This window comes from Typopeltis vanoorti, chromosome 3, assembly GCF_054136105.1.
Source record: "Typopeltis vanoorti isolate ZY-2024b chromosome 3, IOZ_Tvanoo_1.0, whole genome shotgun sequence".
NCBI lineage: Eukaryota > Metazoa > Arthropoda > Arachnida > Uropygi > Thelyphonidae > Typopeltis > Typopeltis vanoorti.
In genome coordinates, this window is record NC_143551.1 from 27,491,701 (window position 1) to 27,563,789 (window position 72,089).

Here is a 72,089-nt window from a genome sequence, read left to right on the forward strand (position 1 = left end):
GACAAGGGTGGCCCTGCTGGCAGCTATACTACAGCCATAAAATCTCTCAACATCACTGAAGCACGCAAGCCACACCGACACAAGGCCGTGTTTCTTGCAGGGTTATATTATTAATAATAGTATTTTTTTTATTGATCTCTCAAATATTTACATATATACAATGATCATATTGAGTAACATTCAGTATATTATTTTACAAGGTTCAGTACTAAGTGTGCTACATATAATGAGATGTCAATAATAATGATGATAACATAGTTTCTTTTTTTGCTATTTTTTAAAATAATAATCACAGTAATAATTTACAGTTACATAGTTAAGAGATACACAAGTTATATAATATTACATGTTGTAGATTACTATTTTTTTTTCAAACTTAGAAAGTGTGATTATACAATAGTATTTACATATAAGCAATTAAAATATTATATTTCCTAATTCTCACAAATATATAATGTCAACTCATTACATACATAATTTTTTAATAATAAGAATAATATATTACATTATTTTTTCATGTTACATAGTAATATTATATTAATGATATTATCAGATAATAATCAGTATCTTCTTTATTATTATATATCGTACTGACTGTTTTGATACATAATCTGCATTCCTTGATTATAACGATTACGTGTAGATGAGTGAGGTATTTTAATCCCAAATACTTCGAATCTTGGATTAGCTTTTATGAAGAGAGTGAGATTAGCCTTCACTATTTATGTTGTTTTACTGTTTATGCATGGGATGTAAGCATTGGATGCTGGTGATTTGTGATGTGTATATTAGTGTTAATGGTTTCCTAACTTTGTTGGTTTATTTTCCATAGTTCTTGTTTTAATGTTCTGTAGTTGTCTACGTGTTTTAACTTTCTTGGTAGGTTGTTGAGTTGCGTGGATATCGGATGTGATCTCACAAAAGAACCGTATGAGTTGTTGAAGGGCGTGGAGATGTAGAGAGTTGTTGTAGGTCGTGTTATACGATATGTGTCTCTATTGTTTCAACAGATGATGTTGAAGTAATTCCTTGCTAATGTCATGTAGTGTTTCAGGTTTTTAATGCTCAGAATTCTGTGTATTGCCATGCGCTTTTCGGATATTGGTTCAGATCACTGTTGACACGATTTTCCTGTGTAGTGTTTCTAATTTTGTTAGGTGGCTGTTTGATGTGTTTGCATAGATTGTTATACCGTATCTGAGTAGGGATTCCAGATACCGTGAGATAGGAGTTTTTTTTATGTTGGATGGAATAATGTCTTTTACTTGGAAGAATTTTGCTGCGATGATCCGAAGTTTAGTATGTAGGTATTCTATATATGTTTTGTCCATTTAAGGTGGCAATCTATATAGAGACCAAGGTATTTTGCATGTTACAGGTTTGATTTCGGGACATTGTCAGGTATTTTTGTTGTTGATGCAGCGGTATGTGTGAGAGTGTATCGATAGGGTGCGGGGCGCATGATGATTGGATTGTGTATTATCGACATCTGTGTTTTGGTGCCGTTGATTAGAATTGCGTTTTGGTAGAAGTATGTTCTGATTTCCTTTAGGTTTTGTTGTGCTTTGGAGAGTGCTGTGTTGATGTCTGGGTATATTGCTAGTAGTGCGGTGTCATCTGCGTACTGAAATATATGACTTCTTATGGCCCTGTTGTGAACATCGTTAATGTATATATTGAATAGAGTGGTGATAATATGGCGCCTTGAGGGACACTGTGTTTTATTGTATTCCCCGGCTGTGACATGTACAGTACCTATTTTTGTTCTTGTGTTCTGTTTGAGAGAATAATAATAATAATAATAATAATAATAATAATAATAATAATAATAATAATAATAATAATAATGTTGAGGGTTCCTTTTTCACTTTGTTAGACTATAATAATTTATTTTAATCCTTTATCCAAGTCTAAGCAAACAAATTTTGCGTCTGAAAGAAATTTCAGGACTCCGCTAAGCTGGTGCAACACCAAGGCAACTCATGGCAAAGGTTGAGAAAGCTATCATCACTCATCTCAGTATCTCTCATAATGCAAAGCATATCTCCTTGAGGATATGTATAAGGCTATGCATTAAGGGAAGGGCCACTACCCATACCGTTTTCGATCTTTATTGAGGTCTCGTCTGTGGGAGCTAGGCCCAGTAGTGGAGACACCAAGGCAGAAGCAATGTAGGTCATCCCCACCAATAGGAGTTGCCAAAAGGTGTACCACCTTATTATGTTACTCCGGATTCAGAGAAAGATGCTGAGAGTTTATTTTTCACTTGGTTAGACTATAATATGTTTAGTTTAATCCTTTATCCAAGTGTGAGAAAACAAAGTTTTCGCCTGAAAGTATCATCATGACTGAGCTAAGGCGTTGCAACACCAAGGCTACTCGTGACAAAGGTGGAGAAAGATATCATCGCTCCTATCTCAGTATCTCCCATTAACGGAAGGGCCACTACCCTTCTGGGTAGTGGCCTTCCCTTAATGCATAGTATTACACATATCCGCATGGAGATGTGCTTTGCATTATGGGAGATAATGAGATAGGAGTGATGATAGCTTTCTCCACCTTTGCCATAAGTTGTCTCTGTCCTGAAGATACTTTCAGGCACAAACTTTGTTTGCTCACACTTGGATAAAGGATTAAACCAAATTTATAATAATAATAATATTATTATTATTATTATATTCAATTCACTGAGTTCACAATGAAAGAGGAACTAAAAACTTGAGATGGAATGATGAAATCTTTAAATGGCAAATAAGTCCAGTTCGAGCCTTATCCAAACCAGTTTCGGAACAAACACTACGGAGAGAACTGCATGGGTCAGTCATTTTCAGTAGTGTTTCCCAGATACGTTCTAAGTTAACAACTGTCCAGAAGAAAAATAGCGTTGTTTGGGCAAAATATCATCTTCACTGAACCATTGACCAGTGAGACGAATAATATGAACCAACGAATGCATACTCTGCTTGTATTTCAACGATAGCCATTCCAGCGTCATGCCGAAAGCTGTAGCAGCATTTAACACTGAATGTGTCCAAAGAGCTATGCAAAAAGGTTACAGTGTCATGTTTTGGGGCTGTATTTAGAGCCCCAAAACATGACAGTTGGGGTGCAGTTGGCCCATTCGTTGAGGTGTATAAAGGCATGAACAACCCATCCATTCTTTTCTAATATATATTCGTTTCCAAACTTCAGGTGTTAAAATAAAGGAAGAGATAGCCTTGGTTTCATAATCCTCTAAGTAAATATTTGGGAGTAGAGCGGATAAAGAATTACCCATAGCCAGTCCATGACAAGGATTTTGGCTGCTTATTAAGAAACGGATCTTTGGAAGTGGAGTGAACAAGGTTCTGATATTGTATTTTCTTAGAACTTTTGCTAATTTATGCGAAACAGTACTTATATAAGGAATAGATATATTGCCTTTGAATCTATTTGTTTCTTTTGAGTGATGTCTAGGAGGATTAAGAAGGAATTTTTCAATGATTCTCTTGGAATATCCATTAACTTCGAAAGAAGTTTTCAGATGGTTTATTTCTGTAAGAAGTTAATTGCGTCATCCAGAAGAGAACGGGCTCTATGTCCCAAGTGAAAATTATTCCAAGCATATGAGAAGGGAAGTAATGGGACTCATTATGCAGATATCTGTTGGTATGTGTAGGCTTTCTATATATAGATATTTTGATTTTACCAGAAGAGAGAGTCAGTTTGACATGAAAAAAAGGCGGAGAGTTATTCGTTTCAAGCTCGGCAGTAAACTTAATACTTTGATGTCGGCTATTGAGATGTTCGAGGAATACCACAAGGGATTCATGTCCATGGCTCTAAACAATGAAGACATCATCCCCATAGCGTTTCCAAACTTCAGGTGTTAAAATAAAGGAAGAGATAGCCTTGGTTTCATAATCCTCTAAGTAAATATTTGGGAGTAGAGCGGATAAAGAATTACCCATAGCCAGTCCATGAATTTGTTTGTACATATTATCTTGAAATTTGAAGTAACCGGACCTGATGCAATGTGTCAGCAAGACTTATTTTTTTTTGGATAATTTGTCCTTGAGTAATGTTAGGACTTTATCTGTTGGGACGTTAGTCAACAAAGAAGTTATGTCCAAGCTAGCCATGATGTCATCATCATTAACTGTAATATACTTGATGTATGTAACAAGTTCTATAGTGTTCTTGATAAAGGATGGTGACTTGCCTGAAAAACCTTTTAGGTATTTGGCAAGATATTTTGAAAGATTTTACGTAGGAGAATTGATATCTTCTACAATTGGGCTTAATGGGGTGTTCTCTTTATGGATTTTAGGAACACCATATATGCGAAGAATTAACGGATGGTGAGAGCGTAGAGATAAGCAAACGTTTCAGGATAATTCAGTTGTTGTTTTTAATAAGTTGTTTGTACGATTTTGAAGTTCACGAGTTGGATCTCTCTCGAGTATTCAGTAGGTATCATTATGTAGTAATTCAAGCATTTTATTCTGGTAACCTACATATATTAAATTTTTGTATATTTTATATTAAATACCTTTTTACTTAAATCTCGGTTCTAGTCATTCAATTCTTCATAAAAATATGTATGTTAACCGAGTTAATGATCGTTCTTTTGTCCATACACACACACACACACACACACACACACACACACACACACACACACACACACACACACACACACACACACACACACACACACACACACACACACACACACACACACACATACACACACACACACACACACACACACAAACACACACACACACAATTGCTACTATTATTATTGTTACCACTTTACCAAACTTATAAAGTTATCTTCTCTTTTTTCCTTTTACGCAATAATTATAATGCATTCCTTATTTTATTTCGTATATATTTACTGTTCTCTTTTCTTTCTGCTCTTTCTTCCATATTATTCTATGCCACGTTATTAATAACAACATGATAATTATACGTTTATAACATTTATCATATCAATTATGTAACAGAAATATACTGTTATTATGAATTAAATACAGCAATCATACAAAATTGTAAAAAATGGAGAATTATTGATGGAATTATAAAGATTATGAGTGTAATTTACTGCAGAGAAACTCGTACAAAAAAAAAAAACAGTTGTTGATAATATAACCGTTGCTAAAAATCTTTTCTGTCACTATGAAAATGTATGCATTCCGCAGGGCATATGTTCTTGAATGCACAAAATGCATGTATGTAACAGTTTGTAAACGGCATGATTAAATACTAAGCTAATAATAAAATATTTGCAAACAATAGTTGTTTTTTTTCTTTTTTGATATATAAACTTTTTTTTTTTATTTTACAACAATTACGTTATTGTGTAGCTTTCCTGCTTACATTTTGTGTATTCCTCACTGTTATTTTCCAGTTCCAGCGGCAACCCAAATATTTACATATATCATAAAGTCATGGTGTTATTATACTATCGATGCAATATACAGCATCATAAGAATACAATTACACTCTTACTTGCTATTTGTAAATTCTCCAGATTATATTAAATATATTCGGGTAAATAATCATCACCATTATCATCACATTCCGAATATGTAACTTCTAATGGTGAAGGATACTATTACAATATTTCATAAGTTTGCATTACTAATAACTCCCTATCGACAATTTTGCTCTAAATTAGCCTGCTATATATCAGTGTTCCATATATGTATACGACAATGTTTATCACAGAAGTTTAGCATTCTGGGTTCAACTGATGTTTTCTGTTGGTTACTCATTTCAGTTAAGGAATACCTGCTGACTTTTACTTGTAACAAGATTGACATGATTCCAAATAGTTCATATGTCATCAGCACATATTATCATCACCTGTACATTAAAAATATTAGTAATATATAAGTTGTTATATTGAGCCTTATTTTATACCTGAATTTACATCACATCATCTTCCTGTGCTTCTTTGATAACTGGTGAAGTGCCACATAAATAAAAATAATATATATGTCCATCTTTAGCAGACAGTTTCAGTAAACATGCTAAAATACAATTATATTATCAATAAAATGTTATTTCTAATTATTATCCTCTGTTAATGAATTGTGAACTCATTAACAGAGGATTATTGTGAAATCCTTCACCTCATTGTGCATTTTAAGCACTCTACGTTATCAATAAATATTAAAGTTATTATTATCATCGCATCATTTTTTATTATTCATTGTCTTCCTAAGATCTACGTCTTCTCTGAGCATTTCTTAGTTCAACACAAAACCAGTCATATTTTGATTCACCTTGTTGTAATTATCACGCAGAACATTTCTCTCGTTTAACATTCTCAATAATCAGTAATGGTTTCTTACTTCCTTACTCACACACACACACACACACACACACACACACACACACACACACACACACACACACACACACACACACACACACACACACACACACACACACACACACACACACACACACACACACACAAAGACAATATATAGCAAAACCTGACGTAGTATTCATCTCACTCGATTTGCAAGGTGCTTTCGATTTTGCATGGTAGACAGCAATAATTAACTCAATTAAGAGATTTCAAATATCAAACAATCCTTCTCTACATTAGAAAAAATTATTTCTCAGACAGAGGTGCAACCATGCCTTTGAAAACCACAAATGTAACGAAAGAAGTCAATCGAGGATGCCCTCAATGGTCTTGATGTGGACCATGTTTCTGGAACATCCATTACGACTCATGATTAAGACTTTCTTTGACTAATGAAACAAACCCTATAGCTTTCGCCGATGATAATGAATAGGAAATGCGATTGCTCACATTTAGAAATAACGGCCAGCGAAGAACGTTTTAAAATGGCGTAGTGGGCAAATGAGAAGAAAGTTACTTTCAGTAGCACCAAATCTAAAGTGTTCCACACGATAACGTGAATATTGGAAACATCCTGTAACGGTCTTCATAAACGTGGATGTTTTAAAGGTAGCCAGTGAATTAAAATACCTTGGAGTAACAACAAAGAACAAATTTAACTTCAAGAAGCATGTCATATGCCAGAGATATACTACCGCAATATCGTACGCTACACCCGCTTGGTTAAAATGCACTAAGATGTAAGAAAATTCAACATTAGTTAAACAAATTTCGGCGCCTTATAGCCATACAAATAATTAAAGAATACACAATAGTATATTTTGAGGCAGCTTGCGTTGTTGCTTGCCTAACACCGGTCTGCCTGAAGATTCAATTATTTTGTTTTATGAATGAAACCACTTCCAGAATATAGAACGAAAAAATTTAGCTTTCACTCCATCCTTTACTGCATTCGTTTTCAACTTCCAAGAATGCCCACTCATTCTTTCCACACCCTCCTTAAAAACAAAAATTTCCATTTCTTTTTATCGTGTATAACCGTTTCCGAAGTTTGTAAGTCTGAATAACCTGCTTTATTAGAGTCTGCAGTCTACAAATTTTCAATTGGTCATTATAATCAGTATTCCACAATCATTATATCATTTTAATATTATTTTTAAGCTCCCTCCGTTCTGTCATAATTAGGAAGGAAACAAAGAGACAAGACCTGACGACAACAGTCCAAGAGAGGGCTTATCAAGGCTTTGCAAAGGAGCAAAATGATTCCTTATCTTTTCATGTCAATTCGTTTCAGCACTGAAATTATTCTCTGCATTGTATTTGCAACATTTGATATAACATCATTGAATCTGTCTTCGATAATATAATATGACATTGGCTATCTAAGAAGACTGAAGTCCATGACTTTACATTACTAATATTGAGGTCATAGAGAATTTCCGTATACACAATTCCAGCCTATTCAAATCATTCAGCAGATTCTGCATTTCAGCGGCATTCTTGATCACCCTGCCTATTCTTGCATCATCATCAAATAGCTTTATCTCTCCTGACAAAACCTTTCCAATATATTTTGTTATTCCATCACTACATTAATGGTGTTAGTAGTTAAGTATCTCTCTATACCAATGTCTTAATGGGGGGATTTAATTTCCTCCTTATGAAAAAGTAATTAAATTCATCCCCCTTTGACATTTTCCACGGCCCTGAATTGTCTCGTTTCTCGGTTACCTGTAGTTGACGTCACTATTATGGAGGTCACATGATAGTTCACATCATGACTTCCTCTCTAAGGTAATTTTAATCGAAGGTTTTAATATATGCTTATCAAAAAGGTATTAAATTCATTCTCTTGACTGGTCGGACCTGCCTGACTGGTTTTATTTCGAAGTTCAGTTACAGGTGACGTCATGAATTCGTGATAGTAAACATCTTCATTTCATTTCAAGTGTGCTTCTGATGAGGGAGTGGCAATATTCCCCTTATCAAAAATTACTTTCTAAGGAAGTTTTGATTAGGGAATCTGTGGTGTGGTATTAAATGAACGTCTCTAGGTTACGGTTTTTGTGGGCAAGACACTTGTTAATGAGAGGTCGTGTCACTGTCTCGCTTTAAATTGAAGGTTTTAATTACCCCTTATCAAAAAGTAACTAAATTCATCCCTCATCGAAATAAGAAAGCTCTCTATTCTTCGTGATGTTTGGTTAGCTGTGTATTATGTCACAGTGTCGAGGAGATGTATCTAGATTGTCTTTTACGTCACGGTGTCGTGGAGGTGTTTCGAGGTTGTGTATTATATCAGAATGACGGTTGGTTCACCAATGGAGAGAAAGTCTCTTGACAGTGTGTGTGTGTGTGTGTGTGTGTGTGTGTGTTTCATAAAATCGCTGTGTGACCCTTAGTATGAAAACACTCGTATGTTAATTTTTCTGGAATTTAGTTAACGTTTCGAAATTTGGATGGTAATCCATTTGGCTAAAGTTTCGAAGTCTGGATCACTTAACTCATACTGTGAAATTAAGTACCCGTGACGCTTACAATAATGTGTTCGAAACTGGTTTTTATTTACTTATTCATTTATTGGGAAAACTGTCGAACTTTTGCAGAAATCTAAATGATTCACCTCATAAAAATTGTTATGATGTAATTCTTCACAAAAATCTAACCGATTTCTGAACAGTGATCATCAATTAAAAACATGCGATGCATTGCTTGCTTAATATATAATCTAAAAGGATGCTCTACAGTGGAATCATGTTAAGGTTTTTCATTACTCTTTCACCAACATTTAGAAGATTAACTGAGTAAGAATTTCATTGGTTAATTAAGAAATAACTGGAACTAGGTGTAGGAGAGTATTGGCCTGGTCACAGGATCAGAAGAGCTACCCATAACAAAGGTGAAAACATTGTCTAAAATTGGTGAACGATAACATGCGGTCTTGACTTGGGAGATTATAAAACATGAGGAGTATTCTATCAAGAAAGGGGATTTGTGAACTACAAGATAGATAATTATGACATGCTTAGAAAAAAGCTACAATCTGTAAAATGACATAAAACACTGCCGGGTGAGGAAATTAGTGGTGAATGAATATATTTAAGGATCATCTTTATTTATTTGTAAGGCTCTTCACAAGCTTCATATTATAGTAATAAATGTTGAGCAATCATATGTGTAAGCTAAAAGCAAAAGCTTCTCCAGGTTACGATATGTATAAAGTTACAGAAATTTATGTAATGCATTATCATTAAATACACATATATACATTCATATAATATACATATTGTATATTACTATAATATAATAAAATCGCAGGAAATATGCTAATATATACAGAGGAAGCTGCATAACATTAATTAGGAACAAAAAAAAGTTGTTAAATAGCATTTCATTTTTTTTTTTTTAGATTTTACACCTGCAACAGGATCTTTTTAATACTAATATGCAAAAACCAATTATTTATGTTATTATTCTGAACAGAGCTTCCGCATTTCTGCGTGAAAATAAATATTATTTTATTGTAGTATTTATGTTTGGGTTAGTTTTATTTCTTATTGTTAAAGGTAGTGTGTTGAATATTTTTGGCGCTAAATAAGTACAACATAATGTTTGTGTATTTCTTCTTTATTTGCTTTTGGCCGTTATATTTTATATTTTAGGCCCTTATGTCTACTAAGGAAAGCATCCGGTTTGATATTTACGTATTCGTTGTCGGTTTTTTTTTATGAATAATAGTACCCTATAGGCGTGTAAGTATCTAAGGGATAGTGTTATGTATGTCGTAGTAGGTAATGCTTACTTAATATGGCTTAATTCCTTTACTCAGCTATCTCTTGAATGATTTGTCCTATCTCAGCAGCGCCTATAATGTGTCTGTGTTTGTCTTACTATTATATAATTCAGCCCCTTAGATTATCACATGCGCGAGTCTGATCTACAAAGGGATTGACTCAAGGTTAAGCCAATCCCTTCGTTACAAAGCTTCTGAAGTTAACTTCTCCTAAGGTTCTGGGAAAATTAATTTGTTCTGCTGCTCCACCCAGAACCCTTAGATTGGAAAAACTTCTCAGTCAAAAAGTGCACCTTCAGATATGCACGTGGTTAATCTAATCTATATCTATACTAAGTTATCAATTATCAGTACCTTCTATAATCAACAATGTTTGCAGTGTAGTGGTCTTAATTAACAATTATTTCCCACTTAGATCCGAATAATTTATGAGTGCATCGGATTCTTAGACACAGCAAACCAAATTAATAAGAGCAAAAGGCTTATTTAACATAATGATCATCATACAGAATAAAGAACTTTCAATTATCACTGTACTACTAGAGTACAAAGTAAAATTAATTAATATACATCACACAGTAATTAATACTACAAGAACTTTAAGTTCAAAGATTCAAAGCTCGTATTCTTAGATTATAAAACCAATAATGACCTTTAGGTATTAATCAAGCTGTCTGGATTAGACATCTCTACATCTCTTAAACATAGCTAGCAATCGACACAAGTACAATTATAATACATAGCACATATTGCTCATCGACTATGAATAAAATATCACAGTCCTGTCTTAATTTTAGATAAGAATCTCAAAACTTTATGAAGGTCTATGATCCTTAAGTTACAATTACCTTCCTCTCACACATTACTTGATTAACGGTTTACTATACCGAACTCGAGGATTCCTCATGCTGGTCCTTTCGATTCTTGGATTCCTTTCCTTCCAAACATTTTCTTCCCTCTATGTTAAGGCTAAAATTCCTGACAGCTTAGGTTGGTCCTCATGGAGTCTGCATACCGCTCATCTGTGCCCCTAGAATATTTATTTATTTATCCTATGGCTCACACATGAAAAGTTACATTACATTAATCCTTAATATATGTGCCTAGAATATTCTTAGCGCGAGGCGATTCTGCATCCATAAGGCACGCTACCTGGCAGTATCTTTTCCGGGAGTTGCCCGTTGCTTCGAAAATCCTCATTCGTTCATTGTAGGGCTTGGAATCCGCGATCCCTCTAATCACGACCCGACACCTCCAACTTGCCACCGAAATAGAACAGAGACCCCAGACAAAAAAAAGCTTAGTGGGGAGGGGGGGTTTCCAGCCTTTTTATATCAACCCCTACCAGGACTCCTTGTAACCCTAATTTTTACCTGACACGTTATTCCTTTGTACTCGTGGGTCTTGTCTTTTCGTAGCATCTTCCGCCAAAAACTTAGGTCGCCACGTGCCATATGCGCGCGTGACCGCTTGAGGCAACTTTCTAATCCAGTGTCTTGCCCTTATACTTTGATCTTATAATCTCAGTTGGTTATATGCAATTTACACAGTAATTCTTTTATATCAATTCTAACAGAAAATATGTATATATAGCAAATTCATTGTCTAACATACAATTTAGCAGGTATTTTACACTGGAATATTCACAAGTTTTACACTAATTACGCTATCCAATATTTGTCAGGCTATATACAACTTATACTAAAATACAAGCATATCAATTTCAAAGGTTTTAACTTGGCAAATTATGAATGAAACATCCCTTAGTGAATTATATAAATTTGATATAATTGATATAAATATAAATATAATTTACAATTGCATTCATTCACAATTTAAGAATAGTATGTTTAGTATGGTGTATTTATTACACATTGCAATATCCTTATATTTGTTTCTAGTTAAGATTTTAATTACTTTATGCTGAGTCGAGACTAAAGGTTTCAGCGTAGTGCGATAGAATCCTCTCCAACTTAATATACCATATTGTAGTGTGCTTTGAATTCAGGCAGAATATAATATTTTAGCATATTTAAATTTAAGAATCTGTTGAGGTAGTACAGTCTGTTTAACATAATCCTTACTTTATTTAAGATATCGGTAATATGCGGTTTCAAGCTTAATTTACATATCCATGTTTAATCCAAAATAAATTCTTACACTGACATTTTCTATATCCTCGCAGTTGCAGTTTGAAATTGTCCTGCAATTCCAATCAAGCAATATTAATTGAGCAGTGAGGGTCATTTTGCCTGTTGTATGTTGCAAGTTAAATTTCGTATTTAGTTTTTGAGACATTCAGACTGGGTTTGTTTGATCGGAACCAATTTGTTACTTTGAAAAGATCAGCATTCACCATGGTTTGCATTTGTTCGACTGTGTTTATAGAGAAAATTACTACTGTATCATCTGCAGAAGTATTTATTTACTGTTTAGTTTAAGATTGCAGAATCGTTAATATAAATATTAAATAAAATTGGTCTAAGACAGATCTTTGTGGTACTGTTTAGGAACTGCTATAGCTGTTGTTTATTTTTACAATTAAATGTGATCTGCCATTTAAGTAATTTTTGAACTAGTTTAGGGAAGTACCTCCTATTCCTATCATTTCTAATTTTTTATTAAAATTTCATGTGATACAGAGTCAAAAGCTTTGTGTATATCTGGAAATACTGCTAATGTTAGTTTCTGTTCGTCAAGGGAATTATAAATTGTGTTTGTGAAGTTCACTAAAGCATGTTCTGTGCTAAACCTTTGCCAGAACCCAAATTGATTCTTTGAAAAGAAGTTGTTTTTGTCCAAAAATTTCACGAGTCAATTTATTACTAATTTCTCTAATATTTTCGAAAAGACCGGTAGAAGGGAAATCGGTCTGTAATTTTTCAAGTTATTTTTGTTTTCCATTTTGTAAATAGGTACAACTACGGCTTTCTTAAAATCTGATGGAAACGTGCCTGTCATCAGTGATAAGTTAAAAATGTACATTAAGGGTTCTATAATGTACATTTGGAATTCTTTCACAAAGGTTGTGTTAATACCATCATATCATAAAGTTTTGGTTGGTTTTAGGTTAGCTATAACACTTTCGTAATTTCGTTTTCACAAGTGGGGAAATGATACATGGAGTTTTATTTAATTAAGTGAATAAATAGGGGATAAATGGTGAAGGATAAGGGGATATATGAAGTTATAAATTCTCTTGGGAGTGCAATTCTGGTGGTAGTTTTAGCATTTTTCAGAATGCTTTCACTGACCGTCGCAAAGTGATTATTGAATTCTTCAGCTAGTCCTCCCTCTCCATTTTCTCTATTCCTATCGATATCTTTAAGTAAGGGGAGAGTTTGTTTGTGTATATCTTTGCCGATTAATTTATTCACCAGCTTTCATTGTTTTCTGGGGTTTCCTTCGCATTTTAGGAATAATTTCTGTAGCAGTCATTTTTACTTTCTTTTAGTTTGTGATGTATGAGATTTCTATAGCACTTGAAACTGTGTTCATAATATTAATTGCTGGTATTGTTTAAACTTTGTATAAACTTTATCTCTAATTTTTATGTAGTGTCTGATTTCCTGTGTCATCCAGGGCTTTGTTTCTTTCATTTGGCTATTATTTTAACTTTAACTGAGTCTTGTATTTTATTGTTTAATATTGCAATAAATTTATGATACGATGTATCAATATTTATTTCTGTCGTTATCTCTTCCCAGGAGACAGTGTTCAAGTTACGCTTCAATACTCTGGAGTCAATTGTTGTGTTGGTGATGTTTTCGGTTATACTCTCTCTGTGCTTTTCCTCGAGATGCACTTTAATACTGATTGGAAAGTGATCCGCGAAAGGGTGGCGCAGAACTGTTGCTTGGATTTCGTTTCCACTTAAATTTCTGCTGAATACATGATCTAGACACGTTCTACCACCATTGAATTCTCTCGTCGGAACATTAATATATTGTTCGATTCCATGCATGGCAAGTAGATATAAATAATCTTGAGAGGAGCTGCTATTACTCAGCAAGTCAATATTCGTATCCCAAATTATGAGAATATTGTCACTTCTGATCTCATCTAGGCTATACTTGAGTTCTTGTATAATGTTGTTTCTGTGTACCAATGCAATCTATATACAGCCATTATAAAAGGGGATGGATATGTCACTATACTCTTTTTCAGGTTATCTTAGAAGTAAAGAAATATACTACAGGCCGTATCGCTTCTGAAGGAAGCAGGATATTAGTTCGCTGTTACTATGGCAACAGTGAAGCGTGTAGCCTTTATAACTAAGCACATGAATGGGAAATCCCTTAAAAGCCATCATTACCTAAATCACACTTCTACTTATTATAACATTATATTATGATTGCTATTATGAAATTGAATGGCCAAGATGACCGTATGCCTTTGGAGTTTCTGGAATAAACTTCACTGGTCACAACGCACATTTTCAAACATGACTTATTTTATTACAATAGTATATACATAAATACTCTTATCCATTCATTAATTTAATGAGGAAGCTCCTCAACACCACACAGGCTGCAAGTAGTACCATCACATTGTGCATCTTCACCAAATAAATCAGAGCTATCATCTACCGTGGAACACACGTTTTCCACCACCTCATCTGTCTTCCATCAAGGGTCAAGAATTTTTGTATCTGACCCTTGATATTTGCCACCAAGTTCAATAGTTCTGTTTACACCATGTCAGAAGTAAAACCAATTCCTTTTTCCTTCAGCCACTTCTGAATCCTTTTTGAATGTAGCCTGATATGGCATATTTTCCATTCGGACAGAATTGTAAGGCACATTTTCCATTACAATAACGCTGTTATCCCTAAGTATGGACAAATTCATGTTCGGGAATCAATGTTCATAGTTCTTTCCATCCATTTCCTTATGATAATCGCCTTGTGATTTCTTCTCTCTTAAAATTTTAAGGGTCCCTGATACAAATCCGTCTTCGCTACCAGCTTGCGTTATGATTATACGAGATCCCTATTCCACTCGGTGATTTCAGGCCTTTCGTAAAGCCCAAGAGAAATGCTTGACGACTGTCGTCGTCAAGCATTTGACGACAGTCACGACTTGACGACTTGACGACTTTTTACTGTCGTCTCCCCCAGAACTTCAGTGCAGGTGTGACCGGCATTCACCCAGGTTTCATCTGTATAATAAATTTTTCGTCCGTGTTGAACATATTTTCTGATAGAACGCAAATAATGGCGACGCTTTAAAATTGTATCTTCACTTTCAAGTAATGCCGATGATTTCTTTCTTGTGGTGTAAACAAGACCAAGGTCCTTTAACAACTGGTAAGTTGTTATTAATGAAATGTGAGGGAGATCTTCCTCATTGTTTACAGTAGTCATTATCATATATATCGTAGGAATTTCGTTCTTTCGGAATAAATAGTGCATTTTCTGATGAATTACTGACAACATAAAGTCGTTACATTTCAACGAGCGTGTGGATAGTCCTGCGGCACTAGGCCTCTTCTTCCTCATCGTACGCAGTTGTCCCATCGTGGTCAGTTCCTTCTTCATGCAGTATACTGCCGTCTTGCTTACCCCTGTCAGTTTCGCTGTTTACTTCACGATTTGCCCACTGCTTCATCACAATTTCTCGTACGTAAACCAGCGTAAGCATTTAGTATGATGCCCTTTTCAGAGCCTCTCAGAGGTTTGTCTTTCGGATACGTTACTAATTTAGGACTACTGCGAGTGGGAATACACGTCAACACCACGAATCATCTCCGCCATGTATTGTACGAATGGTAAGAAAAGCCAGAAATGTAGCTTATTCCGCTACTTTCAAGATAACCTGAAAAAGAATAGAGTTAAGTAGATAAGAGGGTGGCTCCAGACAGATATCAAAAAGTGGTATATGGAGTGGCAGAATCGAGGCGAAAACAGGTGACTAGCGGTATGCCACATGGTTCAGTGCTGGGACCATTGATGTTTAATTTGTACGTAAAGGATGTAGGAAATAACCTGAAAGGAAATATTCAGCTGTTGCTGATGATGTGAAATTAGGTAGAGTAATAGTTAATCAAGACGATGTGGAAAGCATGCAGTGCTGCATACAGCAGTTTGATATCATTTAACAAATTGGGCCGTCAATAATTGAACATTAATCTTTTGTGTGCGTGTCTCTCTCTCACGATATGCATTCAGTAGATTTATTCATTCATATTTATACTTCCTTTTACTTGCAATATAAAGATATAATTCTTTTGAGTTGCTTTTAGCATGCAGAGCAACTTTCTTTTCATATTCAGTATTTGCTTTCTGTAGAACAGTTGTGAGACTTCTGGCCTGCTCGATATGATTTTCATCACTGACATCATTGTATCATCCACATGTACCCTGTCTTAATTTTCAATTAAGACAGGGTACATGTGGAATTATCGGGCGGGAAAGTATGACAAGCTTAGGAGATTGATTGGTTCAGTGCCATGGCATGTACAACTGCAAGGACTAGAAGTTGATAGTGCATGGGAGATAGTTAAGAAGTGCTTGCATGAAGCAATGGCTGACTGTATACCTAGAGTCCGAATAATAAATCAAGTAGGGGTTAAATGGATGAATAACACCATTAAGCTTGAGTTGCAAAAAAAAGAAACAACTATGGAGGGAATTTAAGGAGAAGGGTGACCGGCAGGCACATGAACGGTATAAAGCGCAGGCCAGAAGGGTGACGAGTGTGGTAAGAAAAGCAAAAAAGGATTACGAAAGAACATTGGCCATGCAGGCTAAAGAGAATCCTAAACAGTTTTTTAGATATGTAGCAAGTAAAAGGAAAAATGTACATGGCAGATTGATTTTAAATAATGCCGATGGTAGGGAGGTAACTGAATCAGTTGAGATAGTTGAGTTACTGAGTGAGCACTTCGCAAAAGTATATCATCCAGGTGGTGACATTGCAGAAACGAATAAACCAGTAGATTATACGGAAATTGTGGTTAATGAAGTGGAGGTGAGTAGTCTATTGCATAACCTCAATGTCAATACATCTGTGAGATTGGATGGTATACCAGCTCGTGTTGTACGAGAAGCAGCTAAAGAATTGTCAGTACCCTTGACCATTTTGTTTAATTTGAGTCTCGGGTCTGGGTTAGTCCCGAGCGGGTGGAAAGAGGGGAAAATAGTTCCACTGCATAAAGGTGGTTCCAAGACAGCTGTTGTAAATTACCGACCAATTAGCATATCAGGAATCATTGTCAAGGTCTTAGAGAAAATAGTCAAGAGGAAAATACAAGTTTGGATAGAAGAAAATGGGATACTGTATCGGGGACAGCATGGTTTTGTGAAGGGTAGGTCATGCCTCAGTAACTTGCTCACGTATTATAACACAGTGACGGCTGAACTGGATAAGGGTAATGGGTTTACGGTGATGCTGCTGGACCTTGCCAAGGCCTTTGACAGGATTCCACATGGAATTCTAATCAGTAATTTGCAGCATATGGGAATGGACATGGGGTTGGTGAGATGGATAGGAGGGTGGTTGACGGAGAGATATCAGAGAGTGGTTTACTCGGGAGTGGAGTCCACAAGACGGCCTGTGACTAGTGGTGTGCCACAAGGATCTGTTCTTGGACCACTGCTGTTTAATTTGTTCATAAATGATATAGGAAATGATCTGAGAGGAACAGTTCATTTGTTTGCGGATGATGCGAAGTTGGGTAGGGCAATAGTGAATGCAGATGACGTCAAAATTTTGCAGGATGATTTGGATAGATTGGAGGTCTGGGCTAAGGAGAATGGATGTCAGTTTAATGTGGCAAAATGTAAGGTGAAAAGATTGGCGGCAGATTACTGCATTGGTGGAACCCAGCTCCAGGAAATTGATGAGGCACGAGATTTAGGAGTGTTGGTAGATAAGGAATTGAAATTTAGGGGACACATTGCAAAAGTGACCAAAACAGCTCATCAAATCACTTGGTTGCTGAGGAATACGTTGACAAGCAGAGACAAGCAGGTTATTGTTCCTCTCTATCGAGCCTTGATAAGACCCCATCTAGACTACTGTGCTCAGATTTGGTCACCTAGGTTTCTTCTTGATGGGGAGGAGGTGGAGAGGATCCAGAGGCGAGTGACCAAGATGATAGCAGGTCTGTGGAATGAACCGTATGAGAACAGGTTGAGGATTTGTGGGTTGCAAAAATTGGTTGATAGGCAGAGGACGGGGAGATATGATTGAGACATTCAAATTACTGAAGGGTTTCTATAAAATTAATTCAGAAGATATTTTTGAGAACAGGGCTGGTTGTGGGAGGACTAGGGGACATCCATGGAAACTGGGCAAAAGTGTGGTTAGTAAAGGTGTTAGAGCTGGGTTCTTTACTTTTAGAGTAGTGAATGAGTGGAATGCACTCCCTGAGTCTGTAGTGGATGCTGTGACAGTGAATGAGTTTAAGGCGAGGTATGATAGATACTGTATGAATGTCAAATAGTTGTGATGAATATGATTTGGGGCCTCCCTCGATGAGTCTAATGACTCCCTGGAGTTGCCCGTAATAATAGTAATAATAGTAATAAAGACTACACATCCATTACCTATTCATTGTGCGAACTCTAGACATATCACGATTGGTATCGCCGTATTATTTTTTTAAATGCTTCCCATGCACTGTTGATATTTTCCCCATCCAACACCAGATACCATGGCTCAGAACCCAACATACTCCTAAATAGCTCACGATGTCCTGATACGAGATGAAGACGGAATCGTCACGTCTTTAACTCAAAGCCCATCTGACACTGTAATTAAATCTCATGCTCTTTGACCATAAGTTCCTTCTGTCACATGCTGCTTAAGGAAGTTGTCTCGCAGAGAAGCTCAATAAATTCAGTTTTATTCTTCTAATGAAATTTTAATGACAGATATTTTCACATACCCACAATTACAGCTATTCAGATGAGTAAGTAATTCTGTAGTACTATACAGCTGCATTCCTGTTTACCCTGTCTGTCTTTGCATTATCTCAAATAAACGTATGTTGCCAGTTAGCTTTTTCCCAATATCGTTAATTTACCGATTGAATAACAGTAGACTAAGAACTTCTCCTTCTGATACTCCAGTGATTATATTAATTCAATCAAGGTTTAGATAATTAAAGTCCCCATTATGCTTACTCGATTATCTCACATTATCATTATTTGTCAATGGATTTCTTCATCACTACAACAGATTCAAATTCTGTAATTCACCCACTATGTATTTAATCATGTTACACTTCACCTTTCATCAGATGGCTTCATAATCACTGCCGCATGTAAAATTATTAGTTATATTACAGTAATAGGTCTTAATGCTAACTTGGATTCAAGTTAGCATTTCAAGTTATAGTATTAATGATTTGGATTCAAGTCATCAATAATATAACCGAAACTTTTCCTTCAAGATACGAGAGCTGGAAGCTAAGCTTAAACTAATTGACGATCAGTGCTACAATTCAAGTTTATCCTTGCCAGCAAATGAACTCTGCGACCTCATCGCATCAATGGTGCACGACTAGATGGAGGCCAATAAAAAACAAAAAAAATGCCATCATTTTGAACTTTCATGGAAAATGGAAAATCACTAAAAGAACACATCATCAAATTAACAGAAGAACGCAATTTTGATTCCAAAAATTTCGTGACCCTTCCAACCCGAACATAAAGACCGAACTTCAAATCACCAAAGTAATCCTCACTGGCATGGAAACATTCATTCCCCACATTATTCTGAACTGCTATTCTCTAATTAATCCTGGTTCTCTAAAAGATCTGCCAAGGCTGTACTAATGGAAAAGCAAATATAACATAACTGGCTTACATCAAGAAATCCCTATTTAAGAGTTTATACTCAAGCCCGAAATAGATGCAAAAAACTATCAATCCTTCCAAACAAGTGTTCGAAAGAGCAAAAAGTAAGAAATTAGCAGCTTGTCGAAACCCAAATGGCTCTATTGCATCATCACATACTGGCTTCACGCTTTGCTTTAATGCAGGCATAACTGACAATGATAAATTGCCACTCTCACAACCATTCCAGATGCCCAAAATACAATGGTCCTTATATACTTTTGAGAGAAAGATATCAGAAAAATACTGTCCAAATTAGACACAAAAATCTCTTCTTAATGATAGCATTCCTCCAATTGTCCTGAAAATTTGTGCACCAGAACTGATTCATATTCTAAATCCCCATTATATGTTCTGCTTCCCCGCTGGTATCTATCCCACAGCCTGTAAATTGGACTATATTCAATCTATTTCCAAGAAGGGAGACAAATCACTTCTGTCTAACTACCATCCTATCTCACTGACCTCAGTCCTGTCTAAATAATGAAAAATATCATAAATTCCCAACAGCTACATTACCGTAAAGCACCCATCATGTGGTTGCACTTGATATCTCCAAAGCTTTTGACCGGCTCTGGCACAAAGGCTTATAAGCAAACTATCAGCGTTTGGTCTGTCTCAGGAATTCTGTAGTTGGATTGCTAGCGTTTTATTTTGCACACTATGTGTGATGGTAAATGGTTCCTTATCCTTTCTCCATTCAACTAATGCCTGGGTTCCACAAGGTTCTGTTTTCTCTCACAAACCCTCTTCCTGTAACATATCAATGATCACCTCCAGTGGACCTCCAACCCAATATCCAGTTTGCAGTTGACAGCATATTGCACCCTTCCATTTCATTAGCTAAACCCTACTCTACACAACTCACTTCAACCTACAGAACATCAACACTACTTCCCTCAATTCTGATCTCTAAGCCTCCAACAATGAGGCTCAGATAATCTCATCAATTTCAATATGACATTAATGACACTTTTGATATTTTCCCCATCCAAATACAGATATCATGGCTTAGAACACAACATACTCCTAAGTAGATCACGATGTCCTGATAGGAAATGGAGACGGAAGAGAAATCTTCTCTTTCACTCTAGACATTACTTCTCTGAAAAACTGTTAACCTTAAACAAATCACAAATCCACCCAGCATATTACACCCATTTATTTTATTTGATAAACCTCACTCTACATAACTTAATTCAATCTACAGAACATCAACACTACTTCCCTCAATTTTGTTCTCGAAGCCCTCCACCAATGGGACTCATATAACCTCATTAATTTCAATTCCAGTAAAACCTAGTTGTGGCTTATTTCTCAGAAAAAGAACCATTTTCCCCGAGTTTTGATTTCTTGATAGCTCAAATTTCCAGACAAGATGAGATTTCTCTTCTTGGAATTGCTCTGACATCAAGCCTCTCTTGGCATAAACATATCACAACCACTGCATCCTCAGCTTATAAAAAACTAGGATTTCTCTTTCACTCAAGACGTTACTTCTTCTCTGAACAACTGTTAAACTTAAACAAATCACAAATCCACCCGGCTATTAAATACTGCTCTCACATATAAGGTGGGGCCCCTAAAAGCTTCCTTAAAATGCTTGACTTAACCAAGCTCAATACAGAGGAGAGTAATTAGATTTATTAATGGCCCATCTCTTACTAACTCACTCCCCCCTACTTTCACACAGACGTTTGGTCTCTGCAACTTGTGTATTCTATAAATATTTCTACGGCAAATGTTCATCTGAAATAGCATCAATAATTTCCCTACTTTGTACTAAGCTCGTTGGAATATGTGCAGATGCTGCTCAGCATCCTTTCACAGTGCGCCTTGAAACCAACAGAACAAGTTTCTTTTCTTCCTCCTTCATTCTCCCTGCTACTGTTGTATTGTAAACAGTCTTTCCCCTTATTATTTATATGAAGAGCCAAAGGCTTCAATTCGGCGATATGAACTTATTTAAGTTAAGGGATATTACATCCCATATTGTTTCTTAACCGTTTAAGTTTAAGTTTCATGCCGAATATAGAAACTATATAAAGTTCGGCGATTCCAAGGGTAAGCAAATACCTGGATAGTGCAGCACCTGACCCGTTTGGTAGTGCAAACTGAGGCAACTCATAGTAAGGGTGGAGCAAGCTCCGATCACTATTCTTGGTATTAACCCATAATGTGAACTTAGCTCCTAGGAGCTGTATTACTGTTCTACATTATGAGAGAAGGTCATTACCCAGACCTGTTTCAACCTTTATTGAGGTCTCGTCAGTGAGTAGGTAGACCTAGTTAATACCAAGTTTGTAGCGAACAGAACTTATGAGAAGCAATAAAATAGACAGGCTTTTAAATTAAATGTACACAACTTTCTCCTTTCCCAACTCTCTATCAAAAATACGCTACTAATGTACTGTAGGTTAATCAATCAAACTCTCGTGTATGCGCTTAACATAAAAAAAAATCACCTAGGCAACAAACCCTAGTTCCCCGTTTGTTTCTGATACTGTGTCTTATCGTGTCTGTAAAGGAAGGTTCACAGACACGATAAGACACCATAGAAACACCTGCATGTATTTTGTATACGCTTGTCTATAATCTGCGCGACTCAGTTGGATAACTTTTTATATTCTTCTTTATCTGTATTCTTCTTTTGTAATGCCTCTGTACCTCGCTAGTAGCTCACTTAACGTTATTATCCTGGCTTTTCAGTCTCCGTTTCAATATTGCGTCTATACTCAAGGTGACTTTTAAAATTGTGTAATGTATCTCTTAATCTTTAGGCCGTTACCCTTATTTTTTTATTTATTTTTATTTTTATTTTATTTTATTATATTTTTTTTTTTTGCATTTTCTGTTTCTTGGAATGTAATACCATTAATACAGTGTTCGATTTCCTCTGACCAAACTGCAATCGTTCGTGAAATCTAGCAACCTTAATCAATCTTCGGTACCTACCTGCACACAGAAGCACTCTGTTAAAATTATTCTGAAAGGACAACACATTACATTTCTCAGTAATTACTTTCTACGGTTTCGTGTAATTTACAAACTAACGACGGCAGTCTCAGAGAAACAAAACTCTCTTTGATTCGGCCTGGTTTAGTTGGAATTATGGCCGAACTAACTAAGGCAATGAAGCCAGGGTAATTATCCTGTTAATTTTGTTTATTCTTCAACCAGTAGTTCTGATTTGCGTATCGAAACATCTGAGTTATTATATCTATTGGTTCCATTAAAATTCATTGCGAGAAATTCATATAAAGACAGTTCATTCTAATTTCAATTCTTCGAATGACTTAAACAATTCAACAAATAGCAATTTTTATTAAGAAAATTTCTTTGATAAATGTAAAAAAAATCGTGATAATCATCGATGAGTTTCTTTCCACAACTGCCTGAATCACGTATTGTGTTTATAAATAATAGGAATAATAGGTTTAAAGTTTTCTTTAAAATTTCCTGACTTTACCTAAGGCATAGACAACATGTATTAAGAGGTCATCTATGCTTTAAAGAATATTTGTTCCCTTTTGCAGTATTTTCTGCTTTTGTGTGCTCACTTTATAAATGAGACTCGTAAATCATCTTTGAACAAAGTGAAAGTTTTAAGCTACATTCGAGAGTTACTGCAACCACGGGCACATTGTGACAAGCGCGCCTGTAAACATTAGTATTTAATCAGCTTGAACTGGAAGATATCGTTTCCTTATTAGAAATTCCTTGCTAAAATCCGAGTGTTTGGATAACCATTACTAATAATGCCTATGAATTTTTGTCATTTTGGTGAAAAGTGGGTTATATTACATCGTTGTTTCTATTCATCCATCCTGCAGTAGCTTTTAAAAGGCACGTAAGCGACCATGGCCTTTCACGTATCCTTGGACTTTCCGACCTTGAATACGAAGATAAGGCGGTTACCCATATGCCTCTAAGCGTATTCCTGACCTGAATTCCTGTTCACGGGGAAGGTTTGCCTGTTTCGGGGGACGAAACACCCAAAATTGACAGATAATATTACTACTATAAAATAGTTTTCACGGCTATGTGAGAAAAATACACTATCAAGCTTTACATTCCACAATGCATTTGTGTTAATTAATACAAGAACTACTGTATGTACAGCATTCCAATACCAACAAATAAAGAAAATTGCTTTCTAGTACTTGTGTTCAGCCTGTTAGATTGAGATTTGAATGTATCATTATGTTTCATATGTTTCCAATAAGGACATGATCCAATTTAAACCAATTAAGTGGAGTATTTCTAGTTTGATCCCGGAAACATTGCGGATAGAAGAACAGCCTTCTCCTTCTGGATAATTTAATAATCCACACTTCCAAAGGTAATATTCGATTTTCCATCTTGTGGATGAAACCTTTGAAATTGCATACACATGTATCCGTTTTAACGTCACACAGTTAATCATCAAAAACGATAGTTGCTATGTACCCAGCTCACTTTAAATTACTATTACAAAATTACTACAAAATTACTATTATTTGCTAATAGACATTCCGAAACTTTCATTTAGAGAATCTTTCATTAGTATCAGATTATCAAAAAGGCGTTACATTCCCTACCTTAAAGGTATATCAGAAAGATTAGCACGTATTGTTCACAAATTTAATGTGAGCACTACCTTATAAACCATTACGCAAATTGCTTGATTTAACTGTCCATTAAGAAACAGTAACCTTCTTTATTCATGCTTGGTGTATATATTCAAAATGATAATGCTACATGCCATAAGGCAGATGATGAGTCAAGGTTTTAAGAAACACGAGTGAGATATTAATTTAGCTACAAGATCTCATCTGTGGGAAAAACTATCATGCAACTTTGTTAAATGAACAATCTTGTTTTGAAGGAGAAATAGGCCAAGGTTTCTGTGTCGTTTTTCAGGATTTAATATAATGTCAACTGAGGGGAAGTACGTCGTTATTCACGGACACGGACTGTTATAATAGTGTTGCCAATGAAATGTCTGTGATGCACACAACTGTCTTTGTAAAATTTAATACATTCTTTAGTAAATTGTTTTAAGAAAATCATTAGATATCTACCAAGCATTCTCTCTGTCTCTTTTTCTCTCCTTTCTTACTGGCTGTTTATTCAAAAAAGAATACGCAGTGTCATCAGTCGTAATAAAGTCATTCCTTGCTACCTAGCCATGAGTACGTGAAAAGTCTGATGAATATATTTCCGAAATTCTGGTATGCCTATCTTTATATAAAATTATAATAGTCCCCATTTCGGGATGTGGGAGCGGATTAATTTTTAAAATACCCTAACTAATAAGTATTTTGTTCACCTGTGAAAGAAAACAGCTCAGGTTCTGCGTTTAATGTATGTATATATATATATATCATGGACGTTCAGTTCCAAACTTGTGATAAATGATTTCTTCGGTCATCGCAAAAATAACTCACGATAAAGCGCTGTATGGTTATAAAAGATGGTGAATTTTCTCTTCTCAACGTTGCCACTCTCCTTAAATTGGTTCTATTTAATCGATAATAGCTTTTGCTTGTTTTCGAATTAAATACAAATTAAGTGCCAGCCACATAGGGGAGATTCCCGTACAGGGATTGTTAAGTGCATAATAAAGAATAATACTCCGTACAGTGCTGGAGGTTAATTTCTGCGCTATTCTATGAATCTGGAATAAACCTCGAAACTATTTCGGGGGTTGTCAAGTAGAATTCTGATTAATGGTAGAGCTTGTAGTCCTATTTCTTAAGTATTGATATCATACAGTTAAACGTATATTGTTGCTAAAGAAGAGTTTATGATACGCGCATCTATCGGTCAGCGCAAATTTTGCAACTTAGTTGTAGTTAATGCTTTCAAAAAAACCCATTAGGTAACTCCCAAACACTCTCTCCTTTTATATTGTCTGTTTTCAAATGCAGAAAGAAATGCACGCAACAATATAAAGAATGCACTTCATATCACTTATCTTAAAGCACCGCGATCCATTAAGACTGATAGGTTTTTTTATGCTGTTGCAAGTCATGGAAAGCAGGTTGCCAAAGAGCGTCATTAGATTCGTTTGTGCTCTTGTTTTAGCTCTGCTATCGCTTAAAAGGCAAGACCTATATAAGAGGATTATCAAGCAAGATCATAACCAGATACCAATATAGAAGAATTATGAAGAGCATACCAAAAACTTGGATTTGTATCGAATTTCTAATTCTAAGTATTACAAATGGTAACGTCATTCTTTTAGCTGTTTCTATTTTTTCAATTTTCTATATAATGTTGTTAACAATGACAATGGCAAAGCTTATTATTCCCCCATATATAGAATATTTATAAACATACATTTCAAATATTAATATAATATTACTGTTCGTTTTTTTTTACCTTTATTTTGGGCTGTTTATTTTGTTATAGATATATAAAAATATTTTCTTTATATACACAAATAGAGCAAACACATTACTAGATAGTTTTCATAGTTTATAAAATGTTTAAAGTACGTTAGTTAGTTAGTTTTTACAATTTTTAATGTGTGTAACCGAGGATCCTAGCCATACGTGTTACTAGAAAATTAAATTTGCACGATAATCCACTGACTGTATCTGTGAAGGCTCACATAACATGGTATACACTTGTAATATATTAGAATTATAATAGAACATGATATGTAAGTTATAGTGATCTCTTATACGTTAAAATAATGGAAACATTATTTAGTCCATGAGTTAATCTCTCAATCTATTTCTGAAAGCATATTGTGAGGTTGTTGATTTTATTTCATTTGGTAGTTTATTTTAGCTCTTTGTTGCTAGGTATTCAAAGGATTTATGAAAAATGTCTTTATTTGCCTTGGGTATTACCAGCAAGTTCCAACCACAGCGTAAACCATACTCTTCATTATTTATCGAAAAACTTACAATGTTCTTTCTTCGAGAATCTAGAAAATGACGAGATTTTAGAGGTCCTCAAGGTTCATTTCGGTTTATGTTAATATCGTATCTTCAACGATGCGATATTAATATAAACCGAAACTACCCATATATAGAATAAATATTCTATATATGGGACTCGTATTTTACTATTTTTGTTGCGCTATTGAATATGGCACAGCTAGTATATTGTTGTCTATTATTCAGATAGGTTTGAACCAGTCAGTAATTCCGCTAATGCCATATCTAGACATTCCCAGTAGTAGTTGGTCATGATGAACAGAGTCGAACGCCTTAGATATATCAAGAAAAACGGCTGCTGTGCATTCCTCTATTTATTCCAACAAAAACTGTTTTATATAACTCCAATAGAGCTTTTTCGGTTTTTGAATCCGAATCTAAATTCGTATTGATTAGATGCTTAAAGGATATGGTATGTAGAGCTATTTCATCGTTTTTATTAGAATTTTAATAACCTTTGAGAATGTGGATAGCGTAGATATTGGCCTGCAATTTCTGATTTCATTTATGTTACCTTCTTTCAATAACAAAATAACTGAAGCAATCTTTAAGTGTTCCATAAATTTCCCGTGTTCAAAAGATTTAGTAACAATGTATGTATGTAAGTAAGAATTTAACTTATGTTTGATGATAATATTTAGTTTTTAGACATTTATTATTATTATTATTTGACACCTCCCTGGAGGGAAATTACTCTACAACTCTCCACCACTCAATCTCATACACCAACCGCATCATCTACACCAACTCCATCTATTGTCCACCGCCACCACCACCACCACTACCACTAGAATTTTCACACACGATCACAAACATCCATTCCCACAGCTGGATTCTAACCTGCAGCCGTTTGGATGGAGAGCTAACCACTCGGCCAACCAGACTGGCAATTTATATGGTCATATCCCATTTTTTAGATTTTTTTTTTTAATGCGAATACTATAGATACATGGAATTCTGAATAGACGGAAGACGACTCACGTACTTTATCCTCTCAGTAGGATCAAATTCACAACTACCATAATTTGTAAAGTGGTTGTTCATTTCATTGAGTACAACAGTGACGTCATTGTCCGCTGGGAATTAGCGTATTATTCTTCTTTGTATTATCAATTATCATGTTAACCCCCCCCCCCCTTCCCCAGATTCTTCACATTTATCATGCATACAAGAAAGAAATTTCGTTAAGAGATAATGTTCTTTTGCGTGCTTTATTTTTTATTTAAGTGTTTAGCGAAATTTTATAGTCATGTTCAAACAATAAATTGTACGATTTTTCCTATCCTTATAAAAGAGCTTTTCTTTCGTCCTTATCATATTTTTCGTTCGTCTGTTATCCAGCGTGGGAACATCCTTTTCACAGTAACTCTTTTGTGATCCAAATGATCTAATATGTAGACAGTAAATCGCAAGGATAAATTCCTTATATATCTGATTTGAATCTAATATACCATTTTGAAGGCAGTTGATAATTGTTTTTATGTAATTCTCAAATTTATTATAAATCATGCCAATTTCGAATTGTTCATGTCTGTCAACACAGCTCATAACAACACTATTAGGTAAAGATAGATTCAACAGTACAGAATGATGATCTGTTACTTTGCTAAAATAGATTGCATAGGATACCTCATAGGCCATTTTGTTTCTTATGAATATATGATCAATATAACTTGCTGAGTTGTATTATAGAATAATAAGAAGAAGATTAGAATAAGAATATAACGGATAAGTTTTCATCTGCAAAGGTAATAGAAAAATTGAATAATATAAAAATATATTATCTACACATAGATTTCTTGCATAAAATTATGGCAATATGAGAGAAGAGAAGAAAAGGTAAAAAAAGAAATATATATATATATATATATATATATATATATATATATATCCGAAGGCAAGTCGGGTACATATATATATATGTACCCGACTTGCCTTCCCGTCTGGCATCTGTGGAACCCCTGCACACAGGATCAATTGGAAAAAACAAAATTACTTCACAGAAGCTTTTACAAGTCAGAAAGGTTGTTCCTGGAATCAACAGAAGCCTTGAAACATACTCCAAAGCTTAGATGGCGCCTAATTAAGACTATTACAAATTGTAATAGTCTTATTACAAATTGTAGCGTGCCACACAAATTGCAGTCTACATTTATTCATACTAGTCCCACTGTTACACCGGACTGCAGTTGTCTCGCTACTGTAACAAACTTTGTTTGAGTGCTCTGAAGATGCTGGATATAATACCAGCGAAATTAGCATTTAGGTTAATGTATTGTTATTCTCTTATCAAATTTTCTTCGCATCTATACCGTTAAAATCCAATCAATAACTTGCTGAGTTGATCGCTTCTCTCGTATTGCCATCATTTTATGCAAGAAATCCATGTGTAGATAATATATTTTTATATTCTTCAATTTTTTTAATACATTTGCAGAAAACCTATCCGTTATATTCTTATTCTAATCTTCTTCTTATTATTCTATAATAAATATTAAGCATATTGATGTATAGAATAATAAGAAGAAGATTAGAATAAGAATATAACGGATAAGTTTTCATCTGCAAAGGTAATAGAAAAATTGAATAATATAAAAATATATTATCTACACATAGATTTCTTGCATAAAATTATGGCAATATGAGAGAAGAGAAGAAAAGGTAAAAAAAGAAATATATATATATATATATATATATATATATATATATATATATATCCGAAGGCAAGTCGGGTACATATATATATATGTACCCGACTTGCCTTCCCGTCTGGCATCTGTGGAACCCCTGCACACAGGATCAATTGGAAAAAACAAAATTACTTCACAGAAGCTTTTACAAGTCAGAAAGGTTGTTCCTGGAATCAACAGAAGCCTTGAAACATACTCCAAAGCTTAGATGGCGCCTAATGAAGACTATTACAAATTGTAATAGTCTTATTACAAATTGTAGCGTGCCACACAAATTGCAGTCTACATTTATTCATACTAGTCCCACTGTTACACCGGACTGCAGTTGTCTCGCTACTGTAACAAACTTTGTTTGAGTGCTCTGAAGATGCTGGATATAATACCAGCGAAATTAGCATTTAGGTTAATGTATTGTTATTCTCTTATCAAATTTTCTTCGCATCTATACCGTTAAAATCCAATCAATAACTTGCTGAGTTGATCGCTTCTCTCGTATTGCCATCATTTTATGCAAGAAATCCATGTGTAGATAATATATTTTTATATTCTTCAATTTTTTTAATACATTTGCAGAAAACCTATCCGTTATATTCTTATTCTAATCTTCTTCTTATTATTCTATAATAAATATTAAGCATATTGATGTACATTCTTTAGTCATACATTAAATCACGTAATTAACTTAGCATAAATCCTCCCGAATATTTGTATTACCATTTATGAAACAGCTTACGGCTTAAAATGATTTTAGATTGTGTACATGCAAATAACTCGAGTTCACAATTTACACCTATAGCTGGAGGGATTGTCTTAAGTATTCCTAACTGTATCCGTGTGTGTTCACGGAGCCGCTTTTCCTGCTTGAGGGATGAAAACCCCCAGATAAATTGGGAAAAAAACCTGCTGTCCATGCCCAAGACAGGCTAACTTGGCTATGACTGGGAAATATCCTTTAGCTTCTCACGTCGTCGATGGGAATCGAACATAGGGCACTCTTTCCCCGGGCATATGGTTGCGTTTCTCAACCATATGCCCGGGGAAGTAAGCTAACCGCGTATACATCTCTTCAACATACCCCAAAGGATGTGAGATCTCATATCTCCTGTTCTCACATCAACTGATTTGAGATCGCATCACGTTCTTGTGATCTCACATTACTTGTTGTGAGATAAGGTGAACGTGAAGAATACAAGAATTCTGTGAACATTTAATTGAGCCTCCCAGGGAAGTGTTCTGATAAACAGGCTCTAGAATCACGTGTTGTGTGACAGGTTGCTCCAACCTCTTGGAATACCTGTGCAAGAAGTAGAATTAATTTTGCAACACACATCCTATGCAAATCCTGGGTGAACAGAACCAACACATTCTCGGGGTAGCGTTCGCTATTCAAAGTCACCACCCTCTTCAATGATGTAGGGTCCAATTATGGCATGGCTGGAAACCGCACACCATGCGTTGATCTTCTCGCTGTAAAGAGGTTTCTCGAGGATAAATTCAGGTGTCGAAACCAAGAAATCTCTGGGATCGTCTGTTTACATTTTAGCTTAGATGGAAATGCACCTCCTCAGAGAACTATACATTATGGAGGAAGGCAATGATGACACTAGTACTTTGGGTGCGCGTACGGAAACGACGAATAAACTGCTCACAAACTTGTCGCAGACTTGGGCCATTTGTTTTACCATAAGAACGCAAGTAATGCTTAACAATAACCGTCTTTTCTTCCAACGTGAACAAATATTTCATAATGCGTGCACTGAATAGAGTGTTGAAGTTCAGTACTGTTTTTTTTTTCATTTATCCCAATACCATATATGTAATAAATGACTAGATTCACTGCTTGTTCAGATGTCACGTATGTTAATAGGCTACATGTGACAAACGATGCGATCCTATTTGTATGGTCACTTCAAATGCACTTATATATAAGCGCATTTGAAGTTTCGTAGATGAAATCCATAATTATAAAATAAAACAAAAGAAAAGAAAAGGGGCTTGGTGAGTTCAGTTTGTTAGAAAGTAATACATAAACCATGATTCATGGTATCGAGCAGAAGAGTTGTTAGATTTTGCTGACAGCGATAAGTGACCATCGAATTGCAATCCAGTTATTTGAGAACCATTTCGTAACCTCCAGGAGGGAAAATCAGTTGCTGAAATGCAGAGGAAGGAATCCATTTAACTTCTTATCTGATCCCAGGAATTTCTGTTCCTGTCATTCCCACTGACGCACAATTAGGTACATCGTGAGAGCATTTATTTCGGATTGATTTATTGAAACTTTAGGATCAATTGATTGCTTAGAGCTTCCTTAGCTCAGTCGATATAAACATAGTTCTTTGATCATAAAGAACAGTTCGATTCCCTTCTCTGACGTGAAAAATCGAACCCTTTTATCTGGTCTCTTTCGACTAAAGGTGCCGGAAACGCGGGTTTTCGTCCCTCAGAACAAGCAAACCGGCCCCGTGAACACACACACACACACACACACACAGAGATTTAGAGTCATAAATCCCTGTGTGTGTGTGTGTGTTCATATATGTGTGTGTGTGTGTGAACACATACACAGATATATATATATGTGTGTGTGTGTGTGTGTGTGTGTATACCTAATCTTTGATTAAAATGGCTCAACCGCCCCTCCACTAAAGGGACGAGGGAGAAAGGTGGAATTCCATACGATAAATAAAAATTATATTTAATCTTTCTTTCTTTTGAATGAACCACTTGTTCATTCAAACTGAAGATATTTTGGGCCACTGATTATTATCAAATGCTCTCACAAACCTTTTTTTTAATTTAGGAAATTCGATTATAGAAATCTCTCATAATCTAATGCTTCAAGAAATAAAGCGGTTGTTCAGTTTGAAACGGGAGATTATAATATACGGGGATTATATCAGGCATTTCTTAAATTTTGTCTGTGTAATCGTCATAGGAATATAAAAAAAAAGGTTACATGTCTGCGAACATAAACAGAATGGGAGTGACAATACTGGTGGTTGACAACATGCTAATGCACTTCTGGTGAACCAATAGTAAACATGTTTATGATATGAAAGCGGTGGTAAAATGACTTTTACTTTTAAAAGGCTTTCTGCTCTCTCTCTCTCTCTCTCTCTCTCTCTTCTCCACACACACATACACCGACAGACATTTTTCTTATCTGATATTGATTTCTGAAAGGTAGACAAAAAAGATCTCTTAACCTGTTGCTATGTTTTCGAAAACAATAATGCTGATAGAAGGACTGGGTAGTGTTTAAAACATTTCCGTTCTTTTGTTTTTGTGTGTTTTAAAACATGTCCTCGTATTGGTATACAGCGAATGTCCCCTGTGTTTTCATCGGTGTTTTCTTCGCTCTATAGTTTGTGTATAGTTCTGTTTATTCCTGATTATCGAATTTCCATTAGAACAGAGTGTATGGTGATTAATTTTGATTATAATAACCAGAAGTGCGCTGATTCTATAATGTTTTCTGGAAATCCTCTATAACTTGTGTATATTAAGTTTCCGGACTTTTATTATTATTATTATTATTATTCAAGTTTTAAATTCCATTATTGTTTCATGGGTAATAAAGGCTTGCTTTCTCTTCCTCCCCCATGAAAAGAGTAAATAATTAACATATTATTATAATAATATATACTCATTAGCAGAGCGTGTTAAGACCTGCGCTGCAGCCTCACTAAGAATCACAAAACCTGGTCAACATTTCATTGCAAAGCACACCTAGTGTTGGAACCCTGAAGTGCAATAAACTGTGAAATTGAAAAGAGAACGCCTATGAGACCTGGCTAAAGAAAAGAAATTCTGGTGATTATGAAAGATACTGAAACCTAAAATTTATAACAAAAGCAAAGGTTGCCTCTGCCAAAGCTAAGCATTACAAACAGTTATATGATCAACTGGACACATCAGAAGGTGATGTGTCCAGTTGATCTAAAATTTAAAACTGAAACCTAAAATTTATAACAAAAGCAAAGGTTGCCTCTGCCAAAGCTAAGCATTACAAACAGTTATATGATCAACTGGACACATCAGAAGGTGAGAAGAAATATACGTTTCGCGCCTTGCCCGTTCGCGTCAACGTTATACACAAGGCCTAGGGCACGTTATGAACATCATAGGTGAAAACGGAAAATTGGTGCAGACACCGAAAGATATATCATCGTTGGCAAAATAACTTTTATAACATCAGTAATGAAGAGTTCCTACACCCACCATTGCAAACAGCCACGACAGTCCTTGGACCTGTGCAACCTATCAGCACTGATTAAGTATACACTGCGGTCAATCAAATGAAAAACAACAATGCAACTGTCCCAGATGATGTACTAGTGAAATCTTGAATCTACTCGGACAACAAGGAGCAAAATGGCTAATAATGCTGTTTAACAAGATAAATCATAAATGAAAATGAAATACCACCAATCTAGTAACCAGTATAACAATTCCCATCTGAAAGGCAAGGCGTGACACCGGTGACTGCTCAAACTACAGATCAGTTCGGCTACTTTGCCATATAATGAAAATTTTCAAACGGATAGTTGACGGGCACATTAGAGCCATCGTCAAATTTTCACCAAATCAGTGTGGATCTATTACAAATTGTGGATCAACAGATGTAATCCATCATTCGGCTCTTAATGTAGAAACATCTTGAAAAAAAAACATATACCTAACTTTCTTAGATCTAGATAATTCGAACGTATACCACACAATCTTTCTGGAAGGCATTGAGAACCCATTATGTACCGGATGGCGATGTGAAAATGCTTTATCAAAACGTCTCCAGCACATTTATGCTGCGCAGCAGGAATCTCTGACATCTTCCAAGTAAAGGTAGAAGATCACCAGGTATCTGCCCTTCATCTTTTGTATGGACACTGGAACCAAGGATATTCAGAAGTTGCATCCTTTTGACACTATTATATGCTGATAACGTAATACTTAGCACTACATAGCAAAATGAACTCCAAAATCTCGTGCAGAAATGGAAAACCCACTTATAAGAGTGTGGAATGAGACTTAACACCAAGAATGTAAAATATATGCAAGGAGATGATCACGCTGATGACACGCTAACAATAGACGGCGTGGAGCAAAATGCACCCATTTCGAATATCTGGGTTACAGCATTAGCTCCAATACAATAGCGGATGCTGAAGCCCGAACCAACGTCCCCTGGATGTAGTGGCGAGAAGTCACTGGAGTTCTTTGTGATAAGAAGATCCCACTATATTTAATATCAAAGATCTATAGAACAGTCGTTAGGCCAGTTGCCATGTACGGAGCCGAATGCTGGCGAACAACAAATAAAGCTGAGAAAATCCTCCACATCATGGAAATGAGAACGCTGAGATGGACATTTGGATTACCATGCTAATACCAAACACCGACATACATAAAATCCTCAGCATCGCACCAATAACAGAGAAGATGCAAGAGGTAAGCCTAAAATGGTACCGCCACGTGCTACGTAGCAATGAAGACTTTGTGGAAAAGTCGGTCGTAAGGCTTAATGTCGAACGCCAACGACCAAAGACACGTTCATTTTATCGCCTAACTAAACACATGCGCACAGCAAATATCAACAGTAGAATTGCCCAAGGCCGTGCAAGATGGAGGAAGCAGTGCACACGAGTGGACACTGCCATACAGAGGGACAACCAAATGCTAGGAAGAAGAAGAAGACTTATATAGGCAATAATAAACAGCATTACACGTTAAATTATTTTTGCAAAGTTTGAGAGAAAATATTGTGTTTTGGGCTGAATTTCATATCCTTTTTTGAAATGTTTCATGTATAATTGTAGCTGATAAGAAAAGAAAGAAGAGGTAAACTAATTTTGGTATCAGTTCTGTGGCACGTTTGTAGCGTATAGGAAAACGGGATGAAACCATCAATGTAATAAGTCGAATAGAAAAAGTTATTTCCTCTTGATTTTGAGTGGTACTTAGAGAATATAATTTAGATATGAGTTGGTGAAAACCGCTGATGTGCAAAACTTACATCTGGTTTCCTTAGCGGGGCACCAGGAGGATTGGAGACAGGAGCTATTTGCGGCTTGAAAATTTTCGAATAGGACAGATAACCAAACCAATTTTGATTCCAATAGAATTTGGATCGGTTGATTTTTTAATGTGATTTCTACTCTTCATGAAATATTTGTAAACCTATAGTGCATTTGTATCGTGGATGGTCTAGAGGAGTTTCTATTTTTATTAATTTTTACAACCTTTTTTTTCTACTTTTTTTCATTTTAACCTAGCACGAATACGCTGCTCTAGCAAACGTCGAAAGTTTCAAGCCACTTCAGGGCCTTTGGGGACGTGATTATACACACTGGTTGCGGAAATTTCTTCCCAACTTTAAAACAATCATCTAGTTAATTAGGCAAGGTATTGCATGCTGAAAAGTATAACTTCTAATTTTATCAGTGATCGCTGATATGATATATTGTTATGCAGGTTCACATCCACAAGTATATTACGAAAACTGGAAATGTGCAGCCATAGAGAGGATGCTGAAAGATGTTTACGACCAAAGGCTAGCTACAGACAATCAAATTCTAATTCTCTATTCGTTGAAGTCAGGTAGGAACAAAACAAAATATCTTTAGCATAGTACTTATTATGTAAATTTTGGTATGTATTTTTCAGCTAAAGGATTTACATTTTTTTAACGATAAATGCCGTTGACAGTAAATAACATTGATATAACTGAGTAAATAATATATTTCATCTATGTATGGTTTGGCTGATAAAAAATTAGATTAAAATCATTGATACAAGAAATATACCGCCGATGACCAAAACTTATAAATTAACATGTCTCCTAAAGAGATATGATAATGAAATATGCAAAAATACCTGTAGTTTGACAGGTCATATATATATATATATATATATTTGTGGTTGTGGTAAACCTTACTACGGAAAAACTGAAGAGCACAAAAGAGACATTTCTTATAATAGAATCCGAGCCTATGCCCTCGCCACCCACGTCTTGTTCTCTATAAACTCTGATGAAGATCGTCAACACCAAATAGACTGGAATCAAACTTCTAATATTCACAAATGTTCCGATGAATTTGAAAGACGTGTCCTGGAGTCAAAAGAAATCACACTTGATTCTACCCACACGAATAACAACCTTAGCTACAATTTGTCGGATTCACATAGCTCTGCTGTTCAGCGTTTGCGTTCTCGCAAGATCACACGCACGCATGTAAATGTAGCTATAACTAAAGCGCGGACTCCAATTTGAACTTAACTGTAGTTTTTGATAGCTCTGTTTTTGTTAGTGTGTAATGTTTCTGTCGATCTTTTTTTGTATATATCCTTGTACTTTGATACCCGACGAAGGTGGCTTACCAACGAAACTAGTTGTGTCCGTATTAAACTTTTATTCTTAATTTTCTCTGTGGTTTAAGTCATTAAAATTATTGAATATGTGCATAAACCGAGTCAATCTGCATACAAATAAATATAAATAAATATATATATATATATAATTCATTAATTTCCTGACGTTACTGACGGAAATCGCACCCAGGTATTTCCGACCAAAGGGCTTCGTCTATACTGACAGAGCTACAGAGGCTCATATACATAGATATGCTATGCTTTCTTTTAAATTAAGATGACTTAATATTTTTATGATATCTTCTTTCGCTACTATAAAAGCATTGAACGTCTCCAATTAAATTGTGTTATCAAACAACAGTGCAAATTCCCAGTTCCAGAGAGGGAGGGAGGGGGAGAAGGAGAGAGAGAGAGAGAGAGAAAGAGAGAGAGAGAGAGAGAGAGAGAGAGAGAAAGAGTCAATTCTTATAATTACTAGATCTATAGTGGGACTTTAACTTGAAATGTAAACCTCATGCAAGTATTTAACCAAAAAAAATGAAACATGTTTTGTCCACACACGTTAAAAATAAAGGATATCGAAAATTAATATAGGGTGTATTAATGTGTACCTAATTACTAGACAACCCGATCTTACATGAAACATTACAAGTTTTTACGCCACTTCAGACTCTCTATTTTTTAAACAAAGACAGATTTACCTATGAAATGCTTATAAGTAATTTCCTGCTTATAAGTAAACACAGGTTGTTGATGAGAATATTAACGTGCTTGAGAAGAGAAATGAGCTTACTTATGCTACTACCATATAAAAGTAATTAAAAGAGATATTTTCTTTTTTTTCTTCCCCAAACTATAAAATATAAATCTCCGTTATAACTCTGTAGCTGTTAATGTTATTTGAAAACAGGAATGTATCGAATGAGGTCTTGATCTTGAATAATTAATCTTCCTTAGGGTTGATTAGAAAATTAGTTCTAAATGAAGAAATCGAATTAAGTGATTTTTATTTTTCAAAAAAAAAAAAAAACTAAGAAAATCGCATTACAAATAGACTTCGAACCAAGTTAAATGCAGCAAATAAGTACATAACTTTAGCAGTTTGTTTCTATTGTCCAAACAGATTAATAGTTTATTTTTTGTTCCTCAGGCCAGATTGTGTATTAGACATCTCAAAAGCAAAGAATTATCCTCACACTCCTACAGTTCTTACACATTATGCGCATTGCTTATCCTAATAATGAACCATACTAAATGGAGTTATCTTGGAACACACGAAAGTTGTTTATATTAACTAATAAATAATAAATGGATAGAATAAATATCCTAACGTGTTTAGTTTCCCAAATGGAGTAGGTTGTGGCTGATTATCCCTACGTTTTGAAAACTGGAGGGCAACCAATTCTACCCAATCATAGATAGCAGACCCCAGACTATCATTATTCACTACTTCTGGGGAAGTGAGAATAATAAAAAAAGCCTTCCAGAATTCTGTTTCCTAACTGAAAGCTGTACATTATTGTCTGAAAGAATGCTAGTTTACAGTCGATTTTTAATAATAAATATTTTAATAACCTGCGTTTTTATCGAATTTACCTCATCCTTCTATATATCTCTTTGAGAACGAGTTATAGGATTTTTCTAATTAACTCTAAATGTTATAATAAAATAGGCATCTCCTTTATGAAATGCATTTTTTTTCTGTTGAACAGATTCTACAACAATTTTCTGTATAGCTGAAAATCTGTCAACACTTGGCTTTTCCAATATGCTCTTCAGAATTCAGGATGGAATAGAAGAACTTATTGATATTTACAGTCCTTTTTTAGATATCCCGAAGTATTATTCTTTAAATATTCAGAAAATGCTATTGGTTTGCCTTACCACCAATGAAGAAGAAGCCTTGAAATATTTAAATCAAGTAAGTTTAAAACTTTCCTTCATTAAAATGAATAAGTGGAATTTAGAATGATATCCGGGACTGAATTATTTCATATGCTTTGATGTTACAGTGTTGTGTATTGTGTGAATATATGAATATTGTGCGAATAATAGATTTCTGTCGTGTCTTCTAACTGCATGGACATACCTATGTAGTAACAACAACAATTTGTAAGATAGAAAGAAAACCAGACACAAGCTGTCTGCGTCGTTAAAATGAAAAACATTAAAAAATAATAAATAAATAAAATCCAGAACACCAGATAACTTGCAATTACAAAATATTACTAAGTCAAATCTCGATCGTTTTCATTTCAATCATTTACTGCAACACTGAGAATTAGTCATAAATATTCTAACCATATATACACAGACAGTCATTTACAAGTCATTCACAAATGGTCTCATAAAATTATAAGGACTTAAAGAAATCTAACATGAAAATTAAAAGTATCCGCAATTATGAAAAGGGATCAATATTTTATACACATACCGGTCACTGAATTAGATATTTGTATTTTACGCATAGGCATGCGGGTGCCAATACTGATTATCTTCAATTCCCTGTGGGTCGGGAACGAACAGCTTTTATTAAATGCTTCGGGCAATGCTTCTCGTTTGGGCAATTCGCTTTACATACAGTACATTTACTTCAAGAAAGTCTTCATATTATTTACACACTCCTTTATTAGTAGCATCATTCAGTTCCCTATTCAGTTTTCTACTTATTGTATTTCGCAGGTTCCTGTTTCTCTGAAATATTTCATGAGATGGTTCGTTTTTGTGGACACGAGGAAGAATGACTCTGATTTATCAATTCGATTCTACAACTCTCTGGCTGGAATTTATTATGCTGTATTTGTTTCGCATCATTCTTCCAATGAAGATGGAGAAAGAAATCAAGTAAGTAAAAGAATTTTAAAATTTATAATCTTCGAAGAGCATATCCACTTTTCGAATAATAAAAAATTACAATTTAACAGTTTATTTATTTTATGTATATTTATATTTATTATTTATTATTTTTTATTTTATAATATTTTTATTTATTATATTAAATTAAAATCATTTAAATTAATTATTAATTTAATGTAATAAACAATACAGTTAACTATTGACTTTAGTGACTATTAAAACTATTTCATAAGCTGAAAACTGAATAATTTTCAATTAAACTATTAACTCTTTCGATTAATAGTTTAAAAGTGAATTTAACTATTAATTATTACAGTTTTAATTAAATTATTTATTATTACAGTTTTAATTAAATTATTAATTATTTCAGTTTCAACTGAACTATCATTTCAGCTAAACTAAGAAATATTTCAGTTTCAGTTAAACTATTAATTGTATCACAGATGAACTAAAAATTTAATAGTTCTCAGTTAACTATTCAAATATTTATCTATTCATAGTAAAAAAGATTTATGACAATTTAACGTCATTGCTGGGCCTATTATTCATGCCAGATTCTGCTAGTAGGATTCTGTATATGACTTCTCATAAGGAGTAAACAAAACAATTCATTAAATTAATCCCTTTTCAAGAATGCTGGTCAGTAATAATATCTTACCGGATGTTAGATGATCGCATAATTTGTTTTCTTTCAAAAATAAAATTTTTTTTTAAACAAATTTTTACTCCAGTTTAGGGTTTGGGATTTTGATTCCTTAATTTTGTATATAAGCTTTTGTGCTTATATTTAGCTTACTTAATCCTCATTTCGTTATAGTCGTCTAGGTTGGCAGCCTGGACAGTTTATCATCTTACGAACCTCTTACTCATGGGGGTACGATTGAATTCAACTTCCGAATAGTTTTTGTTTTTTTTCTTTATTTGTTTTGAACTTTCTGGAAGAGAAACTACGCAGACATGGAATGCAAATAAATAATTTACAAGCAGACGTTTCGCTAGCTTAACAATGACAACAAACTAAAATGGCCTAGATAATAAGGACAGTCTATGTCGGGGCGACATTGTCTCTGTCTTCGTGGTGATTCTTTTGGTAATGATGATAAGTAAATAGTGCGGTGCACCAAAATCTATGCGAAACCATACTATCCGTTCTGTTTTGTTTCATCGGGTTATGATGAACTTGCGTTTCCAGTAACATTCCCTCCGATTTCAACTAGGATTTGTGAAGTAGCCTGGCTTTCTTCCATTTTAAGAAGTGGTCTGTGTCTAAGCAATTTTTTTAAGATAGTCCACTTTTGGTCTACATTCCGGATGTATTTTTTATGTTCTTTTTTTCATGACAAACGTCTTCCGTCCTGCCTATGCAAAATATTGATTTCCACACTGGCAGAGGATGGCATAGACTCCTGGGAAGGAGAGGGTACAGGTATTATTTGATTGACCTTAGAAAGGTAGATATTTTCTTTAGATGTTTCTATACTGTTCTGAATCTTTGTCGTTTCAGGAGGCAGCCCTTTTTATCTGTTACGCCTTTGATATAAGGTAAATATATAATATATGTATATTCTGAAATGAAGAGACAAAATGATTCAGGTCGGCGTTGCAAAATTTCTAAAAATGAAGCGGATAATAAATCCAGCATTATTTCAAAGCCGAGTACAAAATCACTAAGGGTTTCGTATGAAATTTGACCAGAGTGCTTACGAGAACACATTCGCCGGCATTCACGAGTTGACCTAGCCGATCCTAATAGGTGACAAGACCGCTATCAAGCGTCCCTATATTCACCTCTTGTTGGTCCATTTTGATAAAGTTTCACTGGTCTGACAGCTGTTTCAAACTTATTGGTTCATTCTCAGAGACCAGTGTTTAAGTAAAGGGTCTTTCTAAAAATTAATTGATACACGCAGACCACTCAAAACGAGCAACCGAAGGATCGTCCAACTCAGTATTGGTTCCACTCAGTGATGACAGGCCCACCCTACCGCTCATATTCCATGAAAAAGCATCCAGATAAGGCCTCACACGGGACATGCCGTAAAATACTTTCCCCGGAGACTCAAATACCTTTCTCATGGCAATTCCCCCCGAAATCTAAGCCCCCTTCACCCGGAGCGAATTTTTAAGTAAAATCCATCGCTAAAAATTAGGGCCATCCCCCAGATCATTCCCTATGAGTGACCGAAAGCTTGTTCAACCCAGAGCCGGTTCCACCTAGTGATAGGCTCATCCCACCACTAAGCAGAACCACTCATATTCCAGGGAAAAGCACCCACCGACACAGCCCCATACGGACCACGCTGGAAAGCACTTTCCCGGAGACTCAATATGCTCTCTCAAGACAAATCCCCCGATATCTAAACCTCGGTGTTTAAGTACAAGGGCCTTTCTAAAAATTAGATGATCCCCTGAACAACTCCATACGAGTGACCGAAAGATCGTCCAACTCAGCATTGGTTCCACTCAGTCACAGACTCACTCTACCACTGAACAGAACCTCTCATATTAAAGGGAAAGCTTTTCACTGGAATATGGGCGGTTCTGCTCAGTGATAGGATGAGTCTCTCGCTTAGTCGAACCAACGCTGGGCAAAACTATCTTTCGGTCACTAGCAGGGAGTGGTCCTGGGGATCGCCTAATTTTTTGAGGAGCTTTACTTAAACACTGGTCTCTGAGAATGAACCAATAAGTTCGAAACAGCTGTTAGGCCAGTGAAACCTTATCAAAATGGATCAATAGGAGGTGAATATAAGGACGTTTGATAGCGGTCGTGTCACCTATTAAGTCCGGTTAGGGAAACTTGTAAACGCTGGCGAATGTATTCCCGTATACGCTGTCTGTTCAAATTTCATATGAATTTCTCATAGTTCCAGTATTCGGTTTTGAAATAATATTGGATTTAATATCCACTTAACTTTTACAAATATGTATATTCTGTTTCTTAGGGATTCTTGTTATGGAGTTTTGAATGTTACTGTTCGTTTTTATCCAGGATATTTTGGTTTGTTGTCTTCTATTAGCATTGTGTTAAATTGCCTTTGATTATGCCATCTTCACCGAGAGAAATGTCACCTTGGAATAATTAATTTGAGCTGTTGAGCTGTTAACTTATTTATTTGCATCACATGAGTTCCAGTAACTTCGATGTTAATAATAGCAACAGGTACGAAAATTGTATTAGTTAGATAATTTTCATCACCCTGTGTGTGACTTCCCCGCTGCTTACTAGAGGCACAAAGTGATTTGACCTTTAGAAACTAAGAAAGTTTCTAAAGGTCAAAAGCAATATTTATCTGGTATGGAACCCATGATAAATTATATCTTATAGGTTTACACCCTATCATGGTTTGGAAGAATATAAAAATTATAAAAGTCTAAATCTCTTGAATCTCTCCTCGAATAATTCTAACAACATATACAAATAATTTTGTATATGTTGTTAGAATTGTTACAAATACAAAATACAACATATAAGAAATTATTCTTTATATAAATTATATAAATAATAATTTATATAATTTATGGAAATAACATACAAAGAATAATGCTAACACATCATACAAATAATATACAAAGAATAAATCGAATACTTCATACAAATAGAGTAAGTGTGCTTAAATTATTACTAGATAATACAACTTTGTGGAACATTTTTTCGAAAGTTCATGTAATAGTTTATATAATGGTGCAACAATCATATAAGTGTTTAAATCAACTTACATTCGACGATGTTTGCTAAGTGAAAACATTTTATTTTCATGTTTGGATTTTTTAAATGTTATTTTCTCTTCAATTACAAAATATACTATTTAATATTAAGTAGGTTCTTTTAATTTCATTATTTAAATATATTGCTAATATGCTGTAGACATATCCTAATGTTTTTATGAATAATTAAGTCCATTTATTTATTTAATCATTCATTTTTTTTTTAGTTTTTAGTAAACAAGAATGATTCTCTAAGTGTCAAAAAAGACGATGTATATTATATACGATGGTACAGAAGACCGTGCTATCCAGCGAATTCGATGAACGTTACTACAAATTTTATAATTAGAAAAAGGTTCTTTTCCCTAAAATACACCATGTTTTACCAATGTAATAATTTCGGAAAAGCTGTCGTAAATATTGCATCCAAACAAGTAAGAGAACTTTTAACTTTCATTCTTTTAATTTGTAATAATCTTTTGAAAAATGGCGTTTTACTGTTTACAATGAAACTTCCTAATTAAACATATTACAAACATATTAATGCAACTAAGCATGATATCAAATTACATGCTCGTATTATGTGCACACTAAAGCTTTATGTATGTATGAGCTCTTAATCTCGTACACACATACATAAAGTTCTAATTAGATCATTCCATTGAAACATTCATATTCTTTTCACTCAGCATAATAACTGGCCCTCTCCTATCAACAATTGAACAACTTGATTTATAGAAAAAAAGACAGAAGAATGATAATATACATATCAAAGTGTATTAGAATCACTTCAAAGGAATGCTGCATTTATTTAAAAAGTTGGTTTTCATCTGAAATACAGAATTAATCACTATATCAAAGGTTTCGACTAAGATTCAATTAAGAATTGAAGGTTGAAATATGTTAGCTTGAGGTGGAATGTGTGGAATGGTATTGTTTTCTTAACATCTTCATCAGTTTTTACATTGCCATATGCTTTAATAACCTTCCGGAAGCTTCTCTAGTTTGTCGATGTTATAATTGTCTATAACAGCACGTGTAATATTTTGATCCATGAGGAAGTTAAATGGCGAAATGATGTCACATTTTATGAACACAGTGTACCATATTATAAATCTGAATGTTAGAGCTCCACAGCGTACTAGCAGATCAATCAACTAATTCATCTTAAATAGACTTCTGCGGAATGTATTCGACAAGCGAATTAATCCATTGTTTAAGTTAAGGGATATTACATCCCATATCGTTTCTTAGCCGAATAAGAAACTCAAAGAGTTTCATGCCGAATATAGTAGAAACTATATAAAGTTCGGCGATTCCAAGCGTAAGCAAATACCTGGATACTGCAGCAACTGACCCTAAAGGTAGTGCAAGCTGAGGCAACTGATGTCTAAGGTGGAGCAAGATCCGATCACTATTCTTGATATTTACCCATAATGTGAACTTAGCTCCTAGGAGCCTATGGTCTACATTATTATTATTATTATTATTATTATTATTATTATTATTATTATTATTATTATTATTATTATTATTATTATTATTTGTGTGATTAAAAGTGTCAAATCGTAAACTTAGCGCCAACGTTTAAACACGATACCCAATGAAACGACTGGAGGACAATAGTTGAGTAAGAACTTTTGGTTAAAAGGTTCATTCAAATGAAAAGATGCCGCTGAAGGATATCTATTATTCAGATAAATATTATGATGATATGTACGAATATAGGCATGTTATGTTACCTAAGAATGTTGCAAAAATGATACCTAGAAGTCATCTCATGACAGAAGCTGAATGGAGAGGGTTAGGAATTCAGCAGAACCAAGGTTGGATTCATTATATGATTCATGAACCAGAACCTCATATACTGCTTTTCCGAAGACCAATTCAAGGGAAAGCACCCAGTCAAGAAGATCAAGTTAAAGACGATCAAAATGAATGACTTGTAGTAAATTAAATCCTGAAGGTGTGTAAATAATCAGATTTACATTTTATGTAATTTTTATTTAAACCATTTGTAAATGTAAATTTTATATTGGTTTAAATGTCATCCAAATTTGGAACAGGCAAAAAGTCAATGTAAAAACTACTCATTTTGTCTTCAGTAAATATAGATATTATTTATTCTTTTGAGTTTTTTGCATGTTTTAAATTAGAGATTGTGCTATATGTAAGTAATATTGACAAATAATCTTAAATCACACTGTTGATACTTCATGATATACACGATATTAGAACAATGTGTATGTTACAATCATGTGTTACAGTTCATTATTCTTTTGAAATGTTAATCTTGTTCATTGCAGTATAATTGTAAAATTATTTATCTACTATAATTAATAAAAGCACATGAATAGTTAATGTTAAGATCAGTTTGGTCTTATGCCAGTATTGTCACGTTTTGAAATTGCGAAGGATAAATTTATAGAATAAAGAAAAAAAAAAAGAAAAAAAAATTATTATTATTATTATTATTACTACGGGCAACTCCAGGGCGTCATTAGACTCATTGAGGGAGGCCCCAAATCATATTCATCACAACTTTTCGACATTCATACAGTATCTATCATACCTCGCCTTAAACTCATTCACTGTCACAGCATCCACCACAGACTCTGAAACCGCATTCCACTCATTCACCACTCTAAAAGTAAAGAGCCCAGCAATAACACCTTTACTAACCACACTTTTGCCCCGTTTCCATGGATGTCCCCTAGTCCTCCCACAACCAGCCATGTTCTCCGTTGTGAGAACAGGGCTGCTCTCTGTTATGAGAGAAGGTCACTACCCGACCGGTTTCAACCTTTATTGTGTGAACTTACCCATAATAGGTAAGTTTACACAATAAAGGTTCACACAATGAAATTTACCCATAATGTGAACTTAGCTCCTAGGAGCTAAGTTCACATTATGGGTAAATATCAAGAATAGTGATCGGATCTTGCTCCACCTAAGACATGAATTGCCTCAGCTTGCACTACCTTTAGGGTCAGTTGCTGCAGTATCCGGGTATTTGCTTACGCTTGGAATCGCCGAACTTTATATAGTTTCTACTATATTCGGCATGAAACTCTTTGAGTTTCTTATTCGGCTAAGAAATGATATGGGGATGTAATATCCCTTAACTTAAGCAAGTCATATATCGCCGAATTGAAGCCTTTGGCTCTTCATATATCTAAGAATTAATCCATTTTTATAAACAGGTGAGTTATAAGAGCGAATTAAACACCTACATAGGTCATAATTCCTGATATCGATTAAATGGGTTAACCAATTGAAATGGTGATAGCAGTTCACTTCTTATGTACGATAATTAAAAACAAATCTCAAATTTAACGAAGCCAAACGTACTGCTGAATGAAGTATGGTTTCTTGGAGAGGTGTGCTAAATCTTATTTACAGACATTCATTTTATACTTGGCAATATTCTCGATTTAATTCTTGATACAAACATAAGCAAACAAGTTTGCATTTAAGTGTCTTCATGCAAATTTGTTTGCTTTTTTGATAAGCAAAAGCAAACACGTTTGCATATAAGTTGTGGATGTACACAGCTAGCCTCTCCTCTATAGAGATATTAACTTCAGACCGAATTGCCTCAGTATTTCCTTAGCCTACAACAATTATTTAATTATTCATATTACATTTAAATTTAATCAAATATAATTAATACTCTTATTTCTTTGTATTTCGTTTAAAAACTTACTCCTTCTTTACAGTCGGCGAATTGGATAGAAATGGTTGTAAACGAAAAGGGTGAGCAAGTTATCACCGGAGGCACAAATGGGATAATAATGCTGATACTAGCTAAGTATCTGAATTTCAGGTACAGTTTTATTATATGGAGCATGCTGTTCCCTCATGCAATTTTTGATATTCTCGTTTAATTATTTTTATATTGAATTGGATGTTTTCTGTTAAGTAACAAGTATAATCACCCACGATATTGATTATTTAGCTGAACTTCTCTCCACAATTAACAATATACTTAGAAATTTTCAACTCACGCACTTTGCAATGAAGTGGGACAAAATTTGGTAGAATATGTTCAATAGAATAATAATGACATGCGAGAAGTCGAACAGCTATAAAGGACAATATATAGGATGTATTAAAATTACTAAAAATCATATAACAAAAGTCAATATAATGTGCTCTAAAAGGGTTATAAAACATTATTGGTCAGCTGCTGATTCTCTTTAAGTTCTATGCTGGCTTTACAATGACCACACCCCATGGTCGATATAAGGATATTTATAAGATTTTCCGTGTACAAATCCCATTCTTCCATTGCAGCAGACTTAAACTCACCTAACGATAGAAGCGGTGACTGTCAGCGAATAATTATATTCCATCGCGCATTAAACATATTTGATCGGATTTAATTCAGGTGATTGCTGGTAGCGGCACAACCACCAGACGTGAATTTGAACTCAACGGAACGTGGCATTGCCCTGGATGAATATGAAACTATTAACCCTTTCTGACCTGAATTTTTTTTTCAAGTGAAAAATTTTTTTTTCTATTTATCTTGTCTTTAGGTCTAAAAAAGCAAGAGTATTAAGTATTTTTCTGAAAAATACATTCCAGGATAGGAATTCTGACTGACTGATGCCATGGAATCAGAAGCAAATATTCAACTTCTGATCTTATACTCTATAATCCAATATATGCATATTGGATATATGCATATTATTCTACTAAGTCATAAAAACTGATACTGAAAATTTATACATATAATACATACCTGTTATTATATTTAAAAAATGGAACTACGACGTACGATACCAATTGGAATCATTCGCCACGTAATATGGGCTACGAAAGCCAAGACAATGAGTGATTCCAATTGGAATCATTAGGGCAGAAAGGGTTAAAACCATCGCACGTTTAAAACGTCGCACTCATGGATCCAAGATCTGTTCTTGGTAACGCTGTGCAGTTACCAAGTTGGAGGGACAATTTCACCAGGACGATTCCTGGTGAAAGAATATTTTTAATAGGTTTAATTTTAAATAGTACTCACTAGAAACCATAATTCCACTCCATTTCAGTGCTCTAAGTTACCTGTTCATGGCACATGACTTGCTCTGCTGTGATTTGTGATTAATGGATGGCCGCAGCAATCTCATGAGACAGTTAGAAGGCCAGCCTATGGTTCCGTCATGCTCTTAGATTTATATAGCGGTCTAGTTTGACTGACGTCGCCTTTTGGCTGCCTTGACTGGCACCTCTCGTAATAATACTGTCTCCTGAAACGGAGTATATAGTACCAAGAACACACTTTGTGATACATCAAACCACTGCATCACCTGTGCCTGTGATTGTCCAGTTTCAAATCTTCAGGAGACCAGATATCTCAAAGAATTACCTAAACGATGATGACTTACCATTCTAAAGGTACAGGGTATGGAGCTCGTCCCGTGAACAAGCCAAAAAACAGAATGATGTTGTTGTTGTTTGCAACTCGTGTTTTTATAAAAATGAGTGAATTACATTATATTATTATCTATTCAGGAATAGATCAGTTTTCTATTGGATATTGAGAAATTGCGTTGCCAAAGGTTAAAATTGTTTAATAGGAAATCGGTTTCTCTCTCCCTCTCTCTCTCTCTCCCTCTCTCTCTCTCTCTCTCTCTCTCTCTTTCTCTCTCTCTCACCTGAAGCATACAATTCACTGTGTACAGTTATTGATCTGTTTATTGATAAATATTTTGCAGATATAAAATAATCGACACACCCGATAGAAAAGGAGGAGATAAGAAAAAGAATAACTTCACTGGAATGATTGGAATGCTGTACAGACAGGTGAGCTAGTTTAAATCAATACTTCGTAAATGTTTGCAAGAAATAATAAAATAATTCTGTAGATTTTAAAGGCTGATAAGCTGGGAATATTTTCTATACATTAATGATAATAAAATGATAATTTTCAAATAAATAATCCATATTTCATAAATGAGCGGGTGATAATATTATTGGAAAACTATAGTTATCATTTATATACTTTCAAATTATTCGTATGCATATTTTAATTATCTTAAAATTCAATGAGTCACTACAATACGTTTTGAAAACAACTAAATCGAGAGATTTTAGCAGCTTCTCTGTTATTCTTTCATCTTCTAACGTCTCAGGCTGCACTTCTGTACTTTTAAAAGTGGTCTGCATAGAAATAGATTATTCTTCACATAATTTAAAAATACTATCAAACACAGCTCAATATCGTATCAATACCGTGTGATGGAGGGGAAAGATGAGATTTCATATGAGATTATTTGTCCCTCTGCATTATCTACACGTAGAATGGGTTCTGATATAGATATAAAATGTTGGATAAACATGTGGGTGCTACTGTAACCTAAAGTGGAAGACGAATTTCATTACCAGTTAAGATAGACAGTTTACTGTACTGCGAATGTGAATTGGAAAAGAAATGTTTCAGGTTTGGTTTTTAGAGCAAGTATTCTGGATCAGATAAAATTTAAATATATATTTCCACCGTTTTATCCTCCGTATATATGAAAAACGAAAGCTTAAAATTTCCATAGTCCAACGTCAGCAAGTTTCACATATATCAAAAAAACCTATTGTCAAGAACATCCTTAAGAACAAGCAATTATCTTAGTGGTATTTTTATACATATTTATGTTATCATCCACAAATTCTTCTGAATAAAATGTGAGTTAGCCAGTCTCAGAAGCAGTAGAGCGTTTTCTCCTGGAAAAACTGGGTTTTTTGTCTCACAAGCAGACAAACCGCCTCCCCCCCTCCGAATACATATTTCTATAGAAATAAAATATTTTCTCTCATGGGATACAGAAAAGAGTGGCAAGCCGACTGCATATAATTGTTTAAACCTCTAATTTGGGGACTCAACTCATTGTGATAGAAGATAATTGCACGGATAAACAGAAAGAAAGAGATGAAACGCGACCACCGCAGTTTTAAATGGGTATGACTATTTCGTGATTTATTATTGCTTTGTTCATATATTAAGCGCAATGTGTTAATTAGTCAATGAGATTTTTCTTTAATTCAAAAGAAGATTCTTCACTTTAACTGTTTTAAATGAAATATCTTTTCAGTTATATAACTATTTCATACTGATAATGTGTGTTTCATGAGATTTTTTTTTTATTTTGTTATTGTGCCAGTTGATGATTGATATCGTTTTGTATTTCAGGAAGTTGACATTACTGCAATAGCGATAAGGCTAGATGAAACGAGAGTTCTCGGTGCAGATTCCACTTTTCCATTATTCAATGATCCTGATGTTTTCATGACGAGTAGTTCCAAAAGAAAGATTTCTTCAACTGCAATAATCGAGCCGTTTTCGCTTTTAGTGAGTAATGAATATTTAAATACAGGGAGGTATTTTTTTTCTAGAATGAAAGCATTTGAGTAAAAGATGAATACACTAAACTGCATCCTAAAAATATCTCATATTGCCCATATACCACTTTCCTAAAACATACAAAAAGATTCTTTGCAACTATCGTTTATATATTTGAAAATTTGAAAATATATAAACATATTATAGTACCATTCACTAATTCTAAAACTTAACAATGCAGTGATCTTGTAACATATGCTTCTTATTAAACACCAGTTATAACCCTACAGGATTTCGATGTTTATTTTATTTGGAATGTTTTCTTTTTTTTTTCATTTTGTGGGAAAAAAAGGGGGAAAATATTTTTCCCCCCTACGTAACATTTATTTTGCTAACAGACAATCATTATGAAAATGTCAAGTCCATCTTCAACCAATACATTCATATATCTTTCTGCTCTGATCATTGTGAACAGAACAGTTCAGAATTATTTTGCAGCTAAAACCACCAGCGGTCTCTCCGCCTTTTAACTACATAATAAAAAAAGTAGATTGGGGAAAATAGATGAAATAAAAAGGAAATTTTGCCATCCTTAGTTGAAACCAACTTGCATCACTTTTCCTGCCTAGGTCTTGCTGTGCTGTTTGGCGAAGTGGTTAGCGTACCGCTCTCCAACCAACTGGCTGCGGATTCGGATATTACAGTGGGAAAAGATATTTTGGAAATGACTTTAGGCGGTACATGAATGGAATCGCCTAGTGTGAGACTTTCTCCCGTATTATTTTAGGTTTAAACAACACTGAATAAATTTCATGTTTCGTTTCCAGTGTTGCGTTTCCAGATTATATAAAAATAAATAAAATTAAAAATATACATAAAAGTCATAAAATAAAATAAAATAAATCTTTATCTCGTCCAGGATACAAACGTACTATAAGTTTCTTTTTATGATAAGAGGCTTTATACCATGTGATCCTAAGCTTCCGGTTTCTTGTCCAACGTAATTTCCTTGAAGATTTGGCTGTTGTCTCCCATCCTTTCACTTATGTACGTCTTCCCAACATTTAATCAGAAAGCCATATGAACAACTATTATAAATGCTTTGACAAGACAAATGATGATTATTTTTTATTGAAGTAATACCACCGTAATTTGGGTGAAGACAATAAGTGACACAACGTCTATGCGCATTAAATTTTCAAAAAAAAAAAAATAAATAAATAAATAAATAAATAAATAAAATCATTTGACATCATTGATCGGTGATGATACGTTTACAAAGCAAGAAATACTGAAACACCGAAATATTTTTCCCACTGCGGGCGCTCGAAATGAGTAGAAAATAAACGGGTTTTGAAACCCTCACACGAGGTAAATTATTATTATTATCATTATTATGAAAACCTCCATGGAGTCAAAGACTCATCGTAGGAGGTCCACTGTTATACACACAGTTTATCATACTGTGCCTTAAATATATTTACTGTCTCTGCACACACCACACCACACTCTCGGGCAAAGCATTCCAATCCTTCACCACTCTCCATGGAAAAAACCTGCTCCTCACTCCCTTGCTCACATCCTCCTTATACAACTTCCAGGAATGACCTATTGTACTCCTGCTATTCTCACCAATTCTGTGCAAAACCTCTCCGACATTAATCTAGTAATAACCTCTTAACAGCTTATATGTCTCAATCATATCCCCCTCCTCCTTCTATCCACCAATTTCTGCAAATTGCATTTTGTCAATCGGTCTTCATACTCTACATTCTATGTATAAATAATATACATACAATTCATGGTAAATGGAAACAACCACTTTGTGAACAAAAAGAATTGTAAACTGGTTTTTCAAGCATGCAGAAAAGTAATATTTTATTGTCCAAATAATTTATTACATTATTTATTAGACATTTTGTGAAATATTTCATAATTCTTGAAAACTTTCCTCTTTTTATATCGTGAAAAGTAATTCTGCAAAATTTAGCATGTTCCATCCCATGCCTTTTACGTGGGTGAAAATATCAAAAAGGTTAATTATATAACACAGTAATTATTCTTCGTTATTGATTCCACTTATTAATATTTCAGGTCTGGATAGTGCTTCTTATTGCTTTCCTAATATCAAGCTTATTTGCGTTTACTGTTCTTGCAATATTTAAAACAATCATTGGTAGACCAAGAGTGAGCCTTTCAGATGTTTTTTGGATTATGTTTTCACCACTGACTTCCAAAGGTAAGTTATGTTTTTCTTACTTTTGTAATAATGATAAGAATTTCTCTCTCACTTGAATTTCAAGATTATATATATATATATATATATATATATATATATATATATATATATATATATATATATATATATATATATATATATATATATATATATATATATATATATAAGTCATCTAATTTATAGTATGTTTTCTTTCTCTGCCTATAAAATTAATTGAACTTCATTCTCATTTATTTCCAGGAATGAAAACCTTCTTTAACTCAGCAGCCTTTCAGATATTTGCTTTGTTCTGGATATTATTTGCATTCATCATGGGTTCATCGTACAGCGGAAGCCTTCTATCGCATTTAACAGTATTGCAGAAGGCATCTGATATAGAAACGGTACACGAATTAGAGAAAGCATTGATAAACAACGATATAGCTTGCGGATCATTGAGAAGTTCTAGTGTTTTGTTACAAATAATGGTATGTTAATAATTAAATTGCATATTAATCTGATTCTGGAATTTTAGGTTTATCTGGAGCCCTTCTATTTCATTGATTTATTGTCGTATTGTCATAAGATTATCCCAATATATGCTGGCGTCCAAAGCCTAAGGATGCACACATTTCTGAAAATTGCAACTGCAATTCCGACGAACTGGTGATTTCAAGCCGAAAGCTGGTACACATTAAAATTTTCAAATAGCGCGCAGTGGAGGGGGGGGGGTCAGGTGGTAACACAGGCTGCGCTGAGCGAATTATGTTTAAAGGAAGCTCTTTTCGTGAAAGAAGAAAGTTGCAAATTTCTATGTCTTGAAATGTCTTAAAGACATCATCTAGATCAATGATTCTTAACCGGTGGGCAGCGGCCGCGGAAAATTTATAGAAAGTTTCTAGTTTTCATGATTTTGAAATCTCTCAGAATAATTATTTTTGGGGCTCCATATTTTACTTTGTTTCAAATTTGTATTGTTTTGTGTTAGTAATCTGAATTACGCAGTTTAATGCGGTAATTTCTTTTGTGGTGGCACCACAAGTCGACATTATGCTGCTGGCAACATTGCAAATCGAGATAGTTGCCTAGTGGACGTGTGAACGTGGGATAGGAGTGATGCTCTGAGGTTTTAAACAGTACTAGTACGAATGTATATAAATTAACGTTAAGTGCAATTACTTTTCGAAACTTTCAGTGCTGTAATACTGATTTGTTATTTCTTAAAATTTATCACCTTATAAAATGAGCAAACAAAGAATATTATTTGATTTCCTAAATATAAATACAGTAAAGTTTTTACAGTAATATTTAATAAAGTTGATTTCTGTTGTTTTTTTTTTTTGTCATTTTAATCAGAAAGTAAAACCACTATTTTAAAAAAGTTTAATTATTATTATTATTATTATTATTATTATTATTATTATTATTATTATTATTATTATTATGTTACTACAAACTAGGGGATCGCGAAAATATTTTATGATACTTAGGGGGCCGCGCCTACTAAAAAGTTAAGAACCACTGATCTAGATGATTTCAAGGGGGAAGAATTATTGGAAAGCTTGAAAGGTGTTGCAGAATTACTGATATCGTCAGAGAGTTTGGAATCTCACATGGCGCTGTATCAAGGCTATGGACAGCATTTCGAACAAATAGAATATGTTACAGTCGTTTGCTAAGAGGTCACCATGTCGCTCTTCCACGGAGCATGAAGACAGAATTTTGGTAAAAATAAAAAATTACAGTTTTTGATAAATAAAACAAAACGTAACAGAACCATCACGGCAGATCAGCTTGCAAGTCGACTTCATTCAAACATAGTTAAGCGGATATCGCGACAAACTCTGGTAGGATGTCTGGCCTATAGGGCCGAAGGTCTTATTATTATTACTAATTTTTTCAATACCATGAAAATGTGCTCGCTATGATGAGCATATTTTAATAGTATTGTATCCATAAAAATTAGACAAGACACACCAATGAGTTAATTTACTCTTTACAGATGAAAGTCGTTTAGTCTTTCCTCAGATTCCAGACAACATTTGAACTGGCGTAAATTGGTACTGTTTACCTTTGCGAGAATGTTCTGAAAGGGATAGATAAGGGGGATGCAGGGGGCATGCTTTGATTCATTATGCTTAATAGACGCACTGAGCTACAAGTGGTGGAAAGAAGGACTATGAGTAGTGAACGATGTTGCAACGAAACTTCTTTAACGTCATGTTCGATTGTTCCTTGATACTGTAGGCGAAGAATTTATTTTTATGGATAACAATGCAACAAAATCGTACAAGAGCAGTGGAGATACCTCTGAAGACCGAGGATCTTAATCGAATCGAGTGGACAGCACGCTACTCAGATTTCAATCCCATAGAACACATTTCGGAAGCAACAGGGAGACGCATTACTATTCGAAATTCTCCTCCAGAAAACAAAGACCTATCCTTGCTCTGAAGGAGGAGAGTAATTAATTGGTTAACTACGTCCATAGGAAATTTGTATCTTTTGCTAAATACGTATTTCAATTTAATTTGTACGAAATGTTTAACACTTTTTGTGTAATATAATTTATTAGTATGATGGCAATAAATTCATGTCCACATTTGGCTGTTTTCAGAAACATTTTTTCATACAGAGGTAAAAATATAGTCTGTGTCCTTACATTTTGGACACCAGTGCAGTCAACGTTTCATATATCGCTTATTTAAATATGTCTGTCATAAAGATGTACATTACAGACGACTGAAATCCGAAGTGAATTTAGAAGCATTTTTCTAGAAGTTAACTTCTAATATCTAGTTTCCAATATTAGTTAAGTAATAGAATACTTAACGCCATTTAGTTTATAATGGCGTTATGTATTCCACTTGCCTTTAAATTGGTGCAATAAAATTGAAACCATCAAGGAAAAACTGATTTATTTTATCAATTTAATCAGAAAGTTTTGCGGATGCAAAATCCAAAATTAGTTTTTAAATTCTTTCTTTCTTTCTTTCTTGTCAGATCATTAAATCCAATATTGGCCTGGTATATTAAAACAATATTCTATGTCATCATAATATCAGTTTCTGATAGGAACCGTGTTCCATGCAAAAATTTAACATAAATGCCAGCTCAAGAATTCTACACTTCATGAATCATATCCGTTATGTGTATGGTTAACAGTTATAACTATAACATATTTATATCTAATAATCTGAACGTAAGAAATCATGATGAAAAGCACTGTAACATATTCTATACAGAAAGTGTGTTTTAGCAAAAATGATATATTATATTACCCCAGGAAGTTCATCAGCCTTTGTTCTATTCCAAACATCATTTGCCCTGAACTTCTGTAAGAAATAGCTTAAGGATAACATTTTATGCCTATGTGTAAAGCATCAATGGGGTGCCAAAGGAGAACTCGATTCAAAACAAAAAGTTATCAACATATTTGGCTCATTAATGATATTTATAAAAAAATTGATACACAGAAAAAATAGAAGATTAAGAATATACGATGCTTAAGAAAATTCTGTTATATTTTATTGATAGGAAATAAATTCAAAGACTTCGCAAATGGGAATTTAAAAAAAAAAAATTATTTTTATTTTTATTTTTTAGTTTCTTTACGGTCAAATTTCAACTGTAGCACAGTGACCGATTCATTTTTCACTTTAATAAAATCACTGTAATAATTTGGTGTTACTTTAACTATTCGGTATTATTCTCAGCTTATAATGAACATCTGAGTTATGTAAAAGGATTGAAATTTTAATTCATTTTGCTTTTTTGTTCTCCTGTTTTCTGTGTTTTCTAACAGAGATCGGAATCTGGTGTTTTCAAGCTCATCAAAGAAGGCATTAAACGAGATCGTTCGCTTGTAGTAAATCGACTTGAAGAAGGTGTATCAAAAACTGTCAGAGAGAAGTACTGTTTCCTATTTGGAAAAGGTGCAATAGAGACAATTGCTCATTCAAAGGGACGGAAGAATTTCTTCATATCGCAGGACAGTTTCTCGCATTCAATAGGAAGCCATTTCATAATAAAGGGTCATCCATGCAGAGAGAACATAGGAAACATGTAAGTAGTTCTGACCTTCATCTGTATCGCATTTTTATGAAGATCCCAAAGACTTCTTTCATGTATATATATATATATATATATATATATATATATATATATATATATATATATATATATATATATATATATATATATATATATATATATATAAAACGATAAGCCGAAATTTGAAACGTTTTTATGTCATGTGTTTTGTCTTAACGGCTTACCAGCCCGGAACTCGGGGGATTGGGTGGAGCCCCCTAGTATATATATATATATATATATATATATATATTTCGGAACGATTTAATATTTAATACGTTGTGTGCAGTAATGGTATTTTGCACAAAGACCAACCTAGTTTTAAAAGGTGCCAGGAGGGCGATACAAGGCGCTGCAATACATGTAAATTACGTGTGATACTCCTGGTATGCGGTGAAACGCTGCAACCGTACTGTTTATGCAAATATCCCCAATGGCGTATGCTTTGCAAGAAGTACTAATAAAAGCAAGTAGCAGCGAAATGCTTCAGTTCATTGCCTGTGAGCAGACAACGCGTTCACAGTGTGTCACAATTACCGAAGAATCGCGCACTTCTCATCAAGTTGTTTTAACAAAATAACAGCTATGCCTGACAGCACTGTGAAAAGTTAGAACATTAAAAGGGATAAAAATGGGTCCTATGACTTTAAATAGTTTACGATAAATGATCCAGAAGTTTGAATAGCTACTTCCCTTTGTTCATCGAACAACAGACAGTGGAGGAAGTAGCCATAGCGTTAGACGAGGAAAGGATGGCAAATGTTGGAAGAAGAAGCAGAGCACATTCTTTAGAATGCTGATCCTTACAAGATTTCCGACGTTCAGCAATTGCTTAATCCTGACTTGGTTGCACGAGAAACATTTTCTCCGCAGTTTCTTGCTCGGACTGAACTGAACAACGACTGGCCATGGAACATTTTCTGGACTGACGAAGCTCACTTACATCTGAACAATGCTGTGAATGTGCATAACTGCAAAAATTGGCCAACTGTAAACCGACACGTCGTGCAACACATTCCGCTTCATTCCCGAAGGTAACCGTTTGGTGGTTTTACAGCGGAATTCATTATCGGATCTTTCTTTTTCGAGGAGCTTGGTCCTGCTGTCCTTGTTACCTTCACTATTAGTGCAGGTAACAAGTTAGTCCAGCGATATGCTCTCTCTCTCTCTCTCTCTCTCTCTCTCTCTCTCTCTCTCTCTCTCTCTCTCTCTCTCTCTCTCTCTCTCTCAGCCAGTCAGATGATTCTAACACTTAAATAACGCTATTGCCTGGATTGAAATTTTTCTATGCAGGACCATTCCTTCCTCACATCGCCAACCCCGCCGAGCAGTTGCTTCAGACGCATTTTACCGAGTACAGAATCATAAATTTTCGTAAAACATGACCAGCGCGCTCAGCTGATCTGAATACCTGTGACTTTTGGTTGTGGCGACATCTCAAAGACGCCCTCTATCATGTACACTTAGCCTACTTAGTTGACCTCAAGACCAACATTACATGCTGTATCCACAACATTTTCAGCAAACTCTACGTTCTGTGATTGAGCATGCGACTTCGCTATTTCAGCACGTTGCCAACAACAAGGGACGACAGCATATCTAACATTTTCTTGCGTAAACACACAACGTTTCATGTGTCCCTACGTTTTTTGACGTTTTAAATTACATACTATGGAAATACCGCGCCATGTACCGCCCTGGTGGCAACTTTTAGAACTAACGTTGTTTTTTGCGCAAAATAAAATTCCATTGCCAGACACATCATCATCATGTTAAATATTAATTCATTCAGCTCAGTAGTAATTCGTTACATCCTTTCGAAATATGAACTATAATTATAATCACCCTGTATATATACATATATACAGGGTGTTCGGGATAAATTTGACATATTTATAATTAATTATATTTTTCCGTAAGTTACATGTATTAACACACACTTCTCTTCATTTAAAAGTTTGGACCCTTCTTCATTCATATACAAGATGTCAGAAAGGATGGATAGCTGGAACCCACCTGAATCATGGAAGAGAATAACTTGTATCATGATGATTCGTGCCCGCTATCAAAATAAGGATATTATGACTGCTGCCCAATGCTCCCTGAATACAGTAAAAACAATCAGGCATGAACTAGAGACTTGCAATGGTGACTACGAGGATGTAGCAAGAAGAAAGATCCCTAGCAGACGATCTGATTGCGTTCGTACAGCAGAATTCCTCGCAAATCTGCAGGAACAGGTGTTGAAGAACCCTGGCATTGGAATTCGGGCTTTGTTCGTGGAGTTGCTAACTGTAGTCAAGCCCTGGATAACAAGGGTAGCCAATGGTAGGCCGTATGTATGGCAGCAGGATTCGGCCCCTTGCCACACCTCTGGGAAAAGTCAAAAATGGTTGTCTGAAAATTTCTACGACTTCACCAGTCCAAATGTTTGGCCTCCAAACTCCCCAGACCTTAACCCCATGGATTATTTTGTATGGGGCGCAGTTGAAAAAGACACCAATCGCACTTCCAGTAATACAAAAGCCCAGTTAATGGATAAAATTAAAACAGTTTTTGCGGCCCTTCCCAGGGAGACTGTAGCATCAGCTTGTTCGAGGTTCCGAAGCAGAATTGAAGCTGTGATCGATGCTAATGGTGGTTATTTTGAGTAAATCTTGTTGATAGTATTGTAATTACCTCTGCCTGTAATGTTTTTTTGTCAATTCATTAAATTTAATAGATACAAAGAAGATTTTCTTTTTCCTTACGAAACTGTCAAATTTATCCCGAACACCCTGTATATACCCTGCTGATAAAGAAGTTGTCGAGCATCCGTAGGTCAGTCGGTATAGACGAAGCCCTTTGGTCGGAAAGACCTGGGTTCGATTAATTCGGTCTCTTTGGACTAAAGGTGAGTTAGTAGCTCTCATTCGGAGATAGACGGTTTTTTCTACCGGAAACTCGGGTGTTTCTTCCCTCAAAACAGGTAAACCGGTCACATCAACACACACAGATCTACAATCAAAAATACATACTTAGAAGTTCCTCATTGGAGGGTACAACAAAGAGGTCGCTGGGTTCTCTCTTGGGCAAGGTGCGTCATCTAATGTAACGAGTTAAATGGCTATAAATTGGAGGAACGTGAAGCTCCAAATTTAGTGCAACTATGTCCGTCTTAAGTGGCTGAAAAGGGTAACCAACAGAGTTTGAAACAGGCGTTGTGATATGGTATGGTGTCGTGTTGCAAGCCAATCTCTTCTGCAATTTTGGACTTGGGGCATCCCAGGTCAACCATCAGTGATACTATACAGAAATTGCTAACCACAATGGACGATCCAACACACTAACCGAACGTGACCGTAGGGTAATACGAAGGATAATATACAAAAACTGCCATTCGCCTGCCGACAACTTGAATGAATGCCGAATTGCGAGCATCGGGAGGGAATCTGCAGATTTGTGCAGATTCCCTGCCGATTGAGAACCGAGCCACACAACATAGTAGGGATGAAATATACAAACTCCACGTTACGAGAATCAACATGCATCGATGAACAGTAAACGTCTCTTAACGGATTCGACAACCCCAAATAAAGACTTCTGTAGAGGCGTTGTAATGGTATAAATCAGTTTTTTCTAGGGCCCGACCAAACCAGAAAAAAAGTGATGCATATCATTACAACGCCTCTTTTTGTGGCACGAAGAACATTGAACTCTGGGAGTACCTGAATATTCTGGACAATTTAATGCAATATCTGTCATTCAGCCATCTTCTTAACCACGCTAATATTTTATAATTCAAACCCATATTCTCCAAATTATGCAACATTCTGCCATTTTGTATACTGTCAAAAGCCTCAGCAAAATCCAAAAGTAACATGGTGTATCCATTTCCTTTGTTAAGTTCAATTTTAAATTTATAATGGAATGTGAGCATATTGCTCAATCATGACTTTCCCTTGATAGGTCCATGCTGTTCATTGCAAAGTACTGATTTATTGACATCATTTCTGAATGCAAGCTCTAACCAATTTTTTCTAAAATCTTCACCACCACTCCTGAGATACTGATTGGTCAATAGCTGGATGCATCGGTCTTTGCATCATCCTAGTGCAATGGGATTACCATACACTGTTTCCATTCCTGAAGAGTGGTCCCTGTTCTAAGATTCATATTAAACAGCCTAGTAAAAGGAATAGCCAGTTCAGCTGAACATTCTTTCAGCTTCTGCTGATATTCTATCAGTCCCTATTTCTGAAATGTTATTCAGTTTGTGCAATAGTTCCAATACCATCTCTTCATGCATCTGAGGTTCTTCATTCGGTTAAGAGGTAGCAGAGAACTCAATGTTACATACATGAAACTGATAGCTTGACAAAATTGGCACTTCGTACTTGAGCAACCTCTTCTGCATCTGTCATCCCCCACTCCATCTGAATTCAGAAAAGTTATTATTTCATATTCATTCTTTTACTTGCAGTATATCGATAGAATTTCCGTGGGTTGTCTTTAGCTTGTAGAGCCAGTTTCATTTCGTTCTCAGACTTTGCTTTCCGTAAAACAGTTGTGATTATTCTAGCCTGATGCTTGTAATTTTCATAATGGACATCTTTCTTATGCACCCGGTATTCCTTCCACGTCATCCGTTTCTTACGAATTTCTCGTTTAATAAAATTGCACATCCATTTGACTCCTACCCTATTTATTCTTCTAAGTCTCGGGACATATTCTGAATCGCATCATTTAAGTATTGCTTAAATGCTTCCCATGCACTGTCGATATTCTTCCCATCAAGTAACCGATCCCATTCTGCTGAACTCAGTATACTCCTCAGTTGGTAATAATTTCGTGTTTTGTAGTTCAGCATGTTAATTTTTCTGAATGGAACAATCATAAACTTAGTCACTTCCCAAGTGAGTGCTGCATGATCACTGTCACCAACCGGAGGCAGAATAGTTACGTCTTTAAATGAATCACCCGCAACACTATAATCAAATCTATCCGAGCTATCAGAATCAGACATGCTAATGCTAGTGATGAAGAAATGCATCTCAAAATAGAGTCGATGGGCGCAAAAAGAGTAATCATAATGGGAGATTTTAATTATCCAATTGATTTGGTAGTAATAAAATCTCATGATAAAAATTAAACTGAATTTATTGAGCTGTAGCGAGACAACTTCCTCAGGCAGCATGTGACAGAAGGAATTCGAAGTCAAAGTGTTTTAGATTTGATAACACTAATAACTATTATCGGAAGTCCCAACATATTGAATAAGGCAACAATATCTAACCCTTTGTTTCTAATACTCCTAGCATTAGTGAATAGACATAATAGTCTACCTGCATGATAATTTTATATTGCAATAGTAGTTATTCAACTTTCAATATCTTGGTGAAAGGAACTAAAAAACATGTGGTTATTAGAATAAATGTTCTATTGATAACATAAATGATTTGTTATATTTCAAAAAAAAAAAAAAGAAGAAGACATATTTCAGTTTTTCTGCAATATCCGTTCACTATAATGAAAGGATCATCGAAATGAGCATGGATAGTCCTGATAATAAATCGTAGATTTAATATAATTGATTGTTTGAAATGCAGTGTAAAATACTTGCATATCGCTTCACCTATGGCTAATTTATCTGTAGGATGTAAATATCAGTTTTCAGGATTAAACACTGGGGTATCGTATGTGAGACTAACTAACTCACATTTAAATTTCAACACAGAATGTAAAGCGAAAATAGATTACTGGCACTCTCCAATAGAAAATTAGGCCATATCCTTTCTGCTTTCTCTAAATGAATATCTCATGTTTTGTATTTAATCAATATCTTCACTTGAAAGGAAGTTTCTTTAATTATCTTTGCAGGATTATTAAGCTGTGGGAATCAGGAATATTATACAAGATTGAAAACGGAGATTTATTTAAAAGAGATTTCAGAGCTCAAGAAAACAACAGGTGGTCAGAGGAAGAAGAAGAAGAGGAAAATGATGCTATCGTCCTTAAATTGCATCACATGCGAATGGCGATGAACCTATTGATGGTGGGCTGCACATTTTCAATTTTTGGTCTAATATTTGAAATTATCTTCTTTAGATTAGAAGTTCGATTAAAAAGGAGAATACAACCCGATTATAACTTCTGAGGGCGGTTCTGATATCAGGATATCGCATCGATGAAAAACAAAACTATGTACAACATAAAATCAACACAGTTTATCGACTCAAGCTTATCGACTCCAGTGTGTTCTTCAATTCACAACAGAAAGACTACTTAAACGAACACAACGCATATACCAACGGATATTGTCTTGTCCTTTATGGAAAAAACTTCTGGTGTTTCAGTTTCTTGCTTCATATATAAATTATTCTTTCTTAAATTTACACAAGAGATAGACTACCATCAAAAACTACTCCCGATATGACAGCAACATTAGCCACACAAATTCGACTTGCATCCTCAAATGACAGAATGCTAAATAAAACAAAACTTGTCTTCACTCAAGACATTTCTCTAACTTTATTTTCCGCATGAAAGTAACAGCAAGATCTACGGAATAAAGTATTAAGACAATAGTCAAACTTTAGGATGAATTGTTCTTAAAACCTTATCAACAGTTATAGCCCTTCAGAACAACTCTGCATCCTACACGACAATTTATGTAGAAATAGCTAAACATGCGAACACGTAGAAATCGCTTATCATACTTCGAATCCAAAGTAAAACAAACTTCACTAAGCCCATTCTATATGAAATAGAAATCAATGAAGTTCCTTTTCAACCGTAACTGAAATAAATCCTATATAGATTAATAACTACAAAAACTTCACTTATGTCTTTTATAACAAGGATATCCTCTCTCACTGTTATTTCTAAATTTGCTTCTAAAATCTATCCCTTCTTCATAAATTTAAGTCACAAACTTCACAGCTTTTGTCCTGCTGTGTTCCTTTTCTACTCTATGGATAGCAAAATGTTTAACAACGTCTGATAACTTTCTTTCATTTTGGCGAATGATTGTAAATGCAATTGAGAAACTTCTGCTCAAGTCCAACATCGTGTGCCTCCATTACTGCTTTCCAGCGTTTGATTTGAAACAACGAAGTTCTTTCTTCACGGTGCAAAACTTTTTTGCACCGTGAAGAAAGAACTTTCTTTAATTATATTTCCAAAACTAAACAAGTGAACATTTATAAGAGATTTTCACTTTTCAGCCTTTTATGCAGTGAGAAGTTCATTTAATCCTTCACGCAACTTGAATTACAGCTGTAAGTTACTCTACACTCGCTATTGAAAACATATCGTAAACAACATTTGTGTGCATGATACGGCACCAACATCAAAAAACCTTGTTGGCACCTCATACAAAATTATAATAAATCGCTAATAAATAATTTAAATAAATTTATTTCCCATCTAAGAAGGAAATCAGTAGCTAATGACAAAAATAACGTCAAAACGTCTGGCCCGCAAAAACAAACCAACGCCTTTAATTAACAATAAAATAATAATAACTTATTACAAAATTTGATAAATTTAGTTCATTGAACTTGAGATATCTGAATATTAATACAGATATCCTACATTCTTATTATCGTTGTTTGGAATATTTCGTATTTGTTTAAATAACGTCTGGATGATTAGGATAATAAAATTCTTCGCTAAATATGCTGATCATGCTAATCTGAAAACAGCAGACAACACCTTAGATCCAACATCATATATGGAATCATTTATACATCTCAGTATTGACATATACATTTTATTAGTGGTGTTAAAAAACTTGAGTTTTGCCAGAAGGAAACAAGGCACAAAAACAGAACATAATTTACTTCATTGCATATGCCTCGTTATAAATCATTACATCATTTAATCAAAACGCTTTTAATACTCTTCTTGTAATTCGTAAATATTTTGTGAAATGATCTTGTAATTATAGCTTTAACTAAAGAAAGATATAATGGATATCATCTGGTTAATTTCGGTATAGCCAGCGGGGATCAAGACGAACTTTAGTGGACTCACATTTGCGAAATTAATTTTTTGGAAGGCAATCAAAAGCAGGCCCTGAGACAGAAAAAAAATTCCGTAAACAGCTTTCTGTGAAGAATTAGAAAAAAAAAAGGTAATTTTATTACAAATTCAGTACAAATAATATGTCGTTTGTCTCGCTGTTGAACTGTTAGCTATGATATTATTCGTTACCTACAGTGTTTTCTGGAAATTAATATACAACTGAAGAAACCTAAACTACTACAAAGAAAAACAAATGAAATAAAGAATTTTATCAACACAGTCAGAAAATCATAAGAAAGTATGTAAACTACATAAAACATAGAAATCAAATTAACCAGGACACACTATTCATAAAAGAACACCAGTCAACATAACTAGAATAAGAAATTCTACTCTTATAGTTATAAAAGTTTACTATAGCTTCGAAAGTTATTATTGTTGTCGTTGTTATTATTGTTAAAATAAGTGATTCTTTTCAATTAAATTATTGAGTATTTTCTGTTTATCTGAACAATAATTACTTATTTTTGTGGTGAATAGTTAATATTGTTCTTGTTGTTATTGTTTATAAATGTAAGTGCGAAATGTATATAAAAGTTTTAAAATACAAATATTATATGTAACGTAGTTGCTCCTGAAATTTCTCCTAACCAAACATGCTTTCAGATTGTTTCATACTCCAACCATTCTCACAAAGCACTACTGAAGTAGAAATCACACAAGAATTTAATTTAAAGTATACTTAATCTTTACCATAGCACCCTTTTCAAGACGTCACCATAAAGTAACACAGCTTCAAACTTAGTTTCATATATGACGGGGTAGAAATAAATAATTTTAGTCTTATAGAACAACGAAGCATTTAGTAGTCGATATCTTCTCATACTAAAAAAAAAAAGAAAGAAAGAAGGATAATTTAATTCAGTTATTCCTGGTAGCAGAACCTTAAGTATGAACTAATTAAAAATTAATATATACATTCTTAGAACTCAATGTATTCTATTGTTCCGGTCTTACGATGCCGCATTTCGAAAGTTAGTCAGCAAGATTGGAAAGGTGACATCAAAAACGTACTTGTGTTCTATATACGAAAATATATAATACTAAGCAATCTGTTAAAAAGGCCAATGAAAACGTATGGAATACAATGGGAAAGAACTGTGAATATCAAAATGTGTGTAAATTCTTTAGTATCAGCATTAATCCCAGCACATTAAAAATTCTCTCAATTATAAAACGTATCCAGAGGTCTCGCATACTAATCATTCTCAACAGAGGTAGTGCCGAAGTACAAAGGCAAGGGATTAAATTTATTTATAATAAATTTAATCTCTTGCCTTTGCGGGTTCGAATCCCACCATGTGCATGGATATTTGTGATTGTCTATGAAAATATTAGTGGTGGAGGGCGGTAGATGGCGTTGGTGTAGATGATTGTAGTTGGAGAATTGGGTGGAGATAGAGTTGTAGAGTAGGTGCTCCTCCCCCGATGAATCTTTGGACTCCCTCTAGATGTCACGTAACCATAATAATCTTTCTTGAAATTTAACTTAGAACGAAATTTATTCACTGGGAGTAAATTTTTTAGTAGAATTTTTAAAAAACTCTACTAGGATAATACGATATAATTCAATTTTTTATTTCCACGCGCCTTTAACTGTGCAATCTATCTTTCTGCGCCAACAATAGAATAAATCTTTCTTTTAAGGTTACAAGGCGGTCAGAATTCATAGTGAAGAATTTATGGAGACACAACACACATGCTAGAATAATTTATTATTCTAACACGGATAGAATAAATCTGTTTAATAACTATTAGTTATTCAAATAGCAACTAGTAATTATTTAACTGGTAACTCTGTTTAAATATTATTTTGCAAAACATATTAACTACACTGCACTTCACTTAAACATTATATTTGTCTTAGAAATAATTAGTAGAAACATTTGCCAACATTTAAGGAACTTTTATTCAAAAAAATGCGATATTGTACAATCATAAGTCAACAGTATATTTTGCATACTTGAAGAAAAAGCTATTCGCACTATTATGAACACTGTACATCATCCCAAAACTATAAATAACTTTCTGTATTTGGCCTTTATGTACTTTTGGATATATATATATATATATATATTTTTTTTTTTTTTTACCCCTAGTCAGAAGATGCCTATGCATCTAGGTATCTTCTGTGACTAAAAATTGCAGCTTACCGCTCCAGTCTGACAAGTGGCGTCATCCTGTGGTAACTGATTTGTTGTGCTGGCTGCTTTTTTTTTGTTGTTAGTGCTTACAGGCAAGTTTGGAGATTTTGTGATGGCTGACCACGAGAAGTGTGCGTACAAGTTTGTTTTCTTTTGGATAACTTTTGGATGCTAGAACTATTGTTATGCTTCTGCAAATGTGAAGTAGCGGAGACTGATTGCTGCACTAGAATGTCCCAACCCACATGGCCTTGTCTGTCCAACAGTTCTTGACGAAAAACAACATAGCCGTTGTTCCCCACCCTCACCACTCGCCCAACCTCTCTCCATTTGAATATTTTTTATTCACATGGATAAAGAAAATCATGAAAGGGCAGCGATTCGTTGTGATTAGCAAGAAAACGTTGTGAACGTTTTCATGCTAATTATGTATAAAGACTCTCTATGTTGTTCATAGTCTTTTAACCCTCAATGTTTAGTGTTTTTTCTTTTATAATGTCACCTGAAGAAGGCTGTTACAGGCCGAAACTAGTAGTGTGTTTATATTAAAACCTTTTTAATTAAATCTCGGTTCTAGTCATTCAATTTTTTTCATAAAACTATGTATGTTAACCGAGTCAATGATCATTCTGTCATATATATATATATATATATATATATATTATCGCTGGAGGCCATAAACAGTATATATATATATATATATATATATATATATATATATATATATATATATATATATATATATATATATATATATATATATATATATCGGGTGATCCAAAATTAAGAGAAAAAGTAAAAATTCAATAATTCGAAAAGTATAGACAGTAGAACGATGCGGTTTTCACAGAAATACACAGAAAGACATGGGATTTTATTAATATCGAAAAATTTTATTACCAGAATAGTTACATTTGCTAACAACAGGCGGCGCTTCATTTGTGTCAGTAGTTTGTGCAGTGACGCAGCACAGTTCGCAATGTAGCTAGGATTACAAATGTTCAATGTGACGGACGTCATTAATGAGAATGGACGTCAGACGTGGCATGACACTCTCCACATCATCGAAGAGGGTTTCAGCTATAATTCCTGTCACATGTTGGCGAATAGCTTCTTTCAACATGGCCAATGACGTCGGCCAACCTCTGTACACCTGTGGCTTCAAGTAGCCCCATAACCAAAGGTCACAAGGTGTAAGGTCTGCTGATCTTGGTGGCCATTCGTGCGGGAAAGAGCGACTGAGGACACAGTCTTCGCCAAGTGTCGATCACAGCAGGTGCTGGACCGGACCTGTGATGTGCAGAAGTGCTCCAACCTGCATGCATCTTACACTATGGAGCGCTTGCCTCTCTTGCGGGAGGGAATGATGCTGTCTCTTAAAAGCGCTGCATAACGCTCGCCTGTGACAGAAACATTTCGAAATGTACCGCTGTAGACTTCCTCAAAGAAAAAGGGGCTTATGATTAATGACTCAGTGAATCCACACCATGGTTTCCACAATCGCGTGTGGGTTCTCTCTCACCCAGATGCGACAGTTGTGCGCATTTACACTTCCATTAAGCGAGAAGTGCGCCTCGTCAGTCCACAGGACATTTGACAGCCAGTCCGCATTGTTTTCCACCTGTTGAAAAGCCCAATTTGCAAATTCATGACGTTCCATCGGTTGGTTTCAGTTCCTGTACGTGTAGGAATTTGTAAGGATACCTCTTGAAGATGATCCTGAGTGATCGCCACACAGTCCCGTATGAAATGCAGTTCGTCTTGAAATTTCACGCGGACTGCATTCCCCATGTGCAGAAGCTGCCGGTTGTATATCGGCTTCGTATTCGACCTCGTGCCCAACTACAATAGTTTTTTTGGATCTCCGGCTTCTTGCATTCGCTTCCAAACTGCCAGTGTCCTCAAACCTTTTCATCATAGCTATCAGTGAGGAACAAGACATCGGTTCCTTTCCACTTCTAATACCCCGCATTGAAGGATAGGTGCGCAAAGCCACACTTGCACATTCAGAGTTCGAATAATACAACTTAACTAAAAGTGCTTTATCTCGTAACGATAACATGCCTCACCTTGGCAGAACATTTAACTTCAGTAATAAACGTTAAATGCTGAAAGTTCAACTTCAGTATTTACTACATCTGAAATTTACGTACCTCACGGTTTAAATAGCGACAGGTGGCAGCTCCGGGTCCGCTACAGCGCCACCTGTCAATATACTCCCATACAAATACTCCCATACCTTTCTGTGCATTTCTGTGAAAACCGCATCGTGATACTGTCTATACTTTTCGAATTATTGAATTTTTATCTTTTCTGTGACTTTTGGATCACCCGGTATATATATATATATATATATATATATATATTTTTTTTTTATTTTTAGAATTCATTTTACTCTGTAGGAATATTATGAATAAGATTTAATGACTGATACCGAGAGATAAAAAGATGACATGATATATTTGAAAATATACTACTAGTACACTAGTTTCGTTGAATTGGTCAACATCTTCAGGTATCATAAGCAAAGAAATATATAAAAAATTACAGAGACTTAAAATTGTAATAACAGAACAAGTACAACAAAGACCGTAACGTGTTTGAAAACAAAATGCGAGCTTGAGTTCAAAACAGACGTACACTAGGCGCTGACGCGAGTGCGCCAGCACTGAACAGAGGCAACGTGTGAGTCAGAAAGATTGAAACTCAGGCTGTTGTTGATATGAGAGGAATCTAGAGAAATTTTCTTAGATTCGACAATCTTTCTCTCGAGTTCATCATAGCGCACATGGATGTTAGAAGTTTGAGTCCAGTTTACAATGTGCTGGCGGCCTTGGTCTGAGTTAGCTGAAAAGAGAACGTGGCTAGAGAGAGAGCGCTGGCTCTAGTCCTGTTATAGGAGATATCTCTACGGTGTTCTTCCAAACGTAGAAGGATGGATTTAGCAGTCAGGCCATAGTATGGCTTTCCACAATAACATAAAATCTTGTACACTCCTGGAAACTGAGTCGGAAGATATTTCTCTTTAGGTTTACTAAGTATTGAACGAAGTTTTGGGAGCGTAGTGAAGCTTGTTTCGAAGTTAAACTTTTTGAGAATTTTTGCCAATTTTGGTGAAAGAGAGCTGATGTAAGGCAAAGAGATGAAGGCTCTGGGGGAAGAGGAATCTTCAGAAATAGGTGAGTGACTGGGAGAAAGTAATTTATCAATTTTTTAGGGGATAAACCATTATTAATAAATGTTTTTTTGAGAAAAAGGAGTTCATTTTCAATTTCTGTTTCTTATGTAAGTAAAGATTTGGCTCGGTGAACTAAGGTGGAAATAATGCCAAATTTGTGTTGTGGATAGTGATGAGAGGAAGCATGGCGGTATCTATCAGTATAAGTGGGCTTTCTAAAATTGAGATGTTAATACTCTCAGCACATCTGGCAAGTTTCAGGTCTAAAATGGGAAGGAAGTCTTCGGATTTCAGTTCGAATGTAAAAGTGATTTTCTCATGGCACTTGTTTAGGTGTCTAAAAATAAATTGAGGTTGTTCGCACCATTTCTAAGGTGAGGAAGATATCATCAATATAGCGATACCAGAATTTTGGTTTAAGGTGGAAGGAGTTAATAGCTTGTTATTCAAAATCGTTGAGAAATATATCTGCGAGAATCGGAAAGAGCGGGCTTCCCATGGCCAGACCTGAGTTTTGTAAGTAGATCTTATTGTCATATTTGAAGTATCCTGACTTTATGCAATTGGAGAGAGAAGAGCAAAGAGTTTTTTTGATAATTTGTTCTTAAGAAGATCAAGGACTTCTTGAGCAGGTATATTTGTAAAGAGAGAAACAATACCGAAACTAGCCATTAAATCTGTGTTTTTAAGTTTGATATCCTTGATTTTAGAAACAAAATCTGCTGCGTTTTAAATATGTGAAGAGGAAATTCCAGAAAGATTTCTTTGAAAACTCGCGAGATATTTGGAGACGTTATAGGTAGGAGGGGGTATGCCCTCAACTATAGGTCTGAGTGGGCAGTTTGTTTTGTGACCTAAGAAAAAGACGAATGTTTCTTTGTAACTCCAAGGTGGTTTTTAATAAATTATTAGTTCTATTGTGTAGTTCAATCTTAGGGTCACTATTAATTTCTGAGTAAGTATCAGTATTTAAAAGTTCCAAGATTTTATTATGGTAATCAGACTTGTCTAAGATGACAGTCGCATTCCCTTTGTCTTCCGGAAGAATAACGATGTTATTATTATCTTTCAAAGACTTAACAGCTGCCCTTTCAGAGTAAGAAATTTTGTCTGGTGGAGGGCTAGCTTTATTTATGTTGAAAATGGCTTCCATACGAAGGAGGTTAGCTTCTTTGTTTGGTAATAAAGAAGCTGCCTATTCTATCTTTGTTAAGAGATGATCTTTAGGAATGGATGTACGAGCAGTGACAAAGTTGACACCTTTAGCAAGTATGCTTTCTTCTGCCAAAGATAGTTGATGGGAAGACTTATTGATAACAACTTTGTTTAAATAGGTTGAGTCAAAATTCGAAGTTTTGCTATCCTGTATATATTTAAGAGAATCATATTTTCTAATGAGGTTGATTTTATTTAAATTCTGTATTTTAGAAGCTTTAAGAGTGCTGTAAAGATTTGACTTAAGTAAAGATTTGGTATTTAAGTAAACATTTGGC

The 72,089-nt window shown here is 34.8% G+C and overlaps 1 pseudogene; it reads left to right on the forward strand.

The window, feature by feature from the left end:
* The first annotated feature begins 45,154 nt into the window (after positions 1-45,154).
* Positions 45,155-45,532, forward strand: LOC150108007 (cyclin-dependent kinases regulatory subunit pseudogene; annotated as a pseudogene).
* Positions 45,533-72,089: the final 26,557 nt, after the last annotated feature.